This window comes from Vulpes lagopus, chromosome 1, assembly GCF_018345385.1.
Source record: "Vulpes lagopus strain Blue_001 chromosome 1, ASM1834538v1, whole genome shotgun sequence".
Lineage (NCBI taxonomy): Eukaryota > Metazoa > Chordata > Mammalia > Carnivora > Canidae > Vulpes > Vulpes lagopus.
In genome coordinates this window covers 143,410,039-143,480,339 of record NC_054824.1, presented here as the reverse complement: position 1 = coordinate 143,480,339, position 70,301 = coordinate 143,410,039, and the positions used below count along the sequence as shown (strand labels likewise).

General features: G+C 51.7%; 3 protein-coding genes across 3 annotated transcripts in view; 1 reads left to right on the top strand and 2 right to left on the bottom strand.

The window, feature by feature from the left end:
* SHE (Src homology 2 domain containing E) overlaps positions 1 to 16,837 on the top strand; it is a 17,887-nt gene extending 1,050 nt beyond the window's left edge. The window contains exons 1-6 of the mRNA XM_041749425.1: positions 1 to 342; positions 2,813 to 2,939; positions 10,794 to 11,078; positions 12,089 to 12,245; positions 12,685 to 12,804; positions 14,091 to 16,837. The exon at positions 1 to 342 is cut by the window's left edge and continues 1,050 nt beyond it. Coding sequence (XP_041605359.1) covers positions 1 to 342; positions 2,813 to 2,939; positions 10,794 to 11,078; positions 12,089 to 12,245; positions 12,685 to 12,804; positions 14,091 to 14,277 — 1,218 coding nt within the window. The 3' untranslated portion in view covers positions 14,278 to 16,837. The remainder of the gene's footprint in view (positions 343 to 2,812; positions 2,940 to 10,793; positions 11,079 to 12,088; positions 12,246 to 12,684; positions 12,805 to 14,090) is intronic.
* Positions 16,838 to 17,584: 747 nt separating this feature from the next.
* On the bottom strand, positions 17,585 to 18,439 carry LOC121487556 (vegetative cell wall protein gp1-like). The gene has a single exon (XM_041749412.1). It carries the CDS (start codon positions 18,437 to 18,439, stop codon positions 17,585 to 17,587), a length of 855 nt encoding a protein of 284 aa, XP_041605346.1.
* A 6,169-nt stretch (positions 18,440 to 24,608) lies between these two features.
* Positions 24,609 to 67,788, bottom strand: IL6R (interleukin 6 receptor). Its single transcript, XM_041750723.1, has 10 exons — positions 67,275 to 67,788; positions 50,908 to 51,156; positions 50,427 to 50,550; positions 48,623 to 48,804; positions 48,164 to 48,330; positions 47,523 to 47,664; positions 37,133 to 37,179; positions 35,960 to 36,029; positions 33,193 to 33,286; positions 24,609 to 28,007 (listed from the first exon to the last, which is right to left on the bottom strand). Exons 1-10 carry the CDS (start codon positions 67,357 to 67,359, stop codon positions 27,761 to 27,763), a joined length of 1,407 nt encoding a protein of 468 aa, XP_041606657.1. The 5' UTR covers positions 67,360 to 67,788; the 3' UTR covers positions 24,609 to 27,760.
* Positions 67,789 to 70,301: the final 2,513 nt, after the last annotated feature.

The window sequence follows — 70,301 nt, the reverse complement described above, 5'->3', positions numbered from 1 at the left end:
GGCCGTAAGAACTCGGCGGCCGAGCTGGGGAGCGGCAGGGCGGGCGTCGGCGCCCCCAGGGACAGCCGGCCGCCCCGGGAGAGTCTGCAGGGCCTGATCCAGGCGGCCGCGGGCAAGGGCCGCAAGAACTCGCGGGCAGCGGACGACGAGCAGCACCGGGGCGTGGCCAGGAGCGCGGGCTGCAGCTCCTACATCGGCAGGCTCGTCAAGGTGGACGCTCAGGAGAAGAGCGGCAAGAGCAGCGCCAGCAGCACCAGCAGCTGCTCCTCGTCCGCGTCCTCGTCTCCGGCCTCCCTGGGCTCCGAGCTGGACAAGGGCAAGATTGGAAGGCAGCCAGAAACGGTGAGAACGCAGCCCCCGGGGGCCGCCTGTGCCCCCCCGCGTTGCCCCCCTGTGCCCGCCGTGGACACCCCCCTTCCCCGTACCCTCCGCCACACCCCGCCGAAGCGGACAGCGGGAGCACAGCGGGAGCGACCCCAGAGCACCTACTGAGCCCCGTGCTTCTCTGTACCCCGAGAAGGTAACTGTGTGCTTCCCTGCAACATCTGGTGACAAGGGACCATTGCACTGGTTCCATTCTTTTTTATCTTGAAAAATCCTCGTTCTAAGGATGGGGGACTCTCCAGAAACGTACTATCCATTTAATTTTGTTAGCCGTTTAGAAGAGTAATTGAGACATTCTTGTTTTGTTAAATTTGACCCCCTGATAAATGTGGTTTATTTTAATTTCGAGATCCAGGGGACTGCGGAGCCAGATCTGTGTATACATTCATGCTTCTTGAGCAGGAGTCTATGGACTTGAGAGCTTCTGGGAAGGGTTGACCGCACCCACCCAGCCCCTCCTCTGCTACCATGGAAGGCTGGTGCCGCTTCCCAGCGCTGGCTTCTTGGGCTGTGCCAGCAGCTTTGATTCCTCCCTTGCCTATTTTGCAGCAGCACAAGGAGAAGCCACCCCGGGCTTCGTGGGCTGCAGAGGGTACAGAGTGGGACCAGGAAATGCCCCTGAGGAAATCACACGGCAGAAGAGAAGGTGTTTCCTGCTTCTTACGCCCCAGAGGTTTTCTGGTTGCTGTCCAGTGTGAGGCTCTTAAGGAGCATGACCCTGTGAGGAGACCCACTCCATCTAAGTTTTTTTTTTTTTTTTTTTTTTTTTGAGTAAGGGAGAAATTATGAGCAGGGTGGAGGGGTGGAGGTAGAGAGAGAGAGAGAGAGAAGCAGACTCCCCGCTGAGCAGGGAGCCCATTGTGGGGCTCCACCCCAGGACCCTGGGATTATCACCTGAGCCGAAGGCAGATGTTTCACTGACTGAGCCCCCCAGGTGCCCCCAGAAATCAGGAGGAGCTTCCAGACCCCAGCCCAGGCTATCACTTCCTGTCATAGGAACCTTAGCTTTCTCTTGCCTGGGCTGGAACACACAGCATGCCCTGCAGGCACATGCCATGTGTGTCTACACTGGGCACTTCATATCCCCACTTCTTCTTTCCACAGATATTTACAGGGTGCCTGTACTGTGCTGGGCACCAGGGTGGGGGAGAGGTAGAAAGATGACCAAGGACCCAGCTCACCCACATATTAGCCAGCAGTCTCCCTGACTGTTGGACTCCATCTAAGCAGATCTAAGCACCGTGCAGCCATGGGCGAGAGCTGCACTCCGCAGCCCTCTGTTCCTGGGAATGCAGGACACGTGTGGAGGAGTGAGGGCTGCTCAGGTGCTCTGCGGTGGCTGCTGGGCATCCCTCCTGGGTGTCCGCCATTTTGTAGGCCATCCACTTCCAGGCAGGTTGGCCCCTCTCCTCATTTCTCTCTGTTCCTCTGAATTTCTCCAGCTAGCTCCAGTGATGCTTCTCTGTGTGTCCACAAACTGTCTGGCAAGTGTGATCGGACGTTGAAGGAAGACCTGCAGCTTCCTCCCTTCATTTTGATTCACCTTCTCTTGCCCTTCTGTTCTGATTTCTGTCCTCTTTGGCCGCAATAGGTTGTTTCTATCCTCCCAGCTGTTTGCGGTGGAGCCACATGGATAACAGGTCAAGGGCTGTGCTGTTTGTTTCCCATATAATTCCCACAAAACAACTCCTCCCTCAGAAGAGCCTGTGAAGCTCAGGCTCCCTAGCCTGGACTGTCACCCACACTGAACAACAGAACTGATCACACACCACCTTTCTGGGTACCTTTCTGTGTTTGGAAGGTTAGAGGCTCTCTGCCGCAAATGCTAACCAAAACTCTGACTGTGAGGATCTGTCTGCCCATGAGTTATTGAACCGAGGACTCCCCTGGTTCTCCTCAGGTCTGACTAGTTCTTAGACTTCTTATTGTGAAGCTTTCTGTTTGGAGGTGTTAACAGGCAAGAAACGGGCTCTCGCCAGGCTGGTAGACACTCAGTAGTCATTGGATGACCGGCTGACCTGCATCTAGATTGCTCACCAGGTGGCATTAAAAAGACCAAAATTATGGGGAAGCTGGTAGACTAAGTTCATTTTGTTCTGCTCTACGGTGACACCGTCCTCCACTCCCACCCCCCACCCCACCACCCTGCCGCCAGCAAACACATTACTGTTTGGGAGAGAGCTGGATGGAGAGATGCTGGGGCACAAGCAAGAGCTTGGGTGAATGGTGGCCAGTCAGTTATACCACCAGAATCAGTCAGATGTTTGCCCACTTGATAATGTGGATAGTTACATGATTCAGTGCAAATGCCATTTACAGCTGGCTGGAAACCTTGACTCAAGTCTGCAGACCGGTAGTCACCATCTTGATACCAGCAGCCATTCTGGTGCTTGATAACCCGGCAGCTCTCCTCTCTGGTTCTCTTAAGGTCATCATTTTAGAAGACTATGCTGACCCTTATGATGCCAAAAGGACGAAGGGTCAAAGGGACGCAGAGAGAGCAGGAGAGAATGATGGCTACATGGAGCCCTATGACGCACAGCAAATGATAACAGGTTTGTAACTGGGAACATGGGTGGACCCAAGTCTCACACGCTGGCAGTGACAGCTGCTGACCTGCGTGTTTGGGGAAGAGGAATAACAGGGCTGAACCAGACCTTGTTGACTGGAAGTAAGAGAAGTCGGACCCAGAAGTAAGGTCAAAATATCTAGTTAACTTCCTTTATGGTTTTATATCCTTTGGTGTCAGAATTTGCAGGATCTTTAAAGTTTTTCTGATTCTGTGCAAAATGATACTTGTGAGTTTGCTTAGAACGTGACGTTCAGTGTTGAGATTGTTTATATGCATTTCTTGGCCACTTTGAAAGCTTTGACATTCGTCATGGAAGTTGAGACTCTCGAGATGCCGAGGAACTAATACACACTTAGAGGATTTCATGTTTTTGGAAGGTACGCACATGACCCCGCATTAACAGTGGAAGATTGATTTCTCAAGAAGCTCTACAACATTGGAGCAAAAAAATTAAATACTAATCAGTGTGAGCTGAGCCATGCAATGCAAACCTCCTAAAATCAAACTCAACTGATCCTGTAGCTTTTCAGGTCGGAACATTCTCACTTGAGCAGAGCAATCACCCTGTCATTTTTTTTTTAATTTTATTTATTTATTCATGGGAGACACAAACACACACAGAGGGAGGCAGAGACACAGGCAGAGGGAGAAGCAGGCTCCATGCAAGGAACCTGATGTGGGACTCCATCTTGGGGCTCCAGGATCACACCTTGGGCTGCAGGCGGCGCTAAACCGCTGCGCCACCGGGGCTGCCCTCACTCTGTCATTTTTAGTGTTAGATCTTTCCCTTTTATTCATAATTCTTTTTAAGGTCATGTATATGATACTTAAAAATAACATGAACTAAGTTATTTAGATATATTTGTGGAATTTAGAGTAAATAGTTTATTCACCCAGTTTTTTCTTAAATGGTCTTCAATCCATAGTGACAAATGTTTTTCTGAGAGCTGAGCATTGCTCCCTTCTCTGAGTGTTTCGTGCCTGGAGAAGGACTCGGCCACATGCTCAAGACTCTGTCCCCCCCATTTAGAGACAGATTGAAAAGCTGTCAGGGCACAGGCTTCACAGGCATGGTCCAAGGCGGTGAGTACAGAGAAGTCAGCATCCTGGAAGGGTCAGGGCAGGCTTTAGAATGAAAATGAGCCACAGCAGGAAAGGGGCGCCGCGTCCTGCTTCCCTGCTCACAGAGATAAGACTGCGCTCTGGGAGGGTGTACCCTGGCCAGTCTGTGACCCTGAAGGTCACTGGACTGTGACCTCTAATGAAATCTGTAAATGAAAGGAAGTGAAAATGAACTTAGTCAGAATTTTAAAAAATATCAGAGGCTTTGAAAGGAATAGGGGAAAAAATTTAGTTTTACATGAAATTAAGGGAAAAAATACTCTATAAAAGAAAAGAAGACTTAATTTTGATTTATTTTTCTTCTGTCCTTTAGTTTTTATTCTTCTCTTTCTCTTTTACCAGAATAAGTAGTTTATCTACACTGTCCCAGCTGTTTATTTCTGAGGCCACACTGATAATAGGGGGAAATGCCCTGCTTTTTTCCCCCCTATATAATCCCCACAAGACTTGGTGCTTATGGACTCCAGGAGACTCCCCTTCGTACAAAATGCCATTTACATTTTGAGATGTAAATGAGTCAGAGTCAGAGAGACTCTGACTTCCCTGTGCTCATAGACTTTTTAAGATATAGCAGAAATCAGAACCCAGATCTCCCCACTCCCGATCGAGTGGTCTGCCTCCTATACCATGTCATCTCTGCCCATGTTGGAAATGGTGTAAGCAAACGCACTTCATGCTTTCCACGTGAGTAAGGCATCTTTCCACTCAGACTCATGAAGACGGTTGTACTGAAAAGTCAGAATCGTCCAACATGAAGTAAATGTAATGATAATAATAGTGGTTAATATTTGAGCATTTATTAAGTGCCAGGCTTTGTTTACAATTTTTTTTTTAAGTTTTCATTTATTTATTCATGAAAGACACAGAGAGAGAGGGCGGCAGAGACACAGGCAGAGGGAGAAGCAGGCTCCATGCACGGAGCCTGACGCGGGACTCGATTCCGGGTCTCCAGGATCACACTCTAGGCCAAAGGCAGGCACTAAACCACTGAGCCACCCAGGTGTCCCCCTCTGTTTACAATTTCTGTGAATACATTTATTTAGGAATGTAAGATTATCCAATTGGAGAATAAATTTATTAAACATCTAAACTACTAATTTTTTAAAAAATTGATAGCTTATTTTGTTTTAAGAAAATCCATGAATTTGTCTCCTTTAAAATCTATATCAAAGAGTCTGTCTCAGATCAGTAGAGAATACACCTCCTATTCTACCCACACACCCCACAGCTGGACAGAATAACAGGAAGTGAGTTTATCGGAAGCTGGAAATAAAAGATATGCTGCTGGGGATTTTTGTTTTTGTTTTTGTTTTTGTTTTTAACCTTCTACCTTTTCAATTTGCTCCTTTATGCTTGGTTGTCATGTCCAATTTCAGAAATGTTTCTTATTTCTTGAAAACATTAGAGACATTTCTTTAATTTGGGCATTTTTCAGGACATGAACAGGCCCTAGCAAACACCAGCCCCTGTCCTGCCTTGCTGGCCCCCACGAGGTGGGGGTAGCACACCTGATTCAATGCTGTTCATAATATTATCTTACAACATCTAACAAATACTTGTTAGGTATTTATTTATCATGTACCAGGCCCTGTGCTGGGCTCTGGGCATCCAGGAAACAAGACCCACGTGACCCAAGTCCTTGTGATCCGACCTTACAACCCAAGAGGCAAACAGACAAGGAAATATGTCCTGGAGAAGTGCGAGTGCCATGAAATACAGAGTGAGAATCACCGTCTGCATCAGGCAACAGACGAATAGACAGAAAAGGCATTTATTAACCTCCTGTGGTCCAGTAACTATGGGAGCCAGACTCCCTGGATCCCCCCCAAAACTTTGCTCTTAACTTTAAAAGCTAAAGAATCTATACATTTATGAATAAATTCTCTTTTAGATTTACCCAAAGGATTGTTCATAAAAAGATAGGATTATGAATATAAGGCAGTATTATTGTAAACCTCTCTGTTGTTCTGCTTAAGTACATTTTAGCTAAATAATTAGCAGAAATATTCTATCTATTGAGCATGATGAGTTCTGGCTGCCAAATGAAAACTTTAGCACCGGAAGGGTCTTGAGCCATCTGCTGAGACCATATCGTTTGGTAGGAAAACTGCTTCCAAGCTGGCATCCTGTATGTTGGTGCCAGGCTTACCATCCAGCTGCCTAAATCCTATAGCTCTGTATGGTGGTGGTAGAAGTCGCCAGCCCGCAGTGAGGGTGCCGAAGTTCGGAACCATTCCACAATGTGTCCGCGTGAAGAGTGCAGACATTGGGTCATCCGTGTCTGCTTTTACTTGCCATACCCTGTCTCAGGTGATTTTAAGTTTTATTTTTGCCTACAAATGGTTTTTGTTGGCTTGTCCAAATAGTCAAATCTAAAGGATGACCTCAGTGTTGGGGTGTCCCTTTAAAAAATCCGTTTTGGAAAAAAAAAATAGACTTTTTGATTTATCTAATTTGTCTATACTTCCCTTGTAAAACTTTGAATTTCAGGGCTCCTAGATTATATCTGCTTTTGTTCAGATCTTTAGATTTATTTGATAAGGAAATATTCAAATCATTTATTTTTTAGGGAGAGCTAGGGGAGGGGCAGAGGACAGAGACTCCCCTCTAAGCTTGGAACCCAAGTTGGGGCTCGATCTCATGACCCTGAGATGACCTGAACCAAGATCACAACCTGAGCCAAAATCAAGAGTTGGTCACTTAACCAACTGAGCCACGAGGTGCCCCTATTCATTTTAAATAAAAAAATGAGAGTATTAATGAAAGATGTGACCACGGGCACCTGGTTGGCTCAGTGGTTGAGCGTCTGCCTTCAGCTCAGGTTGTGATTGATCCAGGGTCCTGGGATCGAGTCCCACATCGGGCTCCCTGCAGGGAGCCTGCTACTCCCTCTGCCTATGTCTCTGCCTCTCTCTCTGTGTGTCTCTCATGAATGAATAAATAAAATATTTTTTAAAAGATTTTGACTTGAAATAGCCCTTTTCTGATTCTGAATGAAAAACAGCCTCTGAGTCTGTAAGTTTATCGTTTTGCAAGCATTGTGAGATGGGACGGGAAAGGTGCATTATAGAAATGTGATTAACATTCTGTGTGAACTCTGGGGTGGAAAGGCAGGGGCCCGGGGAGCTGGCAATAAACGGCTCCCCTGACCACGCACGGCCTCAATTTATTCACCTGTGAAAATGGGCTCACACATTTCTCAGTGCATCACACAGATAGCTTCACGAAAATGCTGGTGTAACACACCTGGTGCACGCATGTCCAATGCATGGAGTCATTCCTTAGACACTCCAGAGAGAACTGCATTTTCCAAGAGAATTGCAGACAAGCGTAGAGGAATAGTAATTGCCAACTGCTGTCAGCTTTAGTAAGGGTCTTGCGTGGGCCCAGGCCAGCCCAGCAGGTGGTGTTTATCTACGGCCACCACGGTGTGTTGTCGCCGAGGTAAATGGCCTCTATCATCGGAGCAGAGCCGGGGCGTAGCTTCCTCTGGCTGTTTCCTCCTCCTCAGCCCTGTTTCCTCTCAGAGCTAGCTCTCCACGTCAGGGGCTGCTCTCCCCCAGGAAGGTCGGAGCGTGGCTCCAGAATTGTTTCTGTTTCTATGGCGCCACAGGCAGAGGGCAGCCAGGTGCTGGGGTGGATGGGGCCGGGGAGGGGACGGTGTGCTCAGGCCCTGCTTTCCCCTAATTAAACATTGTTTTCAAGGTGATAATACCTCGCAAATTTTGTTCCACCCCAGGGCCATCCCAGGAAGGAGCATGGCTGGCCACACGCTCCCCGGGGACTGGGCTCACAGGCCAACCCAAGGACGAGAAGGGCAGGGCCTCCCCTCCTGCACACACACACGTGATGACAACCCAAGGTCCTAATTATTGACCATCGTTTCAACACAAACATTGAAATTTCCTGGTGATCAGGACTCTGGTCTTTTTTTTTTTTTTTTTTTTTTTTTTTAGATTTTATTTATTCGTGAGAGACAGAGAGAGAGGGAGAGAGGCAGAGACAGGCAGGGGGAGAAGCAGGCTCCATGCAGGGAGCCCGATGTGGGACTCGATCCCGGGACTCCAGGATCAGGCCCTGGGCTGAAGGCAGGTGCTAAACCACTGAGCCACCCAGGGATCTGGACTCCAGTCTTAAGGTTGGAATCAAGTCTCCGTTTCTTTCAGCTGGGGCAGAGGTGAGGACCGTGGGAAAGGTGACCCCCCCCCCCGGCAACCAGGCAGCCCAGACCAAGGACAGACTTGGGTTTTGATCAGAAACTTAAAATTTCTAAATTCACCCTTTCAATTATTTTGTGTTTTCTCTTTCCTCTTTCTTAGCTTTATAGAAACGTTCTTTTTAAAAAAAATTCCAGCCCTATCTTACTAGACCAGGAGCAGAGTGTTTTTCATTCTCTGGAACTAGAATAATGGAAAGGAGGGTTAGGATTGAAAGTCAAGAGGCAGGGATCCCTGGGTGGCGCAGTGGTTTGGCGCTTGCCTTTGGCCCGGGGCGCGATCCTGGAGACCCGGGATCGAATCCCACATCAGGCTCCCGGTGCATGGAGCCTGCTTCTCCCTCTGCCTATGTCTCTGCCTCTCTCTCTCTCTCTCTCTCTCTCTGTGACTATCATAAATAAATAAAAATTTTAAAAAAAATTAAAAAAAAAAAAAAGTCAAGAGGCAGGACAGAGAGGCAGCCCTGTGTCCTGCCCGGCTCTCAGCAGGGCATCAGACAGCTCCAGACACCACTTGGATGTGGGGGATTCAGACCTGGGGGAGCCCCTGTCCAATGACAGGATGGCCGTGGAGGGAAGGCTCAGATGGGAGCTCTGGGGCCCAGGAAGGGTGCAGGTGCTTCTGGGGCTTCGCTTCCCAGGAGAATCCTGGGCCCTAGAGCTGCTGAATTGGGGTTCTGATGACGGGCCGGGCATCAGGGCGCTCTGGCAAGCTATGGATGTGAGGTGTCGGGTTGGAGCTAGCTACATTCGGGGCCCCTTCAGAATTAGAACCTAATCCTGAAGCCAGTGTCACCCTTTTGGATTTAGGGTCCTGGTTTTCCTACTTTACCTTGAATGTTTCATTTGTCATCCCCTCCTTGGGACGGAAATCAGTAAGTCTACTCCCCAATGTCGCCAAGCCTGTTTCAAGTGACTGGCCCTTTCGTGCTCATCTGGCCTCTCCCTCTGTTTCTTTGCTGACACTTCTCCCTCCGCCCACCCGGACAATAGCAGCAACTTCCTCCTATGTAGAGGATAGGGAAGGAGTCCCCACACGGCCACAGACTCTGGAGACTCACTGCTGGGCCTGGGGGCTGTGCCAAGCCACCCGCACCTGGTCGGTAGACTGTTGAGAGCTCACAGGGCTGGAGCAGTGCCCCGAGATGCTTGCACTTAGGAAGGTTCTAGACTGTATCCAGGTGGGCGGATTGGAGGCCTTGTGGTGGGCGGTTAGAAGAAATGCAGCACACTCTGGGGCCAGGCTCCAGCTCTAAGGCCTGTGGATCCCAAGCTGGCCAGTCCCACACACTGCTGGCTCCAGCCTGCTGCTGAGGCAGCTTAGCTGCTGCTTGGTTTTTGGATCCTTTACTTCCAATGAAACACAGACATAATCCATGTGACCTGTTTTTTTTTTTTATTATTTTTATTTATTTATGATAGTCACACAGAGAGAGAGAGAGAGGCAGAGACACAGGCAGAGGGAGAAGCAGGCTCCATGCACCGGGAGCCCGACGTGGGACTCGATCCCGGGTCTCCAGGATCGCGCCCTGGGCCAAAGGCAGGCGCCAAACCGCTGCACCACCCAGGGATCCCTCCATGTGACCTGTTACACAGCATAAGATGTATGGCATGTGGAGCATCCTGAACTGTTTATCCTTGCCTTTACAACTTGTGCATTTGGAGCGTGGCACGTCCACCCTCCTGCTCCCTGGCCCCATGTTCCCTCCTGGCCTCTGTCCTCTGAGCCCCTCTCTCGCTTCCCCCTGGGGTCCCCGCCCTGTATCTCCACTCAGGCAGGTTCCTCCCCTGGAAGTGACCTCCTCTGTCACAGTAAACCCACCTTCCATTTCTCTTCCACTTGGAGTCAGTCCAAGCGCAGTGGCTTCTGGAGCCCAGCTTCCTGCTCTTGCATCCAGGCTCTGCCACATTTGGGTTTGGACGGTTACCCTAAACTCTGCACTTCAACTTTCTCTTCTGTAAAATTAGGGAAATAACGGTACCCGCCTTGTTGGGCAGTTGTGAAAATCAGTGCACCCAAGATGATGTTAGCTGTTTCTCTTCATCCTGCAGTGATCAGCCTGTCACGTATTATTTGTGAATGTGTCTGGCTCCCAGTCTTTTGAAACCACCTAGAAGTCCAGAACTCCATCCAGCATAGGTAAACATCTGCCCTCAGGTTATGTGGCCCAGTGCTGGGAACACGGCAGACAGCTCTTCTTACAATACTATGGTTTCAGCTTTCTAGGCCAGTGGCACCCCAGGGCCATGGGGCAGGTACCCTGTGGCCATGTCCCTTCCCGCTCGCAGCCGGGGGCCCCAGAGGCACGTGTGTTCAGGTGCTTCCTGCTCGTCGGGCCCGGCTGCGTACCTGGCTCAGGTGCCTGGAGGAAGGTGTTGGGCACACTATGGAGTGAGCTCCGTGTTCTCTGCCACCTCTATCCAGACAGCAGGAGCTCGGTTCATTAGGGGCTTCCTAGGCCTTTTCCTGTGAAGGTTTGGTCTGTGGTGTGTTTTCAGAAATCCGACGCCGAGGTTCAAAGGACCCCCTGGTGAAGGCTCTCCAGCTGCTTGAGGGTGCCTGTGAGCTGGGCGAGAACAGCGCGAAAACGGAGACTTTGGCCAAGAGACGGAGCTCAAAGGAGCTCCTGGGGAAGCCTCCCCAGCTGTATGACACGCCCTACGAGCCAGCAGATACAGCTCCTGACCGGAGGGCACGGCTGCCTGTGGAGGATGAGAGGCCAGCGGCCGAGTACGAACAGCCCTGGGAGTGGAAGAAGGAGCAGATTGCGCGGGCACTGTCAGGTGAGGGTCCCCCGCCCCGCACTCCCCTGGCCTTCCTCCCTGCGGCCCCTGCGCCTGCACATCTGGGGGCCTGAGATTGCACCTGTGCCTTTGGCGGCTGAAAACTCCCAGTCTGATGGCTGCCTGCTTGCCTGCCCCTCAGGCTCTGAGGTTGGAGCAGCTCTTACCAGCTCCTCCGTGGTGCTCCCCCTCAGAGCCAACGACGTTTCTCCTTAGACGATGGCAACACTGGGTCAGCACATCACGGACGGTGCTTGGGGGCCTGCCGAACTCGCTTGTTTTTTCGTCCTACGGGAATCTGTTCTCTGAGAATGACGGCAGAGGGGGTTAATGAGCAGGGTCAGTAGAGGGAGGGATATTCTTCCTTTTGCTTCTCCCAGGGTGTAGCTTTTCTGCCCAGCTGAAACCTTAGGAACACAGACCCTCCTTTTCCTTGGATTTAAAAGAGGGATGCCCGTTCCATCCCCTGATAGAGCAGGCTGCTATGGCCAGAGCGTAGAGGGGCAGGATGCCTGACTGCCAGTACCTGAGGCCATCGGCTTGAGTCCCATGGCCTGTGGCCCCATGGGCACTGGCTCTCCCGCAGACGCCAGCCCCTGCGGCTCCAGACCGTCTGTGTTCTGTCCGGCCCAGGTGCCAGAGTGGCTATCATCCCATAGGTTTTGCTTCCAAGTGCAGTTCTCTGTTTTAATGATTTCATAGTAAAAACTGCTTCTTTGGTTTCATAGAATGAGATGCTCTTGCTTTTTTTTTTCTAAATATATTGAAGTAGAAGTTTTTAGAAGTACATGCCCATGTGTCCTGGCACCCCCACCCCACGCATCTCCCCACATGGGAGATGGGCATGTCCCAGGAAGGTGGCCATGGAGGATATCTGCGGTCAGGGTATCTGCAGGGCACGCTGTTATGATGGGGCCTCCTTCCTAAGCTGAGCCAGGCAAGGGGGTGTTTTCTCCAATGTGCACACGGGCCGCCCTGGGGGCTCTGAGGTGAACGAGCCCTCTTTCCAGTCCAGTTTGAAGGCTCTGACCGACCTTCCGTCAAGGAGGACACAGTGAAGCAGCACCAGCGGCAGAAAAGCTGGACGCAGAAGATCCTGAAGCCAGCTGCCTCAGACCACAGCGAGGGCGAGAAGGTGGACCCAGCCCTGCCACTGGGGAAGCAGCCGTGAGTGTCCTCCTCCCGCACGCCCCACATGAGGGCTGGGGCCTGCCCTCGAGGTGGGGGAACCTCGCCCATGTCACAGGATTATTTTTGTTCATGAGTTCACGTCTGGGTGGGGCTAATATTATTAGTGAAAACCCGTCTCCAAAGCCCATTTTGTGCAGAATAGAAAGTGCACTACATCCTAAGAGCCTGGCTTTAAATTTCATTTTCTGGTACAGACTGAACACTTAAATGACACCAGCTCTATTAAGTCCCTTTCACAGGATCGATAGGTTTTGTGCCCAGGATCACCCACACCTGTACCTTGTCTTGTCTGAACATGAAGCAGGGTCCAGATCAGGCTATTGAGCTTCCCCCAGAACTGCATTAGAAACAGTCCTCTGTGGAGCGGGGCCCTGTCGGGGTCTGTATTTTGACAATGGTGCCTCCCCCTTTACAGTTGGTATCATGGTGCCATCACCCGTGCAGAGGCCGAGAGTCGACTCCAGCCCTGCAAAGAAGCTGGTTATCTGGTTCGAAACAGCGAGTCGGGGAACAGCAAGTACTCCATTGCACTGAAGTGAGTGCGGGAGCTGCGTGGGGCTCCACAGAGGGGGCAGGGAAGGGGGCGGTTGGGGTGAGGAGCATAACGAGTGGCCTTTCATCTCAGGCACAGGACCTGTCAGAAAAGACCCAGTGTGATGGGGGTTCTCAGGGTGCATATTGCCAGGAGACGCAGCGCCCTTGCTGGAACCGTGGGATGTGAGAGGCTCAGGTTGGCAAGCCCGTTGGGAGGGAGGTAGATGCCCCATAGTCTCCTGTGATAATGCGGGCCTCTCTTGTCCCTGTTTGTGCTGAACGTTCCCTGACCCATGAGGTCCAGCAGAGAGAATCCATAAGACAAAAAGAGAGTTTCCAACGAGACAGATTGGTGGTTCTCTTATTCTCTAGCATTTGTGACTTTCAGATCCTTGATGTCAAAATGCCATGTGCAGTTTTGATACCAGTTTCTTGTGGGGAAGGAGGAAACGCTGACTTGCTGTTACTTCCCTGTTTAATTGAACCAGAACGTTCATTCTTGCACGAGGGGCCTGGTGGAGCTTGTATTATGGAAATTCTCGCTGCCCTGTGGGCTCAGCGGTGCTGTGTTGGAGGATCATTGTCAAAGCCCTACCAGAGTTTCCTTCCTGAGGAAGCTAAGCCCCTGCAGCTGAAACAATCAGACAGGCTGGGGGTGTTTGAGCAACGTGGCTTGCAGAGCAGGGCCAGCCAGCAGATACACAATACCAGGAATAGCTCTGCCGTGTTCCTGAAACAGGGCTTGTGGGGTAGATCTTGGGCCTTAATATACAACTAGAACAGCCTTCCAATGTGGGGGTGGGAAGGGAGGGAGGAGGAAACTGGGTTGGTTTTTGTTGTTGTTGTTGTTGTTATATTATCTGGGGGAGGGAAGAGGGCAGTAAACCTTATGTGTCCTTGTCCCATGACCAAGAAGGTTTTTTTTTTGTTTCTGTTTTTGTTTTTGTTTTTTTTAATAAGGTGGGTTTAAACCTCACATTTGTAATCTGGCAATTCAGAAGACAGGGGAACTGGGCTTTGGTTTTCTTCATCTTTTTTGGTCCAGTCCCTGATGCCTTGTGTGTATGAAGGACAAACAACGCAAGATGCCCCACCATAGCCAAGGACTTCAAGGCCCTCTGTGATCCCCCTAGACTGCACAGTGTGTTTCTGTTGGCATCTGTGACCGCTCCAGGGACAGGACGGGCAAGACTGCCAGTCAACCGTGACTGGCCAACACGGTTGTCAGTGGGGAGGGACCCCTGGCCACCTCATTCATGGCTCCTCCTTGGTTTTGTTTTGGTCTAGGACTAGTCAAGGGTGTGTCCACATCATAGTGGCCCAGACCAAGGACAACAAGTACACACTGAACCAGACAAGCGCAGTCTTCGACAGCATCCCTGAGGTTGTACACTACTATTCCAACGAGAAGCTGCCTTTCAAGGGGGCAGAACACATGAGCTTACTCCACCCTGTGCACAGCAAGCTTCACTAGAGAGCCCGCCAGCAACGGCCCTGGCTGGTCACCCCCACCCCCCTGAGAAGGGTGTCAGCACCCAGCCAGCAGCAGGGGATGAGACTACGCTGCAGTCATTGGTGGGAAGTGGGTGTCTCCGTCCAGAAGTCAAAATCTTTGGCCTTACATCCATTCTGTGACACTTGGTTACTGACCAAGTGGCTTTTCTGCAATAAGAAGTCATAATTTACCAGGTGCCTCCTCTCTCTGGAGTAGGCAGGTGGAGGGTGAGTCCGGGAATATTAAGGTTTTCCAAAAATGTACTTGTTTTTACCTGAACACCTGGTCTCTAAACAAACCGACAAAAATGCAATTGGTTTTTATGTAAGGCAATAAAAAATGGTCATGTGGACCAGAAAAGCATGTATCACGGATCCATCCTGGGGAAAAAGGATGAATAGTGGAAAACAAGTGCACAGTGGACGACTTGGAGAAAATGTCCTGCTTCAGCTCTGGAGTCCATGGAAATTCAACTCTCAAGAGATTATTCTGTTGCTCAGCCTTCTAAGAAAGTTTATGTTTCCTCCATCTCTGTGGACTTTTTCACCGTTATCATCAATATAAACATAAGTAAGAAGGAAGATGCCCCTGATTGAAGAATCAGCAATATAGATTAAGCATTGGTAGCATTATAATTCTGAATTATAGAATAAAATAATGATTTCATTCTTGATTTTTTAAAAATCTGAAAATTTGCACAGCTCAACTTATTGCATAATTATACAGAGCTTCTAAATCTTTCGTTTCACCTTCAGACATTTCAGTTGTTAGGGTATGGTTTTTAATTTTGGTCCCCCCATTAGATTTACCTTGTATTTCCGAGTAAATTTTAAATATACGTACCTCTGTCCTAAGGATCTGAGTGCCTGAACTGGGTCTATAACACCTGCAGCGGCTCTTTGCAGAATGACCAGTTCACATTGTAAACAAATGGTTTTGAAGACTGAGGTTCCTCTACCACTCCTTAAGATATTAAATTAATACTCATAGTATTATCATCCTTATGGATATTGTGAACTTCTATTGCCAGTTTACTTACTGTGAAAATAAAAATAAACCATGAGACTGGCATTCTGTGAGGAGGCCCCAGCAAGTGGCCAAGAATGACAGCTGAGCAGGTGCTTCTGTCTCTGGCTTTGCTGTGTGGCTTTCAGAACTGATCCAGATGCAAGTGCGCTGCCATCCATGAAAAGTTCACTTTTGTAGCTTCTTTTAAATACATGAAAAAGGTTGATTTGGTTCATTTTTAGGAAAGTGTATCTTTCTAGTTCTTAGTTATCATTTTATTATTATGGTTAGTAAATACCTGCTTCTTTATTCAATTAAGGTTGTAGCCAAACAGTTGTGTGATCTTTGATTTAAAAAATTTGAGAGGAACTTTTTCTTACTGAATCTCAATGATTTTATTAATAGGGTGTCTGTTTTTTAAATACTGATAGAATTTTTAAAATGTATATTAGTTCATGTGTGACATCTTTAGTCCAGATTTCTAAAAATTTTTAGCATCTATTAGTTCCAATTCCATTCAACAAATATTTATTATCTTCCATATACAAATAATTCATTTATTAAACTTATTTTTAGTTCAACATTCTAGAAGTGAAAGCTTATTTTTTAAACTTATTCTACAAAATATAGCAGTTATCCTAATTTTAATAAATGCTAAAAAGCCTTGTCAAGTTTTCCATGTGCACTCAATGTTTGTTGGCCCATTCCCAGCAATGGTGACAAATGTATAACAAAACACCATCTTGAAAGCAAACCTGATGCATTAGGTATTTATTAAGCTTCTATTGTATGCTCAGTATTGTGCTTTCTCCACACTGGTTCCCTGGACAGTTATATCATTTTATTTGTGTCATTGAAAGTAAAGATGTGGAGTTTGTATGTGGTCCAGGTCCTACACAGCAACGCAGGGGCTGGAAGAAGAAACGTACATTAGAGCTGAGCTGCCATGTTCTTCCTGGGGTTCTGAGCCTCTTGACAGAAGCAGGGGCTTAACTGTGGCTGTGGCAGCGCAGGCGCCCTGTGCTCAGAAGACAGGCCGGGCAGGTGTCCCTTGCGGGCGTCCCTGATGGCTTCCTCTGGAGGCCTCCTGGACCAGCTGATCTGAACTGCAGACACCTTTCCTCTTGGAGCCCCTGGTGCTTGGGCTTTTTGTCGTTTTGTATTCATATACATATTGTGTCTCCATTCTTTTGAGTTACCTCTATCTCTCAGAATCAGATTTTCTGATACTTCCCGGAGAAAATTCTGTTCTCTAGCAGATTGGAGCTCGCCTGCCTTAAATGTGGCACCGGGAGCTCCCTGCGCCTGTGCACCTTCTCCATCACACCCCTTTGTAAACCACACTCTGCGCAGACTTCCTCGATGAATTTATTTAGTTGCTTCATTTCAGGCCATAAGACATTTCTGTTCACTTTGCTGCCATAGCGGTTTCTATCAGGATGAATTTCAACCAGAGGAGTTGTCTGTTTAAATAAGTAGGAATAAAATAGTGGAGTGCATTATGATATGTACAAAAAGGAAAATATTGAGGGGCGCCTGGGGAGTGCAGTTGGTTGTGTGTCCAACTTTTGATTTTGGCTACGATCATGATCTCAGGGTGGTGGGATCAGCCCCATGTCAGGCTCCCCACTCCCCAAAGAGTCTGCTGGAGATTTCTTCTCCCTCTGCCCCTCCCCCATATTCGTGCCCCCTCTCTCTCTAAAATAAATCTTTTTTTCAAAAAAGGAAAATACCAATATGCCTACTCTCTTTTGGAGAGAGAAATGTCCTTTTAAGTTATCCAGAGTACTTTCTCAAGCATTTATGAAAAGAGCCTTCATTCTCTGCTGAATCGTTACCTATCTATTGGCCTCTGCCACAGGATGGGGAGGTGGGCTGATGGTTTTGAGACATGTGGGAAAATAGTCCTGATTTATTAAGTGGATTATTCAACTTCTATTACTCTGTTAATGGCCATTGTGAGTAACTGTTAATACTGGATTGAGCAGATCCAAGCATCTAGGATATTCTACACTAGGGTGGCCTTTCCGTTCTATGAAAATATTGTCTTTCCATCAGTCTAGAGGGAACGCGAAGATGTCTGCATCTCACTTCCCCTCTCATCCTTTCAGTAGTCGCCGAATTTCTGTGACCCTTTGTCACTCAGGAGCGCTCTCCCACTTGCCACAAGCGTCACTACTTGGGCCTCGCGGTCTCTTTAGAATCATCCTCTTTATTCTAGCCTCCGCTTTTTGTGCCCCAGGAACTTGTACTTGGAGACTCCCGGCCTGGAGCAGCCTCACTTCCTCCAGCGATTCCTGACCCCACAGGAGCGAAGAGACAGCGCGTTACTGCCACCTGCCGGAAGCTCGGCAAATGGCCTCAGGCCGGGCTTGGGGGAGGGCGTTCTGAAGTGTCGGCAGCGGCTGAGACCGGACGGGGCGGGAGGACGCGGGCGCGGATGGGGCCGGGGCCGGGGCCGAGGACGGGGCGGGCGGGCGCAGACGGGAACGGGGCACCGGGACGGGGAGAGCGCGCGGGCGCAGGCGGGGACGGGGTCGGGGGACGGGGACGGGGAGAGCGCGCGGGCGCAGGCGGGGACGGGGCGGGGCGGGCGCAGGCGAGGACGGGGGACGGGGCGGGCGCAGGCGAGGATGGGACGGGGATGGCGTGGGCGTAGGCGGGGACCGGGACCGGGAGAGCGCGCGGGCGCAGGCGGGGACGGGGGACGGGGCACCGGGACGGGGAGAGCGCGCGGGCGCAGGCGGGGACGGGGCGGGGCGGGCGCAGGCGAGGACGGGGGACGGGGCGGGCGCAGGCGAGGATGGGACGGGGATGGCGTGGGCGTAGGCGGGGACCGGGACCGGGAGAGCGCGCGGGCGCAGGCGGGGACGGGACGGGGCGGGCGGGGCCGGGGAGAGCAGGCGGGGCCGGGGGACGGGGCGGGCGCGGGCGGGGCCGGGGGACCCGGAGGGCGCAGGCGGGACACGAGGCGCAGCCGCTGCCATCCCGAAGCCCGGCTTCCTGTGCGGAAGGCAGGCGGCTGTGCGGCGCGGGTGCGGCTGAGAGCCCTGCGCCCTTGGGCCGCGGGTCTCGTCGTCGGCCAGTGAACAGCTGGCAACAGGCCCTGGAGATGGGCATTGCATTCTGTCATGTCCGTAACCATTCGGTTATTTTGTTAGGGAGCTGTGACATTTGAACATAACTAATACATACTTCTGATGCTTGAGAATATCTGGAGATCCTAGGTGAGGCCAGTGCCCGTCTGGAGTGCTTTGGTAAATTATATGGAGACTGTACAATTTCTGGATGTGTTGCAGCTGCCAGTACAAGCCACGTGCCCTCCTGAAAATGGTTGACTCCGAGATGTAGCTTTAAATAAACATTGTTCTGTGAAAACCTGCCTGTGTGCTCACTTCCATCAGCTTTGAGAATCCCGTCCCAGTGTCAATGCTTCCAGGGGCTGCTCACCTGAAGGCTAATGGGAGGGCGGGAAGACCGTGCTGGGCCTGGGTCACCATGAGACCCTCCAAGCATGGTTCCTCCCTAGTCACATGTGGCCCCCAGGGAGCTTCAGGCTGGGCTCTTTGGCATCTTCTAGAGCAGACAGCCAGGGCTCTTTGGCATCTTCTAGAGCAGACAGCCGTTGCCTTGGTCCTCAGCCCCTAACCCACCTACCTGCCATCCGCCATCCTCTGGTAGCTCTGCTTTTGTTCCTATCCTTTGTTATTCATGCAGATGCCCCGTCCTACCCTCTGGTAGCTCTGCTTTTGTTCCTATCCTTTGTTATTCATGCAGATGCCCCGTCCTACCCGAAGGAGTTGATGCTTTCTCCTGTTGTGAAGCTTGAAATCTATAATTGTTGAGACTTCTACTACCTGACTTTGATAGTAGCCATGGCTGAGAACCACCAAAGAAAACTGTTCAGAAATGCACAAATACTTTCTAGAATGCTACTATATTGAGTTTTTCAGGATCAAATTTTTAATTTCCAGGGCAGCCCGGGTGGCACAGCGGTTTGGCGCCACCTGCAGCTTGGGGTGTGATCCTGGAGACCCGGGATCAAGTCCATCAGGCTCCCTGTGTGGAGCCTGCTTCTCCCTCTGTCTGTGTCTCTGCCTCTCTTTCTCTCTGTGTCTATGAATAAATAGATAAAATCTTTAAAAATTTTTTAAATTTCCATTGAACATTTACCTAAATTGCCAGCAGGTGGTACAAGTGCCTGTTGTGTTTGCCCATCTCTGTGCAACAGAAAAGGAAGTTTGCACTGAGGAGTTTGCACTCTTCTCCCCGCAGCAGAGTACAGCATCACAGCCCAGGCTGAGCACATTTGTAAGAGCCCCCGGTTTGGCTGGAAAGGTCAATGTGTGAGCAACAAGAAGAGACATTGAGCACCGGTGCTGCTGAAACACACGCTCTTGTACATTGCCTGTCTTTAATTCTCCATAACTCTGTGAGCCACGTGGTAGCCTCGTTTTTTGGATCAAGACATCTGGAAGAATCCAATTCCTAGTCCTGGGTGAGTCCCAGAGTGAGTTGTGGGGCACAGTCCATAGTCTCCTTGTCACTGTGCCTGCACCTTCTTATAGCCTGTCACCTCCCCACATGTGAAGAGCACAAACGAGTGGCACAAGGGCTGTCAAACTAGCCACTTGGTTTATGAGCAAGTGAAAAATGAAGTTTAAAAAAATGCACAAAAGCCAAGACGTGGAAGCAAGCCAAGTGCCCGTGGACAGATGGAGGGATAAACCAAATGTGCAGACAACACAGAACAAATGTTACTCATCCTTAGAAAGAGGCAAGTTCTGACGCAGGCATCAACGTGAGGCTTGAGGATGCTATATTGAGTGAGACGAGCCAGTCCCAAGAAGACAATACTGTAAGATCCCACTTATATGAGATACCCCATCAAACTCACAGAAACAAAAGAGAGCAGTGGGCAGCAGGCTTGGGGAGAGCGGGAAATGGGGATTATATGATGGCAGTTTTGGTTCTGCAAGATGAAATGTTTCAAGGTTGTGTGCACGATTGTGTAAATATACTCAATGCCACCAAACTGTATACTGAGAAACGGTTCCACGGAAAATTTGGTTATATGTCTTTTGCCACAGAGGGAAATAAATAAAAACAACACCAGTGTCTAGACAACCAGGGACCAGACTGTTCTCCCCACTTGTGAACCCCGTGGACTCGGGTTGAGGCATGGCATCTACCGACGCACACAACGTGTTGGATCTGAGGGCTTATCCTTTCCCCAGTGCGGGTCAGGCTCTGCCATGGGACCCATGCTCTTATCAAGTCCAAAATCCACAGGTAGCCCCAGAATCACCTCCTCCACATCGTGAATCACTATCATGTGAGCCACAGTATCCTCTTGGATTCAGACTTAAAATGCCTCCTAAGGATATGTTTTTAATGATTCAGATTACCTTCTGATTTATGATCATAAACAGGATGACTAGTTTTGGATTAATTGAGGGAAAGATGCATTCACATAGTAAAAGCTAATGTGAAAGTAATTAGTTTATTGAGGTACCAACCAGTGTGTTGTTGACAAGTGAGGATTGTGGTTTACGTTAGTGATAGTTAAGGAGGAATTATTTAGGGGCACCCCCGGCTGGCTCAGTGGGCAGGATACCCACCCGGATCTCCATGCTGGGCATGGAGATTTCTTTAAAAAACAAAATCTTAAAAAAAAAAAAAAAGAAAAAGATATATTTATATTCATTTTTAATTGTTTTAAATGGCATATTTGCAAGTGAAACATTCTGCTTAAAATCCTTTCGTGTTTTTTGTTTTTGTTTTTTTTCTGATGGAGGATGTCAGGGCTTTGGAAAGACTCACATAACGAGCTCCTCTACGCCAGCTTTGCCTTGGCTGTCTCGTGCCCCGCTTTGTTTAACCTGTGGTCCCCACCTACTTCTCATACTTCTCCATCAATATTCTTTTTTTTTAATTTATATTTATTTATGATAGAGAGAGAGAGGCAGAGACACAGGCAGAGGGAGAAGCAGGCTCCATGCACCAGGAGCCCGATGTGGGATTCGATCTCGGGTCTCCAGGATCGCGCCCTGGGCCAAAGGCAGGCGCCAAACCGCTGCGCCACCCAGGGATCCTCCATCAATATTCTTGATAGCACAGTGTGGCTGAGCTATTCCAAAACAGGGACTTATAAATGTTTAATGAAAGCTTTCTTCAATTGTAAAAGCATGCATGCTCATATGAAAAAATGTTTACTGTGCATAAAAGAAAAAAAGTTGAGTATCTATCTAGTTTTTGGTGATTCCCTAATGCTCTTAGAACATCACAAAAGTTGCTCAATAGAGTGTGTGTACAAGGCTGCCCGCTGCCCCCCAGCCGCAGCCCTGGGCAAGCCCCTCATGTGCAACCACACTCCCACTGGACCTGTCTGCCTGAACTCCTAGGCAGATTTGCCATAGGCTCCTGGAGACAGTGTTTGCTCACAAACTGGTGGACGGTCAGCATCCTAAGGAACAGGCTGGTCCCTCTGTCCCCCAGCCAGCACTGAGAGTCTCACTGTCCAAAGAGAACCACCATAGGATCCCTCTCTCTCTCTCTGTGTGTGACTATCATAAATAAAAAAATAAAAATAAATAATAAAAAAAAAAAAACAAAGAGAACCACCATATAGTGTGGTGACCAGAGAGAGTAGGTATAAGGTTTCCATAAAGCACAATTGGAGCATTTCGAGGAAGTTCACCAAAGTGTCTAGCAAGGAAACAGCAGGAGAAAACCAAACCATTCACTCAAGTTCAGAGGTGAGAGCTGGTACAGAGGGGGAGGGAGAGTGGTTAGATTTGGTTTCTGATCAAGGGTCATTTAGAGGAAGGAACTGGCTGCTGCCCCTCCCCTCTGCACCTCATCCTTTGGGATTTGGCTGCCTTTGGAGGCTCCTGACTCCCACAGGTTTGGCTTCCCATCCCTGCTCACATGACAGGTGCTGACAAACCAAACGGGGAACCCAGGTCTATCCACCCCCCGTGGAGGTGAGTGGACCAGGCCCCCGCCCACGAGGGATTGGGAAAAGAACCATCCAGGTGGTCACCAGTGCCTGTGGGCCTGAGGCACATGGTAAGGACAGAGCACGTGCCCCACGTGATCTTGGAGTCGAGCAGACCAGGTTTACGGTCCAGGTGAGCCCCTTAACCAATTCAGAGTCCTTGGACCGACCACTGCCTCAAGCTCAACCTCATCCACGAGCTGGCAAGAACACTTACCTTGTAGCGTCATTAGGATGACAAAGAATATACAGTTTGTGAGCACATGGTGGAGCGTCCACAGGCTGCAGCTATTACCAACAGCTCATTTTAACATACTCTTTCTACCAAAAAGGAGCTGTGGCCTTCAAGTGACCAGTAGGGCTGGTGGTGTCTTCTTTGCTGTCCACAGAGTTTGTTTCCCAGTTAATACCACACATGGTCGCAGGATCCTGCCTGCAGCCTAGTGGTCTCCAGCACAGAGACTAACACTGGTTGTGCTGTGGGGGGACCTGGGAGTGCCCACTCAGGCCACAGACACCCTGAGCCAGAGACTTGGGGCTGGAGCCCAAGCTGCTCCTGACCCTCAGATCTGCCCACGGAAATGATCCGCCAAAGGACGCCATACATCCTCAGGTGTGGAGCTCCCACAGCACCCACATCGTCCTAGAAATGGCCACGGTTCATAGTCACTCCTGGGCTCCATGACCATCTTCCTCGGAGCCATCTGGGAGGCTTGCTTGCTTTCTATGCCCACATCAGACCCGCTGAACAGGGGTCCCTGTGGATGCCCACAGGGTGCTGGCACAGATCTGCACCCTGCAGGGCAGGCAAGTGGCTCTACAAGCGGGTGTCTGCCCCTCATCTCTCACTGGGCACAGATTCCAAGATGTCACACTTACAACATCCAGCATTCCAAAATCCCTATTGCACAGCACATCAGCTTAGCAACCAAAATAGAACACAGTTGTCTTCTCAATGAATTCTATTCTGCAGAATCATAGTGAAGCTTCCATTATGCGCAGTCAGATTTGTGAACGCTGGCATCTCTATTAAGCAATCTGAAGTTCTCTTAGAAGAATGTCCTTAATTAAACAGTACATCTGTAGCACGAATATTTAATGACTTTACTGAAAAACTTATTTTACTTGTTTTGAATCCTCACCTAAACGACTGGTGTGAAATAAGACACGGCTAAGGTGTTTGTATGCTGAATGACACACACTTGCAGTAGGCAGGGACTTCCATGAGGACACTGGGGCAGGTCAGCACCCGGAGACAGCACAGGGTTAGGTCATCGGTCATCACCATGCCAGCACAGGCGGCATGTGCAGGGGGGGCGCCCTAACCCCCTAGCCTGGCCTTTGCACAGCCCAGCTGCGGCCGGAAGCCGGAGGCCTCCAGCAGCAAGCGGTGGGTCTCCTGCCCCTGGCCCGGGCATCTCTCAGGTGTGGACAGTCCTGGACGGAGGAGAGTTCTCTCCTCAGGGTCTGTTCCCATAGCTGGTGGCCCTTTGCCACCTCCAGGAATCACTCACTCACAGCACCCCCCAGTTCTGGTGGAAGGAGCCTCAGGACCATGTCACCCTGATGGTGACACTGGAGAGAGATGCACCTCCTTCTGTTTCCGCCCCGCTCCCATACTGGCACGGCCCACAGCGGCCACCCGGGGGGACATCTGCTTCCTGCCACACTTCAGGCTGAACGGAGGCCAACCTCAAGGAGATGTGGCCCACAGCTCATCCTGGGCCTTGGACTTCCAGCCCAACTCACATCAGTCCTCGGCTGCCCAGCCCAGAGCCGTTGGCATGACACCCCTGGTCCATGGAGCACCCACACGATGGCTCTCCTCTGTTTGGAAGATGTGGGGTGGCCGTGCCCTGGGTCTTTCCTGCCAAAGACTCTTTTCCAGAGGGGACAGGTTCGGCTGATGATCAGGAGGGTGGGGTTGCCTTTGTGACACCATTCACATGCCCTCCACCCCCATTCAACAAATAGTCTTTGATGAATAACTGCCCTCCCTTCCTCCCTGACACACCCATCGCAGGGCCACAATGGTAAACATGGCAGCAGTATCCACGCCCTTCCAGAAACCCCACGATTCTTTTTGGGAAACATTTTTATAATTCAAGTCTTTCGAGAAATTGCTCATTTCTTGAACCTATCTCTTTTTAGAGGTAGCTCAATCCTGCGGGGGCGGGGGGGCGGGGGGCTCCCCACGTGGTCCTGAGCTTGACGCTGTGTTTCTCCAACCCTTCCCTCTCTAAGCAGGCAAGTCTTTCCCCTAAACAACCCAGGGCCCCAAACCATAATTACATCTCAAGCATATTTTTAGAAATTATTTATTTCAAACATGTACAATTTTCACTTTGAATGCAAAATAGCTGATAAAAAGAGAAAAATATTGAAAAACATTATACTGACCCTTTGCCCCATATACAGACATCAGCCTTTGGTATTTGCTTTCAGGTAGTTAGGTAAAAAAATTTTTTAAAAATTAAAACTATTATTTTTCTTTAAAAAAAGGTAAAGTTGAGGTATTATATTTAACAGATGTGTGATCCCCATCCAAACACAGTTTCCCTGCTAATTAACAGCCTTGCTAACGTGCTGTTCCAATCCTCTTCCTAAAGCAGACATTCATTTGAGCATATGTTCATAAAACTGGCAGCATTCCTTAATAATCAGTAAGGTTGTCATAGAAACTCCCTGGCACTGCCCCCAGGCCACCCCAAGGACACAACGCTAGCAGAACCTGCAGAGGATGCACAGGGGTGTCTGGCACAGAGCCTGAGCCAGCTGGCCTGCCTTCCAGCAATAGCCCCGCTGCCAACTGCCGCATGGGAGAGCTGGCATGACCTCGGAAGGGCCACCCATTGCCCCTGCCTCTCCAAATGAAGGCACGTTTCTCACCAACTCTACCTGAAACTGGATGTCAGACTCTTCCCCAAGTGGGTCAACCTTCAGTACCTTTGATGAGGTGATATAGCTCAGCTGGGCAAGACATTCCTAAACATTCTGCAGGAAACCCACAAACATACCATGACCACGTCAAGCCTGCCCCACACGGCTCTTCTCACCAGCGGGAAGCTCCCAACATGGTTCCAGTGGCAGCTGCCACACCTCATCACGGTATCCTGCCCCTGGGATAGCAGGGGACTGGCAGAGGTTCTGTGAGCCCAGAGCCTGGCACACAGACCTCGAGGTCAAGACCTCGTCAGAGCAAAGAGCTCTCAGAGTTACCAAAGGCTTTGTAGGTCTATTCAATGCTACCCACTTGAAGTTTCAGAAATATTTCCATTAATGCTACAAGAATTACTGACCACATTAATTGAGACCTTGACCCAGCATATTTTCAACTTTTCTCACCCAGCAAGAAGAGCTGTCATCTCAGGTCTGGCTGTGGTACAGGGGTCAGGTGAGTAACACCCCTCTTGAGGGAAACAGGTGCCCTGTAGGACATGGGGGAGGTCGGTTGAGGCATGCTCACTGACTGAGGGTTTCGAGATTCCAGCGCAAAGCCCAGCAGGTACACTTCGGCACACTGAGCATGACCTACAATCCAGAGAAAAATACTTTTCCTTCATTCTCACTAGCTTATAAAGAAATAAAGGGAAAACACCCTCTCCAATACTTAAAAAAAAAAAAAAAGGCAGTTTCATTACAATAATAATGAAAGTAACAACAGGAGATCAGAGCAGCGCCTGCGCTATCTGTTTCATCTTCCGCCACCCCTGGGGCGTGGCTCTGGTGGCACCCTTGGAAAAGAAGAGGCTTCTCATGCACAGTCTCATTTGTGTATTTCCCTTTAACAGCATTTTTGCTATTCTCAAACTTTAGAGAAAAACAACAACAACAAACACCTGCCTCACTTCTGGCAGCATCAGGACCCAAAGTCACACACAGAACGGCCCGGCCGTGGCACAGGAGCACACAACCGATGGGACCCAGCAAATAGTCAATAAAGCATGGCTCTCCTCCTCCTGTCGCCACCTGTCGCCACCTGTGTGCCACTGTGCTTGTTTCTCCAAAAAGACAGGCTACTAGAAAAGTCTGTGGTCTGGTGACTTCTTAGGTGGTCACAAGGCTGACTTTAGTCACCGCTTCACTCTGGGACATCCCGTGCGGTGACCACACACATCCCTGAATTGGCAAGGCCACACTCACAAGTGTGAGTAGCCACCCCACCACAGCAACACACATGGTGACATACTCGGTCAGTGCCCTAATCCTAGCCAACCTGAAGCAAATTGAGGAGTCACGTAAAAGGATAACCCCAAGGGAGAGGATGGTGTGACAAGGCCTTGGACAACCTGAGGCTCAGGGGTGGACGCTGGATGCCGTGTTCTCTACAGCTGCCAGGATGGGAACAGCGTGCCCCCAGGTTACAGAAGACACACACTATGTTTTCATGTTTCACTATGTTTTTTAAGACAAAAACAAGATGTAGAATGAAACCAGACTCTCTGCTTTAAAAGGAAAACTGTGTTTTCTCCCTTTTCACTTGACTGTTTTGTGCTAAAAAGGTTACTAAGGTTTTCCCCCAAGTTATTCATACATTGACAGTGAGCACAGGCTCTCCCACTCTCTCAACATAAAACAACAGGTGTTTCTTTCTTTCTTCTTTTTTTTTTTTTAGCAAGTTAAAATGCATTCTTGCCAGGATCTTTTTGTCTTTTCACATTAACATCATCTTCCCTTGTTTCTTCGGCTCAACTGAAAACAAAGTTGTGGCAGCAGGAGTACAGCAGCCGCAGCCCTGGACCCCCAAAGAAGCCCCCTGCAGCCAACTCTCCTCCCTGGGAACAGGCAGGCCTGTCCCCATGACCCTCTTCCTCTTGGTCCCTCCTCCGGAAGTCCTGGGATCCGAAGAGGGGAAGTAGACTAGTGCACCTGCTTCCGGATTCAGCAAGTGCCTGGGTCACCATTCACATTCAGCAAAATGCTAATGAGGAAATAATCACAACTGCATGCCACACCCGCAGGCCCTGAGATTCTCTGCGATACCTCTGTGCTGATTCCAGGTGTGGGGAAGAAGGCAGGTGCTTCTCCCATCCTCAGACCTGGAAAGACTGAATCGTGAAAGCAGAGGATCCACAGACAAGCTGGGAGGTGAGGCTGTGCAGGGAGCTGCCAGGGGCGTCTCAGCAGGAAACCTGCCACCTGCTGTAGGCTGCAGCTTGTGCCTCCGCAACCACCAGGTTCTGCCCACCTGAGTGTCCTGCCCCCTCTGGGCACGGGCATGGACTCCAGCCCCTTTGGGCACTTGGGAAAGAAGGGTTCCAAGACTCAATCACCTCTTCATTCTGAACAGAGGCAGCAAGCAAACCTGTTTCAAGAAATGAAGCACCTTGCACGAGGTCCTCCTGCACAAGCAGAGCTCCAGGCCCCACGCCCCTGAGATGAGTTGGTTTGTGCTTCATTGTTCACACAGCTCAGCAGGTCTGGCACCCTGCTGGCCAGGCACCACCCAGCCAGCTATCTGGGGAAGAAGTAGTCTGTATTGCTGATGTCGTAGGGGCTCTGTGGGCCCCTGGCATCCAGGTGGCTGTGCCTCGAGGTGTTGTCAGACCCAAGGCTGCTGGGGGACACTGGTGGGGAGATGAGGGGCACACGAACCGGGGTGGGCTTGGGCCTCTCAGGGACCAGCTGTCCCAGAGAATACGGCGGGTGCATGCTGGCCTTGCCTTCCTTCAGGGCATGCAGCTTCCAAGTCTTCTTGAACCTTCACAGGGACACACAAACACAAATCATATGCATGTTTAGTTCCCCCACGACAGACCTGCTCTGGTGGCCTGGCACTCCCGGCTTTTGGCTCAAGAGTTACAACAATTTATTCCGTCACTAGGAGGTTGGTTACACAATACCCTGAGGAACCAAGGGTATCATGGTCCGACTTAGAGATGGGGAAACTGAGGCTCGGGTGGCCATAAGTGTCCCTCTATAGCCCTAGGGACTTGGTCGGTCCTATACCAGAGGCTGCCCACAGGCCCACATCACTGGCCCCAAATCCATTCGCTTAAAAAAGAGCACATATTCTTTTAGCACGGAAGGAACTCAGGCCTCTCAGCTGGGCTGAGGTGGGCAGGGCACAGCAGCAGCAGGAAGGGCTGCCCCCCCCCTCCTGCTCCCAGTCCCCCAGCACTCGGCCCACTCCTGCCACCCCGCGTGGGCACCCCTGGGGCACGAGTGAGTCATCTGGCAGGAAAGTGGATGTGACACAGGAAGGAGATAAACATCTCTCTGATCACAGCTTCCTTGCCCCTCTCGGCTCTGAGCCCTCAGCCAGGGCTCAGGAACCAAGACAAGTCACTCTGCCGACCAGAGAACCATTAGCTGGCGACAGTCATCTCCTGAGATGTGTCAGGCCCGTGCTGGGGAAGCACCCCTCGCCCTGCCTCCCACTGTCACCACCAACTCCCACGCGGGCCCAGACGCTCCCCCAGTCCCTTCTCCAGGAAGGGCTTGGAGGCAGGAGGGAAGCCAAGGCCAAAAACAAGTTTTGGGGGTTTTCCTTGGGTTTCTTTTTATATCAACAGGCTATTCCTGTCGTGCTGACGATAAATCATTGATAGTTGGCTCCCAGCCCATTATCCAAATGGAATAAACAACGTGCAGAATGGGGCCCAGGGCTCCCCACCTGGCAGAGAGTACAGCAGGGGTGCTTCCCACAGCTCCACTGGGCAGGGTCCTGGGGGTTATCACCCTCCCTCAGGACCCCAGTATAGACTGAGGGCAGGGGGCACTCTCAGACCTTCTGGCCCAGGAATCCACTTCTGGGAACAGAGCCTAAGGAAGTTCCAGAGCTGCGGGAAAAGCTTTATGCACAAAGATGTTTAGCACAGAGTTGTCTGTGAGAGCGAAACCACCACCAATAGGAGGTTGGCTGAGAGGCCTGGGTACATCCGCTTAACGGCACCTGCAGCTAAGGTGAGGGTTACAAAGAAATGAGATAATGCGAAAAAAAATGCTTATGTTATAATTGACACTAAATTTAAAAGGCAGGACTGAGAGTTCTAGATGCAAAATAATCACAGCTACATAAAAACAAGACACTGGGCCAAGGAAAGAGTCTCAGGAAACTCACCTGAACCTAAAAAATTCTTCATCTGGATTCAAACTGCAAGGGTGTGTTCACTTCGTGCAAGCTTGGGGATGTGTGTACTTTTCTGTGTGTTTGCAAGACTCTGATCACATTTGCATGTTAAAAATTAACAGTCTTGGGATCCCTGGGTGGCGCAGCGGTTTGGCGCCTGCCTTTGGCCCAGGGCGCGATCCTGGAGACCTGGGATCGAATCCCACATCAGGCTCCCGGTGCATGGAGCCTGCTTCTCCCTCCGCCTGTGTCTCTGCCTCTCTCTCTCTCTCTGTGACTATCATAAATAAAAAAAAAAAAAAAAATTAACAGTCTTTGGGTAATGCATGATGTTTTTCTTTTATTTGTCACTATTTTTTTAAAAGATTTTATTTATTTATTCATGAGAGACACAGAGAGAGAGGCAGAGACATAGGCAGAGGGTAAAGCAGGCTCCCTGCAGAGAACCCGATGTGGGACTCGATCCCAGAACCTCAGGATCATGACCTGACCCAAAAACAGACACTCAACCACTGAGCCCCCTGGGTGCCCCTATTTGTCACTATTTATCAAATCAGCATATACCACATTGAAGTCTCTGTTGACATTAGCTAACCCACAGGGAAAGCAGTGTCTGACCTTTTTTTTTCCAAAGCAAGTAACTGGATGTATAACTGAGAAAAATGAGCTTTGCTTCTTCTGAAATAGTTTGAGTGAATAAGATGATTTTGAAAAATCACTAAGATCAGGGGCGCCTGGGTGGCTTAGTCGGTGAAGCTTCTGCCTTCAGCTCAGGTCGTGATCTCAGGGTCCTGGGGTCGAGCCCTGTGTCAGGCTCGCTGCTTGTCCAAGAGTCTGCTTCTCCGTCTCCCTTTCCCTCTCCCCCTGGTCATGTTCTCTCTCAAATAAATAAATAAAATCTTAAAAAAAAATAAAAATCACTAAGCTCAAAGGGACTTTGGTAGCAGCCAGCCTGGGGGTGTCCACAGCTGGCTCTGCTCTGGCCTGAGAAGGGGACTGGTGGGCCAGGGACGAGGGAGGGCTGGACCCTGCTGCCAGACTTCACACCTCAGCCCCTTCCTCTATCTTACATATTGCGCTTCATAATGTTTTGCTTAAAGAAAACATTCTGCAGCCAAAACAAAATTTTAAAAACATAACAACCATCACTTCTAAACAAGTCACAGGTAGAAACCAAGACCTAGTGAGAGGTGACATAGAGAGCTGCCTGTTCACAGCCACATCTGCGGCACCAGGAGCAGCCTGTGCCTCCACCCTAGAGGTGGGGGCGTAGCTGGTTTTCAAATACTAGAATGAGGCACATAGTTAATTCACAGTGATTTAAACAGGCACGCCCGCAGGAAGTCCTCACTAAAGTGCAGGTCCATTCCAGATAAATACACAGAAAAACAATTCTCGGCTTTGAAGACCCTATTTCTCAGTGCCTCACAGCATAAACCACAGAAAGGGCCCTGGGGGGCACAGGGCGTAGTGCAAGAGAACTACACCCCCACCTGGAGTCACAACACCTGCTTCAGAAGATGCCACACCTGTTTTCAGACACATATAAGTGTCTTTTAATTATCACTAGTAATTGTGGGAAAATACTTAGGAAATACTATGCTTTGCTTGAGATACAAAATAAACGTATTACATAGATAAAATGGACTGGCAGGATGTCATATCCTGCGTGTTGCAGTGTGGCCATTCCAGTGGTCACTGAGGCTCTTCCAAATTCCCAGTTTCCCCAGGTTTATATACCTTTCGACATCTGGGCTTTGGGGAGGAGAGGGGTTTTTCACCACTTGAAATAACTGGCCTATTTGCAAATAAATGTGCCTTACATGAGAGAAAATGGGAAGCCACCAGGCTAGCAAACAAATCACTGAACACTGTCAACACGCGGCACTTGCCCCATCTGTGCCTCCAGGGGCTCTGGTTGTGTAGCAACCGGCTGGTGTCCAAGCACCATCAGCAGATTAGCAAACAAATGTTTATGAAAAACAGGGTCAGTTCCCAACCTAAAGCTTCTCTTTCGATGGTTCAGAGCACACCAAGATGGCGCTGCTTGTTAAGGAAGCCACTGGCCAACACAGGATGGAAGGGACTAGCTGGGCACCCCTCTTAGCTGACGGCCATTAGTCTGGTGGGCAGGGACTCTTGGGACATGGGTTCTAGTCCTGGCTCCACTAGTAATAAGCTTGTGTCCTTGGGTGAGTCATCTCACCTCTCAAAGCTTTTCCTCATTTGTCAAATTAAAGAATTGGACTACCTGACCTGTAAGGCCCTATCCAAAGAGCATGAGCTTTGGGCTGGGGTCTTGGCTTTCTCGGCACCAGCTGTCATGACCTCGGCTCTTCCAGCTCCCATATCCTCATCTGCCAACTGGAAACCCTGACAGTTACTCTATAGGGTCTATGGTGGCTTATAAGAAAGGTCCTTGGAAGCCCAGACAAGAAAGAGAAACAACATAGAAGTAGGTGCTGGAAGGGGGACCACAAATCCCTCCGAAGGCAGGAGGAAGACCCCAGAATGCCAGCACAGCCCCACTCTGGTCCAGAGGTGTACGAGACCACAAGCACTCAGCCCCTCCAAGGACCAACCTCCACACACTTGGAGGCTTATCTTCTGTACACCCTCAGACAGCTTGCTCACCACTACACTGGGACAGCAGAGTGGACACAACCCTGGATACAGTTTGAGATGTCACCTTGCCAATCTTCCAACCCAGATAACTTGAGTGGCAAAGCTGTGGCTAAGAGTCTCCATGGGGATCCCATGTATGTGGAAATCTAACCCTCCCTCCCCAGACACCCCAAAACCTCCCCTTGCAGTCACTGGTGAGAACCCCTGAAAGCCACACATGATGAGGCAAGAGAAGGAGGGACAAGTCTGAAGTTCCTCCTCCGCTCGGGCAGTTGTCGCTGTGAGCTGCCATCTGAGCCAAGACCCAACCTAACCTCCCCAGATCTTCAGCATGTGCAAAATTGCTCGTTCCTGTGCTCCAATCATGAACTCTGGACGGTTTCTTACTGCTCACATAGGAGGAATACTGTTGGCTGACTCTGCAAGCTCAGGAATAGTGACCAAACCAATGGTGCCCAACTGGAGAGATGGAGACATGGGCACAGCACCAATGCAGCCCAAGTGTCTCTCCACCTTCAGCAGGACTGAGCACTGACAGGGCCCCTCTAGATCAGCTGGTTTTGAGATACAGAATATTCCCAGGGGGTCTGGCCAGGCACTCAGACTTGCCAGGCACTCAGACTTTCATGGTGCTTCTCATGTGGCCCTGCCACCACTCTGGTCTATGACTTTTGGAGGATAGGTGAGGTCCTATCACCTACAGCCCCTCAAGCCTAAGGAGCTCCCTCCAAATGGGACACACGCCCTCCCCCTCTAGGTCTGTCAAGCAGGCTTTCTGGCCCCTCTGGGTCTGCACAATTTTTCAACATCCGAATTCCAGGGGGCCCATCACAGCATCCTCCCCACCCCACCTCCCACACTGGCAGGGATCAGAATTGTCTACAAACACATCTGCCTGCGGTTTTCACAGGCACCTTGACCTCCATGGTCCCAAACTAGAATCACTGCCCTATCTGGTGGTCTCCCCTGCACCCAGCATCTCTGAGATAGTAACAACACTGCCATCTATACAATTGCCGAGACCAGAGTCTTGAGGGTCACCCTGGACATTCCCCCATCTTTCCTTCTCCTCATCTAATCCGTCATCCAATCTTGTCAGTTCCTCCTCTAAAACAGAATCCAAATCAGGTCACACCAGCCAGATAAGGGGCAGGAGGCCACCCCTGGCCACCGCCAGGACCTCACTTACCTGAGGACAATGCCGACGCACAGGAGTGTCCCGAAGGCCAGGCTTCCTCCGGCCACCAGGAAGGTGGGCAGCGGTGCTGAAGAAGAATCTTGCACTAGAAGAAAGAAGACAAGGAGGAGGAGAAGGAGCAGAAGGAAGAGGAAGAGAAAACCACTCAGCTGCCTCAAAGGAATGTCAGCCCTAGAGGAGGAATTGGCTCTGTGGATCAACAGGCCAGGGGAGGAGCTGGCCCCCCGCAAATCTGACCTCAGGCTCCCACCACATGACAGGAGAGACACCTGAAGCTCAGAGCCACTTGTCAAAGCAGCCTTTCTGGCGGCATCCAGCCTGTCCCCACAGGGCACAGGGGGTGCAGGACACCAAGGCTTCACGGACTTCATCGACAGCAGCTCCACCAAGGATGCCATCAGAGTTCAGACAGGTTACATCAAGTTTCCTCCACAGGACATCATGTCTTCTGGTCACCCCACTCAGTGCTCAAGCCCCAGGACTGAATTCCCTGAAAGCTGGGACCCCCTGTGTCTTTTCCGCTCTAATGCTCCTAGCTGCTCACATGGAGCTCAGTGCAAAGCAGGTTCTCCACAAATATCACCAAATAGACGAAGAAACAAGTGGCTTCACAAGCAGCCATGTCCATCCATGGAGAGGCCCTTCCCACAGCTGACAGAGAGGCTCTGGGTGGCACACCCGGCCACCCCAGAGAGGCCATCATGCTCCCTTGCCAGCACTACACACACTTGCAGGCTCGAGGGCTCAGGATTCTTGCTCTTCTGCCCACGTGGCATCCACTGCGGATGCTGGTGCCACCTGACAGTCACCACTTCCAGGGCCCACTGGATGTAGCTTTCAGATGTCCAGACTGGGCCCAGGCTGCAAGGACAGCTTTCTCCCATCATGGCCTGCATCTCTTGACAGAGACAGTGGTTTAACAGAGGCCATGGGATTGGCTTCCTCACTGACGGATACTTCACCATCTTCGGTATTTGTTCCTTTCTCCCTTCAACAAATACTTATGGACTAGTTACCACCATGTGTCAGAATTTGTTCCAATGTCTAAGCCTTGGGGATACAGGATGACAGAAAACTCCTGCCTTCAAGGAGCTTACATTTTTTTTTTTAAGTAGGCTCCATGCACAGTGTGGAACCTTATGTGGGGCTTGAACTCATGACTCTGAGATCCATATCTAGGCTGAGACCAAGACTTGGATGCTTTATCCACTGACCCACCCAGGTGCCCCCCCTGGATCTTACATTCTAATCAAGGGAGAGACAAACAAATAAACATGAAATATTACCTCAGTAATGACAGGGCAATGATGAAAAGTAAAGCATGGGAAGAAGAGAGTAACAGGGGGGCTCCGTCAGACAGTGTGGCCAGGACAGGACTCCCTGATAAGGGAGTGTCTAAGCAGAGACCTGGATGTACAAAGCACCTGGCCAACTGGAGGTTGGAGGAAGAGCATGCAGTATGTGCAAAGGCCCTGAGGTAGAGCAAAGAAGGCAGAGTGAGTGACAGGGAGAATGCGGTAGGCAAAGTCTAAAGCTCTGACCCCACAGAGAGCAGAGCTTGGATTTGTGGTTTCAGTCACTCTGGCTGCTGGTGGGAAAAGCATCTGCTGGGTGTTAACAGGAAAAGCCAAGAGACCAGTAGGTAGCTGCTAACGTCCTGCAGGAGGAGAGGCCGTAGAGGAGGGCCCAGGAACTGGTGGGGGAGGTGGTGAGAAGTGGTAGCTCCCAGATGTGTCTGGGGAATAACAGGGCCTGCTCACCCCCAGCTTCTGCAACCCAGAGAATGAGCTGCCAATCACCAGGATGAGGAAGACATGAGAAAGGAGAGGAGATATGAGGTGCTGTTTCAGATTTCCAGCGAGCACGATACCAAGTGCACACATCAACCAGACGGCTGCATACATGAATCTGGGTCATGAATTTGGGAGTCATCAGCCCACAGATGGCCTCTACGGAGACGGGGCTGGATGAGCTCAGCCCCCCGAGGGCCCCTCCCCTACAGCAGCCCTGGAGCTGCGCCCTTGCTTCCACCCCCCCATGCCCTCCAGGGGGACACATCCCCTGAGGTCTCTAAAGTCCACCTTGCTCTATCTAGGCCTCTGTTTTGGCCCATCTCCCTGGCTGCCCTCTTTGAGCCTGACCTCAGAGCAGACCCTGGAGATCAGGGGTGTGGGGTTGCTGAGCAGATCTGAACCCCAGTCTGTTAGCAGGTGCTACCTAGCGTGCTCTGCCAAGGCTCACAACTGGGACAGTGCAACATGGACATCAGGTGCGGCCAGAAATCTGCCCAGGGAAGGGTGGTGAGCCAAGGGCTTCCTCAGAAAGCCAAGAGCTGTCAGACGAAGCTGCTCCAGGGCTGAAGCTCCAGAGTTGGGGCTCTGGGAATCCCACACATATGGGACCCCTGATTTTTCTTGATGCTTTGCTGGTCTTGTAGGTGTAGGAAAGCTAAGCGCTGAAATCAGGTGTGCCCCCAAGTAATAGTATCCCCCAACATGGCTTCCATTTCAGACTCTGGCAATATTGTTTGTGGCACATGTATTTGTGTTCTGGGCCACCCTTCTCATGGTTCCCTCTAACATATTTCCACTAACAACATCAGACTTGAACATCCAGAGTAGTAACAGAACATTTCTGCCAATGCTCCTTGTCTCCTACAGACTGGCCTCCTGGCAACATTTCCAAGTAAGAAAGGGGTTTTCTGCAGAGAAGTCTTTTGTGCCCCTGAGACCACTGGAAAAAAACACCCAGTCCTTACCTGGGAGGCTGGTTGCATTTGCAATATCTTTAGAAAGATTATTTTTATTGTCTTCATTAGTGGTCGGTGCCTAAAAGAGAGATTCCCCCGGTAAGTTGGTGTCTGCAGATTCCACCTTCAGCCCCAGCTCGGCACCCACTCTGAAGCAAGCTTTCTATCTCAGCGACCTCTCCATTTCTGGCTTCTTGCCTCAACATCCCGACCACTCTGTATGTTATCTGTATCTACACCTTATCTACTCAAGGTGGGATTTCTTCCCATCTACCTCTCCAGCATGAGCTTGGGGCACAGCACCTTCTCCAGAAAAGCTTCCTGACAGACTGGCTACAACAGCACCATTCCCCAGGTCCCACACCAGGGTACAGGTGCCCCATCTCCTGGGAAAACCACAGACTAGAATCCTGGACCCAACACTTACTGGCTCTGTGACCTTGAACAGACTTTGTAACCCATGTAGGAGTGTTTTCCTCCCTCCCAGGCACAGCCATCCTGGCTTTGCACCTCAGTTAGCATAACGATTGAACAAGATTGCAGGTGCAAGGCTCAGGGCAGAGCATGGCTGGGCCAGCCCTCAGCCAGCAGCCATCCCCATACCGGGGCTTGGTCAGGAGTCCTCTGGCCACACAGCACAAGTGTCCCTCGGAGCCGCTTCTGCTGGGGGCTGCACAGCCCTGCGGCAGGTATGAGTAAGGTGCAAGGCCTAGGTTCCTTCCCTCGGCCGTCAAGCTCCAGGGGGAGCTGAGCCTCCCAGCTTAGCTGGTCCTTAGGGAATTGAGGACTACAGGAGGACACGCAGTTGGATGGCAAACTGGATTACACAAAGACCTGTTAAGCAGCTTCAGAGGTAATCCTCTTTCCAGAAAATTATGACACCAGGAGCCATAGAGGAAAGCCTCGGATAAACTGAATCTGAGCCACAGGCTAGGTCATCCATGGCACCCACCAGTCAGAGATGAGACGGCAGCCGTGAGCCAGGCCAGCACCACTCCACATACCACAGTGGCCACAACAGGCCCGGGATGACGGCTCTTACCCTAGTTCACAGGGGCTTGAAGAGGGTGGGCAACGCCACAGCCACGTGTCCAGTACGTGACAGAGCTGGGATCTAGGGCCAGCCCACCTCCCCCACCCCTAGATGCTGATACCTGACCCCTGACAAGGGCGGGAGCTCACCTGCGTGGAGTGGGGCAGCTCAGTCTCGGCTGCAGGGCTCCTGGATTCTGTGGGGGGAGAGTCTCTGTTAATGATTCATGGACCCTGATGGGCTTCAGAAGCAGAGAAAAGCTCATTGCCAAGTTATTTAAAAGAGCCTGAGGTTAGACAACCAGATAGCCAACCCTAAAGGATCAGTTTTATAAATGAGGTTATACCCCTATGTTGCAATAGTTTTTAAAAATAAATTAGAAAAGGGGTCCCTGGGTAGCCAAGTTGGTTGAGGGTCCCACTCTTGAGTTCCGCTCAGGTCGTGATCTCAGGGTGGTGAGGTGGAGCCCCATGTTGGACTCTGCTCAGCGTGGAGCCTGCTGGAGATTCTCTCTCCCTCTCCCTCTGCCTGTTCTCGCAAATAAAAAAATAAATAAAATCTTTAAAATTAGATAAATTAGAAAAATATTGAGAATATAATGTTGTATGAAAAACCCAAGACAAGGAAAGGCTTAATCTGACCCAAAGTCCCTAAAGAATAGTATTTATATCATTATTTATCCTGTATGATATTATACATCATAACATGTTCACACACAAGAGGAAAAAAACACAAGGACACATCACCAGATATAAGCACTATTAACATCTTAATATTCTTCTACTACTGTTTTTGCAATAAAAAATATTTAAACAAGTTCTCATCCCTCTGGGTGGGTTTGATAGGCTTGGCCTGAGAAGGCATGTGGTTCGGGCACACATGCAGGCCCCCCCACTCCTGGGAACAGTATTTCTGTATTTCTGCAGAAACCGCAAGCCCCTCCCCCGCACCCCCACCCCAGCAGCAGCAGGTCAAGCATCCAAGCAAGAGCAGGAAGGCGAGGCCGAGCTCTGAGGCCAACGCAGGCCCAGGGGACCAGGAGCTGAACTGTGACAGGCAATGGGTGGAATGCACTGGATTTTAAAATATTTTCTTTTCAGTCTATCATTTTTCCATCAAGAAATTAAAAATACCACAGAAATGGTTTACACAAAGATGTGGAGCCTCCCTGAAGCAGGAGGACAATAAGGGGACAGAAGACCAGGTGACCCTGCCCCTCCCAGGAGAGAACCTCCAGCAGGACAGTGCCGTCCCCAGGACAGAGGCAAGCACACACAAGCAGCCCTGTAGCAGACCCCGGGGCCTGCGCACCTCCCTTGGTATAGAGGACACAGAGCCCCAACGTCCCGACCACACAGCACGTCAGCCCACAGTCAGTTCGGGGTAAATGGGAAGGCCCGTCTCCATTCGTTGCTACTCGCCCAACCCAGGGCAGGCTCAGTGGGGTGATGGAAGGAGCAGCAAGAAGGTATAGGCACGGATCCCTGGGTGGCGCAGCGGTTTGGCGCCTGCCTTTGGCTCAGGGCGCGATCCTGGAGACCCGGGATCGAATCCCACGTCGGGCTCCCAATGCATGGAGCCTGCTTCTCCCTCTGCCTGTGTCTCTGCCTCTCTCTCTCTCTCTCTCTGTGTGACTATCATAAATAAATAAAAATTAAAAAAAAAAAAGAAGGTATAGGCACGATGAAGGTCAGGGGCAGCCCTACACCGGGCTGCTGTCTACTCTCCACCCTCAGCTCCAATGCCCCACATGGCATGTCGTCCAGAGCAGGATGTTTCACTGCTGTGGCTTAGATTTCTGGGTGTAAAGCGGGGATTTTATCTCAAATAACCCAGAATGAATACAGTTTTTCTAATGCATAATAACTCTTACATAACAAGACTCTTTCAAAACTCCCTGAATGACCACGAGGACACTTGATTCAGACCACTTGGTCCCCAGAGATGAATGTAAACAACTTTTGTATCATTACAAATAATCATCATTTCCATTTCACAGACAAAGAATGCGGGGCTCGGGGAAGTACTTGTTACCACAAGTAACACGTCACCCACACTGTGTGCAGTCTCGGCACACCTGCTCCAGGTCTCACCTGCCCGTGCTTCTGTCGACGGCCCACCCCTGGGGTGCCCTGGGAAGCGGGCGCCTCTTTCAGTTTTACAAAGACACGAGGCTCAGAAAGGCGTGATCAAAGTCAGGGAACACATGTTTTTTTCTGTTCAGGCAAAAGTATTTTATATTTCTAACTCCCACATTCATTGAGCACTTACTATGTGCCAATCTCCCCACTTCACGTAAATCAATTTGTTTGGTCTCCACAACAAAATTGTGAGGAAGTATCATTATTTTCCCCCACTTTACAGATGGGGAAACTGAGGCACCGGGAGGTTTAATAACTTGCCCAAAGTTTTGTAAGAAACAAGTGGCAAATCTTTCTGGCTCTAAAAATGAACTTTTTTTTTTTTTAAGATTTATTTATTTATTTGAGAAAGAGATGGAGGGAAGGAGGGAGGGGTAGAAGGAGAACTCCAGCAGACTCTGCGCTGAGCGCAAAGCCCAACGACCTCACAACCCTGAGATAATGACCTGAGCTGAAATGAAGAGTTGAATGCTTATCTGACTGTGCCATCCAGACACCCTTGGACTTTTTTTGTTTGTCTGTTTGTTTGTTTTAAAACCATCTCAAAAAAAAAAAAAAAAAAAAAAACATCTCCAGGGCAGCCCTGGTGGCTCAGCGGTTCAGCACTGCCTTCAGCCCAGGGTCTGATCCTGGAGACTCAGGATGGAGTCCCACGTCGGGCTCCCTGCATGGAGCCTGCTTCTCCCTCTGCCTGTGTCTCTGCCTCCCTCTCTCTCTCTGTATCTCTCATTAATAAATATATATTTTTTTAATCTAAAAAAAAATCTCCAGATTGAACATTCCTTATCTTTAGGAAAAAAGTAGGAGCTGAGGTAGAAAATAGACGAGTTTCCTCTTCTTTCTAAAACATCTCCCTGGATTTGGAGAGCCTTTAAAGACCCCTGATGCTTGGTCCATCCCCAAGATGCTGAGGCCATAGGTCCCAAATGACCTGAACAGATGACACTGAACACAACTGAGTTTGGGAAATCCTGGATCCAATGGCTATCTATGGTCACTCTTGGTGGACGGCTGCCCCCAACCTTCATTAGTGCCACATACCTTCTTGCTTTTTTTTTTTTTTTTACTTTTTAAATCATCTTTCTGAAAAACTGTGTAGTCAGTAAAATTTCAGTTATGGAAAAGTACTTAGAAAAGACTAATAGAAACATTAACTGTAGTTGTTACTGTATATCTTCCTTCCATGAATGTTTCCAAGATTAGAGGACATACTTTCATATTCATAACAAAATGAGTGAATGATAAGAGACAATGGGGCCAGGATGCCTAGGTGGCTCAGCCGTTGACCATCTATCTGCCTTTGGCTCAGGGCATGATCCCGGGATCCATTATCAAGTCCTGCATCAGGCTCCCTGTATGGAGCCTGCTTCGCCCTCTGCCTACATCTCTGCCTCTCTCTCTGTGTTTCTCATGAATAAATAAATAAAATCTTAAAAAAAAGAGAGAGACAATGGGACCCCTGGGTGGCTCAGTCAGTGAAGCATCTGCCTTCAGCTCAGGTCATGAGTCCTGGGTCCTGGGATGGAGTCCTGTGTGGGGCTCCCTGCTCAGTGGGGAGTCTGCTTCTCCCTCTGCTCCTCCCTCTGCTCACACACTCTCTCAAATAAATAAATAAATAAATAAATAAATAAATAAAATATTTTTTAAAAAAGATTGAAAGAGCACATGTGAAGTATTTTTTTCCCACATGAGTTTTTTTTTTTAAAGATTTTATTTATTTATTCATGAGAGACACAGAGAGAGAGGCAGAGACATAGGCAGAGGGAGAAGCAGGCTCCATTCAGGAAGCCTGATGTAGGACTTAATCCCGGGCCTCTGGGATCATGCCCTGAGCCCAAAGCAGACGCTCAACCACTGAGTCACCCATGCATCCCTCCCACATGAGTTTTTAAAACAAGAAACTCATTTCTATCAACTTGAAGACTGGTTTGAGTTCACTTCCTTGGGTCTTAGAATGGAGAAATCGAATATAAAAGATGACAGAAGCCTTTGTCACAGATAAGTAATCTTGTTCACGACACTGAACCTCTCCTAGACATGGTTTCATTTCCGAGCAGGGCGGATGGCTTCCTCTCAGACATACATATGCTGAAAGTAGCACCTGCCTGGCACACAATATTTGCTTAAACTCTGATCTGACTCTCAAAATTAGGAACACAGAACATCACAAGCCCGGGGATGAGATGCCCAGCATGATGACCACAGTTAATAATACTGCATTGCATATTTGTGTGTTTTTAAATATTATATTCATTTATTCATGAGACACACACACACAGAGAGAGAGAGAGAGAGAGAGAGAGAGAGAGGCACGGACACAGGCAGAGGGAGAAGCAGGCTCCATGCCAGGAGCCCAATGTGAAACTCGATCCCGGGACTCCAGGATCACGTCCTGGGCCGAAGACAGGTGCCAAACCACTGAGCCACCCAGGGATCCCCCTGCATTGCATATTTGAAAATTGCTAAAAGAGTGGACCTTAAAAGTTTTCATCAGAAGAAAAAGAAATTTGTGGGACATCTGGGTGGCTCAGCAGTTGAGCATCTGCCTTTGGCTCAGGGCGTGATCCTGGTTCAGGGATTGAGTCCCACATCGGGCTCCCTGCATGGAGCCTGCTTCTCCCTCTGCCTGTGTCTCTGCCTCTCTCTCTGTGTTTTTCATGAATAAATAAATAAAATCTTTAAAAAAGAAATTTGTGACCATATGAAGCAACAAATGCTGAGCAGACAATGTAATCTACGATCACCACTCAGCAACATAAACAAACATCAAATCATTAAGTTGTATACCTGAAACTAACATGATGTTATATGTTGATTATATCCCAATATAAGGAAAAAAATTTTGGGGGGGGGCGTTGGACAGAGAACAGAAAACATATTTTTCTTTTTATTTTATTTTTTTAATTATTATTATTATTATTTTTTAGAAAACATATATTTCTAATCAGGTGTGTTTAAATTGCGTATCATGAACAATTAAGGGTAGGTAGGGCTCAGGGGCAGGAGCACAGAGAGGGAAAGAGGAGTGAGCCAAGAATAAAAAGCAGGAAAAAAAGAAAAGGAGGCCAAGGGTGGTGGCAGAGAGATGAGGGGACAGGAAGGAGGGACAACCCAGTGCAGGACCAGGCAGGGGGCCAGGCAGCTTCCTGCAGGGTCTCCTCCTCCAGGCTCATTTGATGCTTCACACTTGCAAATCACCCACCAGAAAGTCAATCACTGCTCCTCCCTTCGTGCAAAACACCAAACCCACAGGGAGGAGCTGCCAGTCTCCTGGAGAGTCAGTCACCTCCGGCCTGCCCCAAGCACCCTGGGGTGGTCTGCACAGAAGTCCGCTGGTTGGGGGCCGAGGGGAAAACTGCCCAGAAGCAGCAGGACACCCACACGGTGTGGGGCTGCCCAGGCCTCCTTCCCCTCGCATAGGGAATGACCATAATGGTAAAGGGAATAGCTACTTTTTACCTGTTTATGTCCTTACTTAGCAAAATTTTAAGTTGGCAATCTTATATGGTGCCCAAGATGGCGGAATCCCAGGGTCCAGGACATGTGAGCTGGGCAGCCTGGCACACAGGCGACTGTGGCCCCCGGGGCGAGTGTATTTGTGTGTGTGTGTGTGTGTGTGTGTATACGCGCACACGAGGCAGGCCAGGCTGGAAGTACGTGCACATGTGGAGCCAGGCCGGGTTCAAGCCCGAGGGAAGGTGGCGAGCGAGGGCCTGGGTGTGAGGAGAGAGCCCGTTAGGTTAGCTGAGCGCAGGGGGCACAATCTCTCCAGAAATGCGTGCCCAGGGGCTCTTCCCCCAGAGACAGAAGCAGGGGGGGTGGTGCAGAGGGTCTGAGCTCAGGGCACCCTGAGGCCCCTTGGTGCTACGTGTCTCCTGAGCACTGGGGAGCCGCCCTTGAGGGGGTCATGGGTTTGCAAGCAGAGAGACATAACCCGCTGTCCTCATGGGCTTCCCAGGTACCCTGCCCCCACGCTCTCTTCGCAGAGGGGCCCTGGGGGCCCGAGGCTCACTCAGCATCACTGTGTCAGAGCTGCGGGAGAAGTGTGGAGAACACCCTCCCATGGTGAGCAGGGCTGACTGGCCGCCTGCCCAGGGACCCCTCCTTCCGGCCAGAAATCGGGGGCACAGCTCCATGCGTCATGGCTGCAGGTGCCGTCAGGGGTGACTGGGTCCTACTGGCTGGAGTGCCCCCCAACTCAAGCAGTATGGCTCGGGGCGCAGCCCCCATGTTCCCTCCACCTGCCACCCTCTACCCGACCCTCAGGTGGACTTTCCAAGGTCTGCCTGCACCTGCCCTGCCACTCTCACACCTGTTCTCCAGCCTCACCCAAAGCCCCCTTCCCACCTGCCATACAGCCAGCCTATAATCCCCATCTCTCCAGGGACACCCACACACCCTCTACCACACGACACAAAAACCTCCTCCATGAAGCTTTTCCTACTGTCTCCATGTGCCCCACAACCTGCCAACACCACACTCAGGGAAACACCACACACACACGTGCCCTTTCCACTAGCAGCTGTAGGCCAGTATCCAGGGTAGGGATCCTGGGGTACCCACAGCCCCTCTCCTGTCAGCCCAGGAACCAACCAACACCACATCACAACGGCCAATTCCCCCAACTGTGTATGCATCACTTTCTGGAGGATGTTTTCTCTTTGCGCTTATAAAAACTTTGCAAGGTCTCAGTCCTGTCCATTGTGGCAGCTGCCCTTGGTGGGGGACACAAAAGTCACTGGAGTTAATCACCTCTAGCCTCCAGTGTGTCAGGGAAAGGGGACAGCACATGCCCAGCCCAGGGTCCCTGGAGGAGAGCCCTCCGCACATCAGCCCACACTGTGCCCAAGATGCCAGGAGCAACACGTGTGGAAGATACTGCAGAGTGCACACACTGGCTGGCCCCCATCCAGGGCAGTCTGACAGAGGTGCACCAGGACAGATGTGAAAAGTCAATCAGGTAAAGTACTTCTTCAATAAAATGGACAGATCTGGTTTTAAAAATAAACTCTCGGGATCCCTGGGTGGCACAGTGGTTTGGCGCCTGCCTTTGGCCCAGGGCGCCATCCTGGAGACCCGGGATCGAATCCCACGTCGGGCTCCCTGCGTGGAGCCTGTGTCTCTGCCTCTCTCTCTCTCTCTCTCTCTCTCTCTCTCTCTCTCTCTGTGACTATCATGAATAAATAAATAAAATCTTTAAAAAAATAAAGAAATAAAAAAAATAAAAATAAACTCTCCAAAGGGAGCGAGACTGGGAGCATCCCCACTTCACACATGACAGGGCTAAGGCTCTGAGAGGCTATACAACTAGACTCCTAGGGCCAGTGTGCTCTCCACAACCTCCGTGTCCCCCAGGGATCACCACCCCCACACTGAGGCAGGGAGGCAGTGGCAGCCTGCATCTTCAGGTTCTGGGGGTTGGGAAGCCCACTGATGCCCCAAACATCAAGGAACTGCTACTGTCTGTAAAACACACTGAACCTCACTCTCCAGAAGTGCTCCCCAATCCCCAACCTGAACCCCTTTGCTTCAGCCACTGAAGTGCCTCTGGCTCCGCCCTCAGCAGTGGAGGAACAGCTGGTTTCTCTCTTGGGCATATTTACCACTGACTTTGAAGACCCACCAAAACCACACATGGACAGGATAGGGTCTCAAACACATCAGCTGCTTATAGGAGAAGCAGCTAAGTGTCCTGTCCAAGAGTTCACTGTCACTCCAGCAAGGCACAGAAGCTCAAGAATCAGAGACTGTGCTCTGTGCAGGCCAGGTGGCTGCAGCTCCACCGCCTTCCACAAATGAGACCAAGTTCAGAGGACGGTAGTCAGACAGGGAAGGAGCCCAGAGGCCATCCTGGACAACAGCCTGGGAAGAGAAACCCAAGCAGACGCAGGTACTTTGGCCATCCCAGAGGACTTCCAAAGAGTAGACCAGCAGACTTATCTCCGGTTACCCCAGAGGACAGGGTTGGGTTCACAGGACAAAGAACTTTCTTCTTGAACAGACATTTCTGCAAGGAAGATACACAAATGCACAGAAGCACATAAAAAAATGCTCCACATCTCTATTTGTTATGGAAATGTGAGTCAACTGCCACAATACCACTTCACACCCAGTAGGATGGCTATTACCAAAAACAAACAAAAAACAAAATCACAAGTGTTGAGTATGCAAAGAAACTGGAACCCTGGGTATTGCTGACAAGAATGTAAAATGGCACAGACACCATGGAAAACAGTGCGGTGGTTCCTCCAAAAATTAAAAACAGAACTACTGTACAATGTAGCAGTTCCACTTCTGGGTGTTTACACAAAAGAACTGAAAGCTGGGACCCAAACAGATATGCACACAGCGACATTCACTGCAGCATCCTCCACGGCCACTAAGAGGTGGACACAACACAAGTGTCTGTCCACAGGCAAATGGATAAGCAAAATGTGGCCCAGTCACATAACAAATAGTGGTCAGCCTTCAAGAGGACAGAAGCTTTGACATGAGCTGCAGCACGGATGAAGCTCGAGGGCATCATGCTACGAGAAACACACCAGTCCCTAAAAAAGACAGATCCTATTTGATAGCACTTCCACAAGGAGGAAACCCACAGAGTAGGTGGCGGTCCCCAGGGCTGGGGGCGCTCGTGTTTGATGGGGACAAAGGTTCAAGATGAAGAGTCCCAGGAGTGGGTGCTGGACAGCTGCACTAAAGTGCTAATACACTTAATGCCACTGAACATACACTTAAGGATGGTTACAATGGTATTTTACCACAATTAGGCATTTTTAAAAAGAAAGGACTTTCTAACAAAACAGGGTTTCTTAAAGCTTTTTGTGACCATCTAAATGCAGTGGTTGGGATACAAGGTAAACAGGTCAGCCTGTATCTGGAACATTTTCTCTGCACAACATTGTAAATAACTGTCTCCCCTCGCACAGGCTGCCAAAGCCACAGTCACACAATGAGCATGTTTTGGCTCAAAGTGTATACAAATCAAAGAAAATCATGGACAGGTCAACACAATCTGGCCTGAGGGGTATCACGATTTACTGAAATGGTCTCCCCAAGTAAGACAGGGGAGCTTGGCCTTCCTTCCTGTCCGGGCCTTCGCAAGAAGTAAGCTTTTGAGAAGAAGGTCCAATAGAAACCTGCATCCTGCTCTCAATGGACAGCAGCAAGTAAAGGACCAGGAGAGACATGAGCCTGCAGTGGACCTCATGGGCAACCAATGGCAAGTCTCCCTAACCTGGGCCTCCCCTGGGAGGCAGAGTGGGAGAAGGGGCAGGCCGGGATGGACCTGGGTGGTTGGTCTTCTTTTCCTTTTTATCCACATGTACTCAATACATGGGTACTTTACTCTCTTTTTTAAATTGCCTGATAATAACAACTCTGTGGTTCAATCCTGTCGCTGGGCTACAGAGATGTGACACTGAAGCCAGCCTGGAAGCCATTCTATGATGCCAACATTGGGAACCACGGGATGGGCTGGCTGCTAGAGTGAGTAGTAAGCTCTCTGTCTACGGAAGCATTCAACCAGAGACTGGATGACCACCCTCTGCACTGTAATCCAGAAGTTCCTTTACCTGGTCCGGGTCTGCTAAATCCTAAGCTTTCATAGGAAGGGATCAAGAGATGCCTCAAACTTTTCTCAGGAAAAATGTAAAACAGCCATGTTAGCTTGCTGGTCAGGAGGCAGCACGAGAAGAATTAGAAATAGCTTCCCCTGGAAAACAGGCCTGGAAATGGGAAGGGCCAGGACGAGCGATGCTGTTATTATAAACCCTTCTCTGCTTCTGGGCCATAAGATTGTACTAACTTGATAAAAATTTCAGCAGTTAAACACACACACACACACACACATTAATCATGCTGTTGCTAAACAGTACATTTTCCAAAACTAATGACAGGCAAAGGCTCACTGTGTTCTCCATACACACAACCATACTCAGAAAGAGGAAAGCCGCATGCTAAGATGTTCTCCCTGCTGTTCTCCAGGTGGTGAAGACACTGACAATAGTTATTTCTCATACATTTGTGGGATAACAAGCATGGTGATTTCAATAATTCCCCAAAGGCAATCCTTATTGCCTTTAACGTCTTTCTAAAAATAAGCAATGTCAGTCACTGCGGCACACTAAATACAGCTACAGGTTTTTTGTGGCCTCCATCCAGCTGCAGGGTGAGCTTGCCGCCTGCGCCTGCATGAGCAGCGGGAAGGGGAGGCTGGGGAGGCCACAGGAGGCCACAGGGATACACTGCCCACGGAGACAGAGCCGGCACAGGAGCGCCTGGGGGCCGGCCTTCCACAATCCTGAAGGATGTCCAATTTCGGGGTGACTTGCTGCACAGCAGGAGGTAACCGGGATGTCACCAGAGCTCACACAGTCCCCCGCGCCCCTCACGGTACCTGTCCAGGGGGTGCCCACTGCCTCCTGGCTCCATGCACTCCAGGAACCATGCCCAAACTCCTCTCGGGCCCGAAGCTGCACCACGTGCCTCATGCCCCTCCAGGCGTCATGGATGATGCAGTGATGCTGGAACTCCTTGACCTGAGGTTGGGAGGGCCACGGGGAGTCGGGGAGTCGGGGTGAGGCCTGGGGGCTCTGGTCAGGCCCCTCTGCAGGGACACAGGTGCCCCCCCGGGCCAGCCCTGCCCTTAGGCCGCATCCTCCCTCTAGTGCCTGAGTGACCAGGCTACAGTGAGATGCTCCAGAGGCTCAGAGTGGGATGCCCCACCCCCAGTGCACGGGGGCGGGGGTGGGGGGGTTTGGGGGGTGGGGGAGGTAGGGGGTGGACCACACCCTCAACACATGCGTGGCCCACCTGCCCCTGCATCACACTTGTCCTCCATCCAGGCCTGTGAAGATGAGGGGCCCAACGTCCTCAGTCCCATTTGAGAAATGAGACAATAAGGCTTAGAAAAATTCAGAGGCTACCCTAAGGCTGCTCTGGCACAAGGCACAGAGTGGCACCCAAATCCTGGTTTCTTTCCAGTACCTTTCCTGCCACCCCTGAGTACCAAGCTGCAGATGTAAAGGAAGAACTTACCATCCACATTGTGAACGTCTTTGACCGTTCAGCCCGGTACCGGAGTTCAAACTGTAGCCTGTAGAAATAGGAATTCCAGGAAGGAGGGTCCTGCCAGGAGACCCTGAGCCAGCGGGGGTTCCTGTCCACGGCAGTGACGGTGATGTTGACAGGCGGGTCAGGCTGAACTGTGGACCAAGAGAACACGCTCTCATGCAGCAGCATGTGTGGGCTGGGCAAGCTCCCCCAAATCAGCCAGGACCACCCCACCCCCCCTCACCTCTGGCATCCAGGCCATCTCCCCCACCTTCATCCACCAGTCAGGCCTTTGGCCAGTAAAGCCCAAAAGGCAGCAGCTCATCAAACCTCGCAAGAGGCACTCCCTACTCCCCAGGAGGTCTCTGCAGGGCCCTGGGTCAGAGGGGATGGGGCATGGAGCAGTGGGGGCGGAGGGGGGGGGGTCCAGAGGAGCTCACTCACGGATTCCGTAGCCCTCAAATGTTTGTGGAGTGCTGGACCTGCTCCCAGCGCTGTTGGTGACGCACAAGGACACGACATACAAGGAGTTGTCTCCCTCGGGGACGGCCAGCTGGCAAGAGAACTTCTGGGGCCCCTGAGCATAAGGGCATGGCTCCTGGGAATCTCCTACTGGGCGGCCCCGACTGTGGACACAGGACAGGGACAGGCTGGCTGATGCCCACCTCGCCGGGCTTTGTTAGGATCAAGTGGAAACTGAGCAAGACATCCAGGGTAGCACTTGGTAGGGCAGCTCAAAACCCTGAGCTAAAAGACTCACTGGGCCCTGGAGGCATTGGGGGGGTGGGCAGCACACGCCAGGAGAGGCCCCAGCCCAGCCTCAAACCTCCAAGCAAACAGACTTGCTCTTTGGTGACAGGGACAGCCCGGGGACCTGGGCTTGCAGGCACTGCACTCCTCATTTCCCAAGGAGGAGGCAGCGTTTCCGGCCCAGGAGCCCATCAAGACTGCTGAGTGGGTGAGTCACACACGGTCCCACCTGGCCTGGAAGCCTGAGACGTCATCCACGTAGGACAAGTGTGGGCACACGAGGTGCCAGCAGCCACTCGCCTTGCTGCCGGAGGACAGATCACTGCTGATTCAGGTTCAGACCCCAGGCCCAGAACAAACTCTTTCTGGGAAGCCTGCTGCTCCGCCCCCAGCGGGACTGAGAGCCCCCCTGCACCCCACCACCATCCAGGCTTCCACTCCACCTGACATGGAGAAGCAGCCCCCCACCACCACCGTGTAGGGCCCGAGGGTGGTATCTCTCCCGCAGTCCTGGTAAGTGGCCATCCCTGGGCACCACTGACCACCCGGCAGTCTGGGCCCAGGGTGTAAATGTGTGCGCACACCTCGCCCAGGGGCCTGATGAGCCCCCACGGGCTTTGGCTGCTCCTGACTCCCTTCCACTGGCCCCAGCATTCACCAGGTAGGTGGGAGCCAGCACTTGAGGTATGCAGGTTCCAGCAACACCTGAACCAGCTTCCTGGGCCGGCCTAGGCAGCTGCCAGCGTGGGCAAAACGTCCTATCTAGGGAGGAGCACTCTCCAGGCCCCAGTCACACCCACAACTCAGCTGTGGGGTTGTGGGGTTTTGCAGTCCTCCCTCTGGGCAGCTGTGCCGTTTGCAGACGGATAGTCTACACAGCTGTGCATGGAGACCAAGACTTTCATATTAATGCCCATCCGCTCTCCACAGACACACGGGTGGAAACCCAGCCCCTGCTGAAGTCACTGCTCAGATTTTTGGACACCTTAATAACCAACAGCTCAAACGCCAGCAGGAACCCCCAGACTAAGGGGCCCTGCGCTCTGGCTCTGGCCTCTCCCATCTGCTGGTGGAGCCTCCGGAGCTCCCCCTAGGCTGGCTGCGCCTTCCCCACGGCCCCGTCCTCTCAGGGCCTTCTAGTGAGAGGAGCCTGAGGAAAGACTTGTGAGGAGCTAGCAGCTCTCCCTGCCCCTCCCAGGGACATGTGTCTCCTTCAGAACAACACCCCAAACCTGGCGTTTGGAATGCAATCAGGCACACTGGGAGCTGAGTTCTAGCAGAGCCACTGGCAAGCAGGGCCACCTGAGGGCAAGCTACTTGCTTGCTGGCTCGACCTCAGCTTTGCCATCTGCTGCACAAGGAACACAACGCCTGCTCCCCAAGGCTCTCAGGGCCCTACACCCAGCACTAGCCAGCCCCCCCATGCTCCCAGGACAGAGTCGGGGAACCATCGGCCAGCCCGTCCCCCTCAGTGCAGGAGCCCAGCCCAGATACTCACAACTTCCTCACCAGTAACGTGGCTCTGGTCTTTGGGGAGGGAGGATGCAGAGGACTCCACTCACAGAATACCATGCTCAGGGGACTCTTTCGGAAGCAGGCGAGCTGGGGCTCCTCGGGAGGGGCTAAAGGGGGAGCAGACCTGGCATGAGGGGAGCCCGCCCCGCAGCCCCCAGCCCACTCACACCCACTCCATCCCACACTGACCATATTCACCAGCAAGGGCACCGGCCCCCGACTGAGCCGTAAAGGACAGCACTCAAATCTAGGCCTCAGGCTGGGACCCCAGGCCTCAGCCCTAAGCATTCAGGCCAGGGCAGGGAGGGGCCAGGGCAGCCAAATGCCCCCACCCAGGGGAGCCTCCCATCTCCCACACTGGCAGAGGCCAGTGGATCTTTCCCAGAATTTGTCGGGCCAAGGAAACAACAGGGTTTCTAGGACATCTGGGACCCGTCTCCCAGCGCTCTGAGCACACAACTCACCATCCACCAGCAGACGCACAGTTCCAGCCAGGCGGCCGTCCTGGTAACACGAATAGTTTCCGGAGTCGCTGAGCTGCACAGATCTCAGAAGCAGAGTCCTCCCCACAGCAGCCCCGCTACCCAGATAGGAGTCATCCACAAGATTCTGCAGCAGCCACTGAACAGTGCCATTGTCTTCTGGCTCCCCGCCTGGGCACGTCAGGGTCACACTGGCCCCAGGCAGGCTGGTTACCACACCGCTCATCACCTCTGGTGGGAAGACACCGGGGTGGGGGGAGGGCTGTCAGAACTACACATCTCTCAAGTCCATCCACTGGCCTGGCCACAGCCTCCATGGCCTCCTCCGCCTCCTCGCCTCCTTGACCAGATCCTGGCAGCAATGGCCTCCCCAGGGGCCTCCGGAAGCCGCCCCTGGCCACCTGATCCTCTGATTAGAAAACCTTTGGGGGGCACGCCTGGGTGGCTCAGCGGTTGAGCATCTGCCTTTGGCTCAGGGAGTGATCCTGGGGTCCTGGGATTGAGGCTCCTTGCAGGGGGGCCTGCTTCTCCCTCTGCCTGTGTCTCTGCCTCTCTCTCTCTCTCAGTGTCTCTAATGAATAAATAAATAAAATCTTAAAAAACAAAAAAAGAAAACCTTTGGGACACCTGGGGGGCTCAGTGGTTGAGTGTCTGCCTTCAGCTCAAGTCATTGTCACAGGGTCTCCTGACATGTTAAATCCCATGTTGGGCTCCCTGCTCAGCAGGAATCTGCTTTTTCCTCTGTCCCTCTGCTGGCCCATATGTGTGTACAAGCACTCTCTCTAATACATAAATAAACTCTTATAAAAATGTATAAGTAAATAAAAATTAATTAAAAAAATAAAAAAGAGGGATCCCTGGGTGGCGCAGCGGTTTGGCGCCTGCCTTTGGCCCAGGGCGCGATCCTGGAGACCCGGGATCGAATCCCATATCAGGCTCCCGGTGCATGGAGCCTGCTTCTCCCTCCGCCTGTGTCTCTGCCTCTCTCTCTCTGTGACTATCATAAATAAATAAATAAATAAATTTAAAAAAAATAAAAAATAAAAAAATAAAAAAATAAAAAAGAAACCCCTTGGGGGTCTGCACTGTTCATAGCATGAGTTCTGAGTGTGAGGCACCCCCAGCACTTGCAGGCTCATCTCTCCACAGTCCCCTCAGAAGGGACAGAGCCCCTCCTCCACCCCACACACCCTCTGATTTCAGGTCACACCTCCATACCCCCTCCCTGAGGCCTTCCCTCGCCCCAGGCTGGATTAGGCCTGGGCAGGTGCCATCTTCCTCACCCACCACACACTGCCATGTGGTTACTGAGTCTGTATCTGCCTTCTCTTCAAGACTCTGATGCTACAAGCGTTGACACCATTTTGTTCTGTTAACATTTCAGCATCTAGACCACTGCCCAGCACATGACAGGGGCCCAGCCAGCATCTGACAGGTTAGTGACAGAAATACCAGGTACCCATGGTGAGGGTGCTCACAAGACACGGGATACATGAGGAGTCTCGGAATGCCTGGGTCTCGAGGGTGGGTGGTCCATTTCACAGACAGTAACCAAGACACAGAGGTTTTGGGAGAGCTGCCCAAGATCACCTGTAAGCTGGCTGCACACCTCTCTACGCAACCACATAGGGAGATGCTGTTTTTATTCCAGGGAGCAAACTCGAAGATAAAAAAGAACAAATGTGCTCTCTTACCCACGAAAAAAATCATGTATGTGCTACTCAAGGAAAAGAATACTGAAATGTAAAGGAACAGGTAAACTTTTTTTTAGTATAGGTTTAATACAGTCATAGAATTTGAGATAAAATTAGTCTAACCAATTAATTAAATTAGTCCAAGCAGCTAAGGGAACCGGAGCCAGGAAACTGCCAGTTTTCATAGTAAGCACACTTGGACCTTCAAACCAAATGTACGACTGCTTATTAGACAGCAGCAGCAGTAAACCTGGCCAAAGATTTCAGAAAAGCCCAGAAGCAACTGGACCTCACTGTCTCCCACACTCCAGGGCCTAGAGGGCCAGCATGTGTGTCCCCAACCTGCAGAGCCTCCTGCTTGGGAGGACAGGCTCTGACATCACAGCACACCCACGGTGGCCTCAGAGGGACCAAGGGCCAGGGAGTTCCAGGAAGACAGCACCCTTAGAGTGACTGCAGGGCACAGTCCAGAGACCAGGACACCGCGAACCGCCTTTCAGTGTCCCCCTCACCTGACCACTGGGAGCAATCTCTGCCCTGAGGCTGGTGGCGAGGGGCAGGCAGCTACTGGTCATCGTGGGACTTCTTCATTCCAGAGCCGTGGACTCCAGGTGAGAAAAGCAGCTGCATCTCACTGTGCAGAGGGCCCATGTGGCAAGTTCTGACCCTTTTGCCTTGATTTCTCCTCCCTCTGTCCTACATTCCATAAATATCTGAGAAGACCCCCAGAGCCACGTACCCATGAGGAGGACCAAGCAGTCAGGCAGCAGAAAGATCCTGTCTGCAGGATAGAAGACCACACACCACTGCAGAACGGGGACATATCCCAGCCCTGGAAGCCCAAGTCCATAGAGGGTGCGTCTCTGCCCAGGGGGCTTTCCAAAAAGCCCTAATTACAGCACCCCTTCCAATAATATATTTCTAGGATTTCAGGTACTGTTTTAAACATCCTGGGATGTACTGAAAACACACACGGTAACGTATGCAAATACACAAACTTTAAGAAGCATGAGATGCCCCTGGACCTTAGCACGACCGCTAATCCAGAGCCTCCCTGCCTTCGTGGCGTTATATCTCGGGGGCAACACTCCTTTAATTTTTAAAAACAGGCTCATGACTCACAGATCCCGAATTCCTTCTTGGCCTTGGCTGATTTGGGGGCTTTCTATAAGAAGTTTGCAGAGGGTCTGCTGGAACGTGCTCTCATCACTCATGGTGTGGCTGTGACTTATCCCCATGCAGCTGCAGTTCAGTTGCCGAGCACTGATGTGATTCTGCAGAGGCAGGTTTGGGTGGCTTCAGGAGCTCTGCTGCATCAAAGAGCATGGCTCTTGGTCATTTGCCCAAGACTTTCCTGGAGCACGACTGCTAGTCTGAGTGTGTGCCTGTCACACTTGTCCTCTTCTTTCATGGCTGAATACAGAGTCTAGTGTGCACAAGCCCAGGGGCACCCAATGGGCAAGTCTAGTCCACAGAACAATTTCCATCTGTGCCTGAATGAGGCTATGTTTAGAAGACCCATCCAATGCTCCTCTCTCTCTCTCTTTTTAAGATTTTATTTTTAAGTAATATCTACACCCAAGGTGAGGCTTGAACTCACAACCCTGAGATCAAGTCACATGCTCTACTGACGGAGTGGCCACAAAAAAGTCTTTTGACTTTTTTTTTTCCAGATTTTATGTTTACCCCCCCAACACCTCTGATCACCATATCCATATTTCTACTTTTCCATTTTCCACTTGATAAAGCAGCTATAAGGATAAAACTTAACATGAGGTCAAGCTCAAGCACAAATTACCAACACGGTAAGAACAAAGATGGAAATACTGCCAAAGAGGACTGTCTGCTGGTGGGTGTGGTGCATGAAGATCCTCCCATTGGCTAATGCGTGGAAATCAGAATTCACAAGGCACCGATACCTGACAGACACAGGCAAGTTGCATGAAGGCCCATGTAGAGGTCAAGGACCATGAGTGCCTCATCCTTGGACACTTTCACAGGGCACCATCCCCATCCCCAAGCATGACTATGAGACAGTGAGCTCCTGCTAGTGCTCATCAAAGAACTCAGTACGCGCTTAAGATGTGTTTTACGTCCTCCCAGAGGGACAGGGCCTCCACCCTGAAACCCGCCAGTGGGCTTGTCACAGATGACACAGAGGTCCTGCAGCTGCCATGGAGTGCACAGCCAACACTGCAGTCCAGAGGAGCCAGTCACAACAGGAGGTGCTGCACAACAGTCACAACCTGTGAGCCTGGAGCCAGAGGGAACCCTCTCTTCTGCGTCCACTTGTCTGGTCACTTCACCTCCCCCAGGGTCAGACGGAAGCTCACGCAGTGTGCAGCACCAGCCTGAGCAACAGTGGTGGCCATTCCTTCCCAACTCTCACAATGGCTAAAGCACTGGGGCAGCTCAGAGAAATAGCAAATAAAAAGGCTTTTTTTCTCATCCACAAAAGCAGAGCTGCTGTGATGGCCACTCCCTCTGCCAAGGAGCTTGAGTAATGGTTTTCTGAACCTTTAAAACTGAGTCACTACTTTTTTTTTAACCGGGAATGATTAATTATCAACCACCCATTGGCAACTTGCCTGTCCCAGCCCTTCTTCAAAATATGTTTCTTCTAGGGGCGCCTGGCTGGCTCGGTCAGTACAGCACACAACTCTTGATCTCAGGGTCATGGGTTCAAGCCACATGTCGAACACAGAAGTTACTCCAAAAAAAAAATTTTTTTTTATTTTTTTTTCCAAAAAATTTTTTTAATGTGCAAACTATGTTTCTTCTAGACCTTCTAAAAGCACCATATGCAGACTAGTCAAATACTCAGAGAGAAAAAAACCACAAGAAAAGAATCGTGCCAAAGCCAGAGCAGGTAGGGCTGTCCCTCTGCACCAGCCACCCACTCACCCCTGCTCCTGACGGGTTTCTGAGCCAGTGCCCACGACACCCGTGTGGCTGTGCCAGGGCCTCAGGGCACCTCTTTGAAGGGAGGAAGTGATGTGCCCAGATCCATCTTGGCAGCTCTGGCCGCCTCTCCAGGGGGTGGGACAAGAGCTGAGTCTTTCTCTTCCTCCTTCTTCAGTTTTTGGATTTTCTATAAGCTGTATTAACCTTAGAACCAAGACACATGTGTATTTAAAACAAAGAAGCCAGCTGGGTCTGTCAGCAGGAAGGAGGAGATGGGCAGAGTGCAAGGCAGGTAGGGGCCTTGGGAGGGTTAGCGCGGCTCCTTAGACCAGCACCTTCCAGGTCAGACCAGGTCCGCCCTCCCCTGGGGTCTGGGCTCTACAGGCCCGGCCCCCAGCCCTGCTGGCCCATCCAGGCTCCTCCCCAGCAGCCTCACCTCCCCTGAGCAGCCAGGACCCTCCCGAAGCGGGTGTCCTGGGGTGGGGGTGTGGAGGGCCAGAGGGAAGAGACCCCATGGCCGAGCAGTGCTCCTGAGTTCTCCAGGGGCAGCTCAGTGGCCAATGTCCCACGCTGGGCCATGGGAGCCGCAGCAAAGGGGCCACCCTACCCGCGTCAGCCCTGCACCAGGAGCAGCTGCTTAGCCGTTTGGGGGCCGGCTTGCCACCCATGAAGAATTTCAGGGTTTTGACCTCACTTTGGGGAGAATTGCTGGTGCTCGTCACAATGTACTCCTCTCCCTCCCGGTCCACACTGCAATCTTCAACCTCCACAAAACTCTGCAGGGAGCTTAAAACTGCCCATAACACAGGCTGTTCTGAGATAGAAGTCCCCGACATACTGCGGGGTTCAGGGAGGAGGTCTGAGTCAGAGGTCTGACCAGGGGAGGCGCAGAAAGTGCAAGCCTCCCTGAGGGGGACAGCTAGGGTCCTAATGGATGAGACCTGCACAGAGCAGAGGCCCAGTGCCTACAACCCCGGTCCCTACAGGAGCCACGACTGCCTTCCTTCTGCTTATACTCCAGTCACCCTGACCATGAACCAGCTGTCCCCCAGGTGCCGGTATGAGGGCCCTGAAGGCAGGAGAGTGGAAGGAGCCACCCAGGACCAGGAGCCTCGTCTGTGCTCCCCACAGCCAACGTCAGAAGCAGGACAGCGGCACCTCAGTGTCCTACGAAGACTGGGGCACCTCACTTGGGACTGAAATCAGGCAAGTGACCACTCCTTCAAACAAACGTCCCAGTGCCTCCTCCCTGAACGCCGGTGCACTGGGTGTGTCTGGTCTGCGGGCCTAATGCCTGCCGTGAAGCACACATCTAAGAGCAGGGACAGCCTGGCATGGAAGAAACAGGAGACCCGAATCCACTCCTGGTCTCACCAACAGTTCACGGGCACCTGGGGCCCTTCACAGAGCTGTCGCCTGAGCCCGGCTCTCTGGGAAGGGAGTGTTCAGACCATGGTGCCTACTGCCCAAGTTCCCTCCTCTGGCATCTTACCACACAGAGTCGGAGGCGTCAGCCCTGAAGGCAGGAAGGCCATCCATGTCTGTTTACCTCAGACAATACCAGCTTCAAAACATGTAATTGATCAAGAGGTTTACTATCCTAACAGCTGACAACTTTGGTTTGGAGACAGGTGACAGCCACATGCCAGGCCCTCCAACGAATGCAGTTCCCCTCCCTGGAAAGCTCTAAGTGAGGGCAAGTCCCACAGCCTCCCTGCCTCCTCTTCCTGGAGAGGAAGCGAATCCAGGTCCTAGTAGCCCCTGGCAGCCAGTCCCACCCCTGTGGGCCCTGCAGGCCCAAGAGATCTCGGTCTCTGGGGCCCTGGGGCGCCACACTGACGGGGGGGGGGGGGGGGGGGGGGGGGGGGGCACGCATAGCTCTGGGAAACAGGGCCCCTCCCCTTTCTGGACCTCAGGTCGGGTGCCAGAAACCAAAACAGCTTTGCTGCTTTTCTACTTTTTTTCCTCTTCAAGTAAACTTGCAAATGTCAATAATCAGAAAAACACGCACACAGAGACATATTTCTCAATTCAGTTTCAGCTGCCGTTGCCCTTGCCAGCAAAAACCAGCCCAGCTGCCTGGCCCCACTTATGTAAGCAGTGAACCAGTGGCCCTGCACGCTGCCACTGAGGACACATGCTTCGTGCACACCTGCCAATGCCACAGCCCCGGTTTCTGAGGGACTCGGGTCTGGCTGACAGGCCAGCTGGCAGTACAGGATGGAATCTAACCTCTCGGGTTGCAGAAGCCCAGGATCTCAGAAGGAATGACAGAGAAACCGGGTCCCTTCTCAGCAATAGAGGCCCTGAATTGAAGGGAGTGGCTGCTGAGAAGTGTCCCGAAGAATGTGAGTACCACAGTCCAGATGCATAATTGAGTCCCAGGAACCTAGAAGACGGCCAGGGCTCTGCACCTACCAGCTGAAACACGTTTCCTGATTTCTGTGTTGCCGTCACAATGCTCATCAACAACCATGAGCACTTAGCACCCCCAGTGATGCACCCATGAGCCTGCCCCTCCTCACAACCACCCTGCTAGGAAGGGAAGCTCATCCCATGGCACCATTGGAGCAACACGAGTTCAGAGCAGTTCAGGAACTTGCCAAATTCAAATAGCTGGTGAAGGCAGGGGTCTGGACGGCTCCAGGGACGTCTGGCCAAGTGCCTCTCTCTCCCCTGGGGCAGGTGCCTCTCTGGTCTCCCCCCAGTTCCCCCTCCCCCGAGCTGCCCACCACCTGTCTCTTCCTGCCCTTCTGCCTCTCCACCCAACACAGAGGCTGGTGGGAGGGAGTCCAAGCTGTGAGGGGGGAGGGCAAGAGGCCTCCTCAGGCATCCTGCCACCTAGAATAGTGCCTGGGGGCTCGAACAGGAGTCAGGGACCAAGAACCCTGACCTTCCCGAGGGCACCACTTTGTGAGACCCACACACTCACTCCTGCTCTCACCAGGTCACCCATTCACATGCCTAAATACTTAACATCCCCAAGCCCCAAGGAGAGGCCTGGCTGCAGGCTCTGAGGCCCTGCCGCCTTCACTAACTCAGCTCACCCCCTCCTGCCTCTCCCCAGCACCTCCAGACCCTGATCCCTGCCAGCAGCCTCACCCCTGCTCTCTCATGTTTACGGTGCTGTACCTGCTTGTATTTGCCTTGTGTTTGGCAGAGCTGGTGTTTACCTTGGCTCCGCACCACGGACTAGGCCCTACTTGGGGAGAGGAGGCTCCTCTGGCTACAGATGAGGTGCTGGACGCAGCTCATGGATCCGTGCGGTGACCAACTCAAGAGAGAAACATGGAATCCTGCCCTGGCAGCCTCCGAGGTAACCTCCTGGGCCAACCCCAGACGTCTGGCCTGGTCACCTCCCAGAGATTATCACCTAAATAGAGGAAGAGATACGGAAGGAGGGCAAATGGTTCAACTGCCCCAGAGGCCCACTGAGATTGGCACTGCCTAAGGCCAGAAAGGGACTGTGCCAGGGTGCTGGGCAGGGGGCTCCCCGGGGGCTGCAGCAGGCCTCCTGGGGCCAGGTGCCCCAGGAGGCGTGGCCGGGACTGGACTGGAGCTCACACCCTGTTCGCATCTAGCCCTTGGCTGGTGCTCCCACAGCACAGCCATTCTGGTCCCTGAACTCAGCCCGGGGTGGGGGGGGGTGTCCTCCTGCAGCCCCACCCTGTGAAGGTGCTGCTGGGTGCTCCCCCATCCCAAACCATACCCACAGCCTACCCCTCCAGACCTGAGAAAGCTAAGGATTTGAGGAGCCACAGAGTGGTGGGGCAGCACGGAGGCTGATGGTGTTCTCTTCATACGAGTCATGCTCACATGGGCATGCGTTTGGGAAAATTCATCCAGCTGCACATTTATGCTGAGCGCTCTCATCTGTGGGTGTGCACCAGCACACGCATTATTATGGAGGCCCTAAAGTCGGCAACTGCAGTCCCACAGCTGCCTGAGCTAGGTCTAGGACCTGAGCACATACTCACCTGAATGCATCTGTGCACACACACGTACCTGCACACGCACAGCCACGTGCACACACACCCATGCACCTCACTGGTTGGTCCAGCACACCCTGTGGCCCAGAAGGAGCCGTTCCCAGGTGGGCACTAGGCAGGTCCCTGCCCTACTACACTCTATGACAGGAAGACTCAGCATTGTGAATGCTCCCAACACCATTCTCCAACTTTTACCTAATCCTGGTAAAGGAATTTTTGGGGACTAGACAATCTGATTCCAAAGGAAAGTCAGCAAGAGCAGCCAGGGCGATTCTGAGGAAGCAGAGGAAGGAGGTGGGAATGAGCCGACCAAACCTTAAAGCAGGTGTTAGGGTTGCCTTTGTGAAAGCAGCATGGTGCTGCTACAGAGACTACAGCGTGGAGAAAATGAGAAATGGTTCAGAAATGACAATGACCAAGAATCGCTTAGTCTGCACTCATGAACTGCACATTTGAAATGGCTAAGATTATAGATTTGATGTGTATCTTACCACAATCTCTAACAAGTAGCTCAGTCTGAGCACTGGCTGACTACAGGTCTTATTCCAAGCACTCCTGTATCCCAGCCTGAGTCTCCCCACAGTCGGCCTTCCAGGGGAGGTGGCTGGCGATCCCACTAATGAGGGGAGAGGAAGATTCAAACCCAGGCCTCAGAATATATGCTACTCTTCACTACTCACTATGCTGAGAAGCAGTATCAACCCGAACATTTTAGAATTTGGTTGATTTGAAAGGTGACTTTTTACATCAGTGGGAAGAGGGGTGCCTGGGTGGCTCAGTGGGCTAGGGCCTAGTCAGGTCATGCTCTCAGGGTCATGAGATTGGGCACTGCACTCAGCATGGAGTCTGCTTCGTATTCTCTGCCCTTCCCCCATCTAAATGAATAAAATAAAACCAATGGGGGGGGGGAGTGGATTATTCAATTAACTGTAAAGGGACATTATATTACATAACTGGGGAAACAAAGAGCCACACCCCATGCCTTAGTGTATGATAAATTCAAAATGGACTAAATATTTAAATGTAAAAAGCTCCTTAAGCCCCATAAAAAGAATAATCTTTTAAAATAATATTGGCACGGATCCCTGGGTGGCTCGGCGGTTTGGCACCTGCCTTTGGCCCGGGGCATGGTCCTGGGGTCCCAGGATCGAGTCCCGCATCGGGCTCCTAGCGTGGAGCCTGCTTCTCCCTCCTCCTGTGTCTCTGCCTCTCTCTCTCTTTCTATGTCTATCATAAATAAATGAATAAATCTTTTTTAAAAATTTTTAAATAATATTGGCTTGGGACACCTGGGTGGCTCAGCAGTTGAGCATCTGCCTTTGGCTCAGGGCATGATCAGAGTCCTGGGATCAAGTCCCACATCATGCTCCCTGCATGCTGAGCCTGCTTCTCCCTCTGCCTGTGTCTCTGCCTCTCTCTCTCTCTCTCTCTCTCTCTCTCTCTCTCTCTCTCTGTGTCCCTCATGAATAAATAAATAAAATATTTTTAAAAAAGACGAACAACCCAATTTTTTAAGTCCGCAATTAGTATGAACAAGAAATTCATAGAAATAGGTTATGCAAATGTCTCTTAAACAGGAAGAAACCTATACAATCTCACTCAGATAAGGTAATTCCACAGAAACACCTTTTTCTGTGTAGATTCTAGTTTAATAACACATTTTTGGCAAAGGTGTAGAGACACGGGCAATCTCTCATTGCAACTGGGGGTAGGAATTGGTGCAGCTTCTGTTCTCTCTCAAAATTACAAATGAACACGCCCTTTGACCCACAGACTCTGCTTCAGGGAATGTGGCATTACTGGGGCAAGATGAGAAACAAGTAGGTTACCCATGAGAGGGGATGGGGCAGAGGGACTCTGCACATCCCCATAAGGAGATATCAAAACAGTCCAGAGGAAGTTCTTTATGTGAATTCCCTCCTACCCCATTAGGTGCGGGGTCAAGAGGCCAAGCACAGGGTTCAGAGCCAAGTTCCAGCCAAAGGGCGTTCCTCAGGAGCAATGTGACTATGGGCTAGCTGCTCAGGCCCCATTTTCCCATCTGGAAATTGGAAATAATAAGACTACACACTTCAGGATGCTGTTCTGAGGATCATATTTGATCATTAAGGTTAATAAGCTCTATTTTCCAGATGTACCTAATCTCTCAAGAAATATGAGTTCTAATCCTTTTTTGTTCCTTTAAAGATTTATTTATTTTAAAGAGAGCAAAAGAGCTGGGGGAGGAGCCAAGGAAGAGAGAGAATCCCAAGCAGACTCCCCGCTGAGGTGAGTGCAGAGCCCCACAGGGGGCTGGATCTCATGACCTGAGAACATGACCTGAGCCAAAACCAAGAGTTAGCCACTTAACCTACTGAGCTGCCTAGGCAGCTCAATAATTCTTAATGCCACTGCATGCACATGTCTCCATTTCTCTGCAAGAAAAGTCCTCATACAATAGCTTCCCCTCCTCTCAGGGTCAATGACATCCATCAAGCCCCACTTTGTGTTGGAAGTGTTGCCTGCCGAGGCGGGAAGGAACCTGCCCTAAGCTGGGGGGTCGGCAAGTGGGCCCAACCCCAGGCAGAACCGCTGCCTCCCTCGGGGAAAGCTCACTGACAGTAACATGTGTTTGCAAACACACTCCCCCCCACCCCCGCTCGCCCCAGGGAAGGTGAATGCACACAGTGGAAAAGGGACATGTGCATTGTGGTCTTCAGCACTGTTCAGTCCTTGAGGCAGGCAGCAGAGCCCACCTGGGCCACCCCAAGGCATGGTGTTGGGGAGACTCTAATACAGATGCCGTGAAAAGAGAAGGTGACCTTAGCATCTCAGTACTTTGTGGGCGGTGGGGGTTGGGGGTGGACTTAGCAGCACACATTGGCGCAGAAAGCAGGCTTCGGAGCCTGTCACTTCCTTGCTGCGTGATCTTAGGCAAGTTAGAATGTCTTTGAGCATCAGTCTCCCCTTGGCCACTCAAGGACTGTTTCAGCGGCCCTCACCTCCGTGCACATGCTGCGTCGTCTCCATCAGCATGCCAGCAAGTTGACAGCTCATTCATCTCTCTCAAAATCCCTTCTCTTGCCCCCACTTTTCCAGTGAAACCACACTGCATTTCTTTAGCCCCTTTATAGCTCACATCCTCAAAGAGCAGCCTATGCTGGCCACTCCCAGTTTTCCTGCCCCCAGCAACCTGTGAACCTACTCCTGGAAGCTTTCAGCCTCCACCATTTCACTGAAACTCCTCCCTTGGAGGTCACCAAAGGCCTGCTTGTTGCTGGGTGCGCTGGTCAGGCCCCTGCCCTGTGGGTCACTGTGGGGCCCTGTGGACTGCCTGTCCTCTTCGACAAGCTGTCCTCAAGGGGCTTTCAGACACCAATTCTCAGGCTCCCTGGGACTGGCCTCACCTCCCCTGCCAGTCTGAGAGGGCTCCACCAGGGCCTCTGCTCTCCTGTTCCCCAGCCACACTCAGCCTGTGTGAGGACATGAAGTGACATGTGCCCTTAGACAACTCCGCACTCATACCTCAAGCCCAGGCCCCACCCCCAAACCCAGATGTCTGCATCTAGCTCCTCAGCATCTTCCGCTGACTCTATGACAGATGTCTCCGTTCCCATAAGTCCCAAACTGCCCTCCTGATCTTCCCCTCCAACGAAACCTGCGCAGCCTACAGCCTGTACCACACACACTCAAGATGTTCGGCTGCTGCTCTGAGTAGAAGCTCTAGAAGCTTCTCTCTCTAGTAGAAGCTGGCACACTTCCCCACACACAGTCTATGCTCACCGCGCTGTTATTTTAATGGGTAAGCAGAGACAGCAGCCCAAAGGCTGCTTCTAGGGACAGGCAGTTGGGAGGTGGAGGGACATCATGGGCGCTGGAGACGCAGCCTGGACACAGGGTCTCCAGGCCACCAGGCAGAGCTAGCGGATGGCAGGTAAGAGTGGAGGGCCTGTCAAGGACGCAGCACCACACTGGACAAGGCCCTGACTCCACCAGGACCACACACCTCTTTGGATCTCAAGCCCAGGGGAGACATAGTACACAGATTAATTACCCGAAGGAAGCCACGGGGCCTCACCAGCAAGAGGACAAGGTTAGGAGCCTTTCTTTGCCACTCTGGCCCTCCTGGATTCTCTTCTCAAGATTCCGACCTCGATGGCCATTAAGGACACGACCTCTAGCACTTCCCCCATCCAGCCATTGTCTCAGGGGCACCCAAGTGTCCCCATGAATCCCTCTGCTCCAGAACCTCATAGGCCCTCAGTGTCAGGTAGGAAGACTGCCAAAGAGCCTGGACCTTCCGTGCCCAGAGTGGGAGTACAAGAAATCTCTAAAGAGTTTCTCATTCCTTCAGGCCTTCATCCCAATGTCCTCCCTTCCATGAGAACGTCCCTGGCCAGTTCCACATGCCCCTACATATACACAATCCCAGTTCCCCTCCCCTGCTTTTTTTTCCTCCTTGGCACTAGTAAGCACCTAACTCACATCTCCAAAAGTGGAAGCTTCATTGAACCAGGCAGGGATTTTGTCTGTCTTGCTCATTTTTGCATCTACAGTTCTAAGAATACCACGTGGACCACATGACTAGCTCAAAACACCTTTTTCAAATGTGTGATTTAGCTACACATACTTCAGCACTGGCTCTGCAGAGGGACTTCTCTATGCACCCTGCACAATACCATCTCTCCTTTCATCTTTACCACCACCCATTACACAGTAGAATAATTCATATTCTCTGGATGAGGACAGTGAGTCTCCAAGAAGTAAATTCACTCACAAAAGCTCACATCATTTCTACATAGCAGGGCTGGGCGGAGGTCTGTCCAGCTCCAAAGCCACAACCCCAGCCTGTGATGGTGAACTGTACTCTCATGGCGAAGAGGAGGTCTGGAGAGGGATAACAAGCTACAGCAGAAAAGCTCTAGAAGAAACTGTGCAGTGCTCCACGCAGTGTCGCATCCATAGAACTTCCTACAGAGTTGGAGGACGCTTGCCTCTATTCATACCTGCTACTGAACAACTAAAGAACTCCATTTGTAACTTGACTTCATTATAATTAATTTAAATGTAAACAGCTACCCTGGTAAGTAGGTTAGTGGGACAGTGAGGCAGGGAGAAGGAAAGGATGCACATTTCCAGGAGAGAGCACCCAGGTGGCTTCACGTGATGCTCACAAACATGTGGCAGGGGAGGGGGGTTTGATGCAGTCTGCTGGGGTCATGCACCTACTGTCTGGGGCCCGGTCCTCCCTCCAAGGAGCTTCCTCTCTGCAGCATCCCTATCATCAGATACTTTATCTTTGGGAAATTGGTAACACAAGGCCTCAGGCAGCTGGGTTTGCTAAGTCCCTCTGAGGGATTTACACTTGGCCATTCTCAAGCTCCTTGCAGGGTGGAGTCTGGGTGGCTGGGACCACACTGGCCCCATAGGGCTTTACAGGGCCGCAGTGTTTGCTGAAATGAATAAACAAAGGCAGAGCCAAAGCGGGGAGAGATTTCTGGCAACAGAGGAGCCTGATGGGGGAGGGCCTGCCTGATGGGGGAGGGCTCATCTTTGGCCCCTCAGGCGCACACTCCAGTCAGTCATCCCTAAACCAGCGAATCATCAGCCTCATGTGTTGAAAAGGGCGCTTCCCGAGCCTCACTCCCAGATAGCTCTCTTCAGGAAGGCTGGGGTTGGGGAGTGCAAATATTAGGCAGCACACACATGGCTTCTGATACATCTAAACCCAGAACTACCCTGTGGAGAAATGCTGGTTCAGGGTGAGGCTAGGAACACAGGTAGGCATGGGGGCAGGAAGACATCACCTAAAGGGAAGTTCAGAAGTTGAAACAGGACTTTTAAGAGACTTAAAGCTGTATGTGCTTGTCTTGTACACTGTCATACTTTGTAGAGGGCGGAAGGACCCTGAGTCACCCGTGTCCTCCCACACCCCACACTGAAGTCCCCAGTCAGCGTCCCTAGACTGCAAGTCCACCTGAGCAACGCTGCCAGCTCTCAGCATGTGGGCTGCACTCATGGCAAGGAAAGCACACCTCCCAGCTACACACACACACACACACACACACACACACACACACACACACACACACACGAGCCCCCCCCCCCCCCCCCCCCCCCCCCCGCGGATTTCCCCTCCAACCAACTCTAGCCTCTGCCACCCTGCCGCTTCTCCAAAGCGAGACATTCACAGTCCTCTACTACTCGCTTCCTGGACAATGTATTTTTACTCCTCAGCTTGTGGGCTGAGTGAGTCTACGTGGGTGTGGGAGGAGAGCTGGGTATTTTCTACTTCTCTGCATTTTCCTTCTGAACCGGGCTTTCACTTCCTCCCCCGACTCTCAGTTCTGTCTTTCCAGGGCTGTCCAGGCCTGGAGATCACCTGGCCCGTCCCTCCGGAGTACCAGGCGAATGAAGACTGCCTACAACAGGCTGTCCTTGCAGAGCCTTGCAACCACTTAGGAGTAACGGGGCACGGCAACTACAGCAGGAACCTCCCAGGGGCAGGTGCCCTGGGGTGTGCTGTGAGGAGCAACAGAGGCGGACCAGAGATCTGTTCCCTCCCCGGGGGGAGACTGAAGCAACCCCACCACAGTGGGACAAGCCCAGGCCTCACTTCCCTTCCTGAGGCCCCTTCTGTCCCAGCCCTCAGCCGGCTCTCAACTTGCCCAAATACACCCCCAGTTCTGCCTGTGGGGCCAGTTCTACATTTGGGTGCCTTGGGGATCTACAGCAGTGAAGCCAAGGGGGGCGGGCCTCCCCCAAACACCTGACAATCCCCATCCCCACTCTCTAAACCTGGCTCCTCTCAAACAAAGTATATTTTATAATCAGCAGAGGATAAAAATAGGCATGTAAGGAACCTGAGGCACAGTCAACAGCGGCTGCTCCTGAAGGAGTTAACCAGTGTGTGCTGAGAAAGGGGACCCATTTATTTTCCTCTGCCCAGCATAAGGGGCCCCACCATCCAGAAAGCAGAGAGCTCACCAGCCTCCAGCTCTAGAGTCCTCTCCCTCCTCAAAGAGGATGATCAGGCTGAGGATGTTTGTCCAGGACAGGAGCCATGGGTTCCCAGAGACCCGCAGGCTGCTCCTCAAAGAAGCCCTGGGATCCTAAAATAAACCTCTTGAAAAGCAGCCCTGGTGCTGGGCTAGAGGGCAGCCTGGACACACAGCTGGGCACATTGCCAGGGCCCAGAGACTGGCCTGGCTGCCAGAGGTGATTACTGTCAACAGGAGCAAAAGGTGCCCACTGCCCTCTGCCTGGGCCTCCTCTCCTCTGAAAAGAGAGGCCAGGATACACCAGCCCCGAGACAACCTCCCCACCCAGGTTAAATTCCCAGGGGACACACACACACACGCACACACACACACACACAGCCTGCCAGCCCTGGTGTCTGCCCAAGTAAGTGCGGTCGGTGGGAGCCCACGATGCCAGCCCCTTGGCAGTCCCGGCGTGGGGGGCAGAGCCAGCGACTGGACCTCCAGAGTTGACAGCGAGAGGCGTGCGGGTACCAGGGACCTGTGCACCGGGGGAGGGGTCGTCCTCCTTCCCCCCTCCCCCGCCCCAGGGGACCTCTGCCCTCCGTCGGGGCTCCTGGGGCGCAGGCAGGAGGCTCGCCCAGGCCGGGCAGCGTGTAGTCACGCGGACTCGAGGCCGAAGGCGCAGGACGGCGGGGGCGCACGTGTGGCGGGTGGGCGCAGAGCCCGCGGGGACCTCCAGCAACACCGGGAAGGGGCGCCGCCCCCCGCCCCCGCCCTCCAGGAACGCCCGGTGCCCTTACCCGGCGCGGGGCAGCCCCACGGGGCCAGGGCGGCCCCCGGCGCGGCCAGCAGGGCTGTCAGCAGCGCGCAGCGCAGGGCCAGCATGCTTCCTCCACGGCCGAGGCCCCGAGGTCCCAGGGCTGCGGGCCGGGCCGGGCGGGCGGCGGGGCGGGGCGGGCTGCGGGGCGGGCTCAGGCCCGGAGGGCAGCGCTCTTCCCCGGGTGGCCTGCTCCCAGCGCGCGGCGAGTCCCCGAGCTCCCTCTGCCCAGGCTCCGTGTCAGCGCCACTTCCCACTCGCGCATGACTCAGAGCCGCCGACCGTCCCGGCAGCGCAGGACGACACTGGAGGAACTCGCGCTGGAGCGTCCCCGCCGGCCCCGGGCGCTGTTACGAAAGCGGAGCGCGTGGCGCAACCGCCCAGCGCTCAACCGACCGCCAGGCCGCTTCCGGCCGCAAGCGCCACACCTGGGCCGCAGCACCCGCGATCCCCCGTCTGTCCCCCGTCCGTGGCCCCACCCCACCCCCCGCCCGGCGGCCTGAGCGCAAGGAGTGAGCACCACCGCTCTGTTTCGATTTTTGGTTTCCAGGATGGGATTGCGCTGTGAAAAGAGCACCTGGAGAGCCAAGAGGAGGCCAAGGACTCAGCATGGGGGTGGAGCTGTCCTCCGCCGCCTGAATTGTCTCTTGGGACCACTTGGGGAGCCCTGAAAACTACGGATGTCTGGGACTCCCCCTCTGAGATTCTGGGGTCAGGTTTGGATATCGGTAGACTATGGTAAAGGTCCCTTCTCTCCCCAGCCTGCTCTCCAGGTGTGCAACAGGGCTGTGAGGTCTGATTCAGATCTCCCCCGCAACCAGACCTCTGCTTCCTGTGTGTGACTGCTGTCCCAAATCTCTGACTTTTCACTCTGCTTGCCCATCAGATACACAGGTAAGTCTGTCTGGTCAGGTTGACTGTGATGATCCCAGGGGATGACATTGATACAGATGACACAAGTCTGGGCCACAGGTGCTCAATGAGGTCAGAACCAGCATGTCCAGCCTCCCCATTTGACAGATAGAAACTGGTGCTTGGCTTTCAGGAGCAACCACACAGACCTCTGGAGGGCCCACCTGTGCTCCCCAGGGAGCCTGAGGGTGGCCTCAGAGCTCAATCTAAAGGGGGAAAAAAAAACCTCCTAAAATAAGGTCTAGGCTGAGCAGTCTCTGGAAAACCAACCACCAATCAGAATGTGCTTTTCCATTTTTGGCTTCAGACTGATCCTCACCCAAATCAAGGTTCCTAGGCCAGCTGGAACAGGCATGACCTGACAGGGGCTCCAAGCTGAAGTGCAGCTCTCAGACCCCATGCATTGGGGTCTCTTTGTGGGAACAGCCATCAGCAGTCTAGGCAGAAACTGGCACACACCCTGCCCCAGCTCATGGTGGAAGCTGGTTCCGGTAGGCTTCCTTCAGCCACAGCCACAGGCAGGGAAAGAATCACTTGTTGGAGGGTAGATCTTTGGCCACTAGCCTTCTCTTCCATCTGTAGCAGATGCACACCTGAGAATCACCAGAGGGACAGGCTGCATACCTGTGACCAGAAAGCCTTCTGCTCAAAGAGGAGAGTTTGAGAGAGGGATGTTAAAGCCCAAGAAGAGGTGTCTCAGATCCCACCCGGCTGACCGCACCACACTGGGCCTCCCATCTCTAATCCACTGGTGAGGAGAGTGTGTTCTGTAGTCAGGACAGGCTGAGTTCCTATCCCAGCTGTGCCACTTGCTGGCTGTGTGACTTGGGCAAGTTACTCAACCTCTCTTGAGCCTCTGATTCCTGATTTTTTTTTTTTTTTTTTTTTTTTTTTTTTAGATTTTACTTAATTATTCATGAGAGACACACACACACACACAGGCAGAAATATAGGCAGAGGGAGAAGCAGGCTCCATAAAGGGAGCCTGACGTGGGACTCGATTCTGGGTCTCCAGGATCATGCCCTGGGCCAAAGGCGGTGCTAAACTGCTGAGCCACCCGGGCTGCCCTGATTCCTGATTTTTGAGAGGACAGCAACGGCATGCAAACTACTGGTGGTGTTCCGATGAAAAGATCCGGCCCCTCTTGTTTTCTCAGCCTCATTTTCTGATTTCCATGTCTTGAATATAGTTACATATCTACAATATTATTTTTTAAAGATTTATTTATTTATTCATTAGAGACACACATAGAAAGAACAAGGCAGAGAGAAAAGCAGGCTCCCCGCAGGGAACCCAATGTGGGACTCGATCCTGACTCCAGGATCATGCTCTGAGCTGAAGGCAGACGCCCAACCGCTGAGCCACCCAGGCATCCCTCCAATATTATTTTTATGGCTCCTCACCCCCAGGCCGTTCTTCAAGCTATGTCCTCTACCAGATACTCTGCTCCTTTGTCCTACATCCTGCTCACCCTTAAGATGCACTGGTATGTCTTCTCCCAGAAGGTGTCTACTCTCTTCCACAAGTGCCTGGAACGCTTTCATCCACGAGGTTAGATTAGGTGGCCCATCTCTATGCTCCTCCAAGAGCCCAGGCTGACCTCGTTCACCACCCTGATTTCCCCAACACATCACAAAACCCATCTGTGTATTTTCACCACTGAGCAGTGCCTGGCCCATGGAGAGGATTTCATATATGATGTGGCCTTCCAGCTCTCTGACTTCTGTCAAGCCCCACCAGAACTCTACATGAAGTGGAGACTCAAAATTCTTTTTTTCTTTTTTTAAGATTTTATCTGGGGACACCTGGGTGGCTCAGCAGTTGAGCGTCTGCCTTCAGCTCTGGGCATAATCCTGGGGTCCAGGATTGAGTCCTGCCTTGGGCTCCCTGTGGAGAGCCTGCTTCTCCCGCTATCTGTGTCTCCGCCTCTTGCTGTGTCTCTCATGAATAAATAAATAAAATATTTTTTAAAAAAGGTTTTGCCTATCTGAGAGAAAGAGCATGAGCAGGAGGAGGGACAGAGGCAGAGGGAGAAGCAGGCTTCCCACTGAGCAGGGAACCTGATGCAGGGCTTGATCCCAGGACCCCAAGATTATG

Bases quoted from the DNA above. Each gene is read 5' to 3' on its own strand.
- LOC121487556 (XM_041749412.1), bottom strand. From the start codon at position 18,439: ATGACAGAATGCAATGCCCATCTCCAGGGCCTGTTGCCAGCTGTTCAC.
- IL6R (XM_041750723.1), bottom strand. From the start codon at position 67,359: ATGCTGGCCCTGCGCTGCGCGCTGCTGACAGCCCTGCTGGCCGCGCCG. The intron at 50,551-50,907 runs GTGAGTTGTGTG...CTCCCCCTTTAG, and splicing joins TGTGCGTCTGCTGGTGGATG to CCCCTCCCGAGGAGCCCCAG. The intron at 37,180-47,522 runs GTACCGTGAGGG...CTCCCCCCACAG, and splicing joins AGTGGGCACCCCCTGGACAG to AATCCAGGAGCCCTGCAGCC.